The 67,840-nt window shown below is 40.7% G+C and overlaps 1 protein-coding gene across 3 annotated transcripts; it reads left to right on the forward strand.

Moving 5' to 3' along the window:
• The first annotated feature begins 15,696 nt into the window (after nt 1–15,696).
• On the forward strand, nt 15,697–59,953 carry LOC134358051 (mitochondrial calcium uniporter regulator 1-like). 3 transcript variants are annotated; one of them, XR_010020786.1, is made up of 10 exons: nt 17,003–17,196; nt 26,661–26,774; nt 37,937–38,040; nt 43,042–43,143; nt 43,761–43,802; nt 49,076–49,147; nt 51,915–51,968; nt 52,122–52,236; nt 52,826–52,962; nt 55,433–59,953. XR_010020786.1 is itself a non-coding variant. In XM_063069947.1 (9 exons), exons 1-9 carry the CDS (start codon nt 17,043–17,045, stop codon nt 53,221–53,223), a joined length of 945 nt encoding a protein of 314 aa, XP_062926017.1. In that variant the 5' UTR covers nt 15,697–17,042; the 3' UTR covers nt 53,224–55,426. The 3 variants fall into 3 exon arrangements, 2 of the variants coding, with proteins under 2 accessions (XP_062926017.1, XP_062926018.1); XM_063069947.1 differs by lacking the exons at nt 52,826–52,962; nt 55,433–59,953 and adding an exon at nt 53,036–55,426 and having other exon boundaries at nt 15,697–17,196; XM_063069948.1 differs by lacking the exon at nt 52,826–52,962 and having other exon boundaries at nt 17,008–17,196; nt 55,433–59,952.
• Nucleotides 59,954–67,840: the final 7,887 nt, after the last annotated feature.

A 67,840-nucleotide genomic window follows, 5' to 3' on the forward strand; every position in this document is an offset into this window, starting at 1 on the left:
CCTTCATCTAAATCATTGATATACAGTATAAAAAGAAGCAGTCCCAACACCGACCCCTGTGGAGCACCACTAGACACTGGCAGCCAACCAGCAGAGGATCCTTTTATTCCCACTCACTGCCTCCTACCAATCAGCGAATGCTCTAACCATGCCAGTAACTTTCCTGTAATTCCATGGGCTCTTAACTTGGCAAGCAGCCTCATATGCGGCAACATGTCAAAAGCCTTCTGAAAGTCCAAATATACAACATCCACTCCATCCCCTTTATCTATCCTACTTGGAATCTCCTTAAAGAATTCCAACAGGTTTATCAGGCAGGATTATCCCAGGGATCTATCATCAATAATTGCAGCAGTTGTGTGTGATAGAGATCTATTGGGAACTTGGGTGCAGAGGTTACTGAGTAAAATTGTGCAAGCTATGAATTGAATGTACTAACCACCATTCCCAACTTATTTCACTGACACTGTATCACTACAGGCAACATCCCTGGACTTGGCTAAATTAGCTAATCCAAGCTTGAGAAGCAGTGAGTTAATGTCTCCAAGCTAGAAACTGGAAAAGCTTGGCTTCTTGATTCTGATTGGTTTAAGTTGAAAAGTCCATTTGTGTGGCTACATTGTCAGGTCGGGATGGAGCATGTCTGTGATCTTCCTATGGTTGAATGCTCACAGAGCATTCACACAGCAAAAGAGGTCATTTGTATCAGGAAGCAGCTTCTTGCAAACATGAATACTGGATCACACCATGAAAGATCGTCTAAAAATGAAGTGAAATGAAGTATACTATCCGATCATGAAGACTCTTCTGTAATTATTGTTCATTATATGTTAATATTAATTCCATGTCATCAAAACAATATGAGAACAGCAAAGAAAAAACTTGGTTACATTATCACAGACATGCAGTCTAATCTTCACTAAATTCCACAGGCTTAATTTTCTGGAAAACTAAAGTAATTATTGTGTTTCAAAAAGAAATTACTGCCAATGTGGATTTTAATCATGAGTTATCAATTGTGAACAAACATGCCCCTTCTCAGTATTACCTGGACAGTAATGGCAGTGCTCACACTGTGCAAATGTACTGTCTATTTCGGGTGTCCTTTTTAGAACAAGATACAGTACATGAGGCAATGTTGCTGAATTTTAACAAAAACTTAAATTGTTTTGCTTGTTTTTCATAAGACCATAACACATAGGAGTAGAATTAAACCAGTTGGCCCATTGAGTCTTCTCTGCCATTTGATCAAGCCTGATTTATTTTCCCTTTCAGCCCCATTCTCCTGCCTTCTCCCTGTAACCTTTGATGCCCTTACTAATCAAGAAGTTGTTACTTTACAACTTACTGCAGCATGTTGTTGGGGCAGATACAGTATCCAAACTTTTGGATTTTATTTTGGCAATTTAGGTCCTGCTTAACCTACAGTGAAGGCAAAACACTGCAAATTTATAAAAGGCATCTTAACCTGCTGCCACAACAAATTGTCATGGTTTAATGACAAAATCAGAAAGTTCTACAATGCATTCAAAATTCAACTCCACCATGGGCTGCTATATATTTGCATTTATGATGCAGATGAATTGTTCATTGCCATATGAGGTGCTTTGGAAAGAGATATTAAACTGAGTCTCCATCAGTCTGTTCAGACGGTCAAAAAGCACCTCATGGCAACATTTAATATTCATCCAATGCATTATTCCTCCTTCAATCAACATCAATGACATCAGCCGATCATATGGTTACGGTTTATGCCTAAGTCATCTGATGCTGCTTGCTGAACTGGGGTAAAGGCTGAAGTTAAATTGTTACTTGTTGTTTGTTATCCATTTTACAATGTTTGACATGAAGTCCTTCAAAAATTGAAACTTCATTGCTTAGGGCTGCGTCTCCTGAGATGAAATGTACTAATTGTTTGGTGAGTTGTTTTAAAGATAAAAGTAAAAAGATCTGTATTATTTGTCACATGTATAGCAAAATGTACATTGAAATGTGCCATTTGCATCAAATAAAATCAGCAATGATTGTGCTGAGCAGCCCGCAAATGTCACCACACTACCAGCGTCAATATTGCATGGCCACAACTCACTATCTCTAACCGTACATCTTTGGAATGTGGGACAAAACCAGAGAACCCAGAGTAAACCCACTTGGTCACGGGGGAATGTAGAAACTGTTTAGAGACAGCTGCCCAGTCGTTCATCACTGGCTGGTGCTGTAAAGCATCGCACTTATCGCTACACTGCTGTGCCAACCACTACACTTCTGTCAACTTTCTCTGGACACGACTTCCTGCAGTTGTATGAACTATCTACAGCAAATGCTACAAAACTAGCAATTGTGAGAATCTCCAATTGTGAGAGTGTAGAAAAAGCATTCAGAAAGGCACAGAGAACCTACAGTCACTTGAGGTATGCAGAAACCTAGCAATAATGGTGGGGTGGCGGGAGGGGGAAAATCACCTTCTAAAAGACCCACTCAACTGCCCTGTCAAGCACCTCTTTCCTCATCTGTGAGAGTATCACATAAACCTCATCACCTAGGTCATACAGAATTGGAGTGGAAGCAGGTCATCCTCTATCTCAATGCCTTTAATCCATCTATAACCTACAATGTGTCATCAGTAGCCAATAACAGCCCAATCAACTGGTGAATTTGAAGCATTCAGGTCCTCATTTCTTTGTGTGATAATGTGACACTTAATGTATGGTAGAGAATGTTAACAAATATGATACTTTACACAAATAGAATCAAAATTACATGATATAAAAATAAAGATTATCAGAGTGTTCAGTTAAACAATTCAGATAGACAAAGGTGCTCCTCAAGGGCCTAAGCTGTGATAGAAAACAATTGCTTTTTTAAAAACTAGTTAACTGTTTGGGATTCATTTATTTGATCACACAAATATGAATACAAGATGATAAAAATAGTTTAGTATCTTCAAATTGCAGTGTTATGTAAAAGAGAAATTAACAAAATTTCTGAAGCAAGAGAGGTTCCTTAAGATTGTTATAGCTGGGGGTAGTAATGGAGATGAGCTCCCACTACCTATTAGATGCTCCCAATGGCATGCATCTGAAATGGCCTTTGATAAACAAGCCCAGCCCCTGGCCTTCTTGCATGGCTTAACTATGAAGCCCTGGTGGAACCGTTTCTACTGACAGGGAGAAGGGACAATGGTGCATTACTGGCGCCTTAAAACCAGTCGCTTCAGGCAGATGGAACTCCTCAGCCTGGGTTGGCAGCTCACCTGTGAGAAGGAGAACACTGACCTGAAACCTCTGCTGCCTTGTGGTTCCACCCACTCATGGGAAAGGCTTTGGGAGTAAACCCCGGGGGAAAAATCCAAAGCTGAAGTCCCTGAGGCAGTCCCACGTTGAGTTCAACACTGACTGGCAACTCCTGTGATGCCGCTGGTGCCCAACTGTATTGATCTCAGCCGTACCTTTGGATTCATCAGCTGTGTGGAGAGGGGAAGCCTGTTGCTTGGGCAACAGCTTGCTCTCTGTATATCCTACCGCCCTGACTTGCGTACCTGCTGTACAGCTAGGAGGTGATATCCATGGTCAACCCCAACCAATGGAGAGGGTGCCAGAGAAAATTCACAGCTTGATAAATGCAGTCTTCATGCAATCAGACAGCAGCAGCTGTAATAAAAGGAGCTTGAAAAGACATTTAATAATACTCTCTTTATGTCTCTACAGTAGCTTTACACTACAAAGCATAATTCCACATTTCTCAGATGTTTCCAAATTCTCCTTCATGTCATTTCCATTACCTAGTTCAATCAAATCTATTCTTAAAACATAAAAATATGGGAAATCGACTGCCAACAAGGACAGACTTCATCCATGCCGTGCCACCGGGAAGATCTTGTATATATCACATCCTTCGTGAACCAAAAATAGCATCTGAATTTTGTGTTGTGAGTATGTAAACATTGTTCATCAGTGACTCAGTAACTCTCCTAAGTGGTGAAACTGGCAGCCCGTGTTCTTAGGAGACAATAGTGTCTGATTACTGCGGAGAGGTTACAAGTAAACAGTTTTTTAAAAAGTTTTCATTTGATTTAATAATGTTTGCTCATGGGTTGTCCATAAAGCCAGTCATTAGTAACTGGGGGAGGACCTGTGGGAAAAATTGAAATCTATGCAGGATTTCAGAAGAGCAACCTGCAGGACAAGGATAGAATTGGGATAATTTTAGCAAGAAAGTACTTTTGCAGTCTGATCATCAGTGATCTACGGAGAAATGCAGAAGCCAATTTATTCAGAGCAAAGTGAGTGATGAACTGGCCATCTGTTATGCTATTTATTTTATGCTGACCATAGATTAGATCTCCATAAGAACTATTCTGCTCTTCATTGTTTCTGATGGAAAAGTTTTCACATCTATCAATGCAAAGAAGTACATTCTCCCTGTCAGTAGAAATTCAGAGAAGTACAATCTGGAATTACCTGACTAGGATTGATGCTGGGTTTGATCGATTGATCTTCTAACTCAGAGCTGAGAAAAACAAGCACTCAATGCAAAGGCAAACACCCTGTCATTATCAATGAATCCTTTTTCCAAAATATGCATTGGTTTTAAAATGTAGGATGGGAAATTCAGATGTGTCTGGTTCAGCTAATGACAGAGGATATATGATAGTAAAATTATACCCACAATGTTGCATCCTTCAAGCATGCCAAATGAAGAAGAGATACATTTACATAAGAATATTTGTCTATAAGCAGACAAGTTTCAAGGTGTATAATTTATACATCTTTGGTAATAAATGTGCTTTGAATCTTTGAATATTTAAAACTCTGCTGTCATAAAAGCAAACAAGATAAAGGAAAATATTCTTAACGTTATTTCCCTGTAATATCTTTGTGTTAAAAAGAAAAAAAAGATGTACAGCTGAACTCCTGGGGAGAAGTGTTTGCTATCTAAAGAGAGATGAAGCAAATTTTGTGCCTGTATACTGAGGAATTTTATACAGTTAAAGGTGATCTCATTGCAATATATAAAATTCTTACAGGGCTTGAAGGATGGATGCAGAGTTGATGTTTCCCGTATTTAGAATAAGAGACCAGCATCTCAAAATAAGGGGTGGGGTGGTCTATTCAGGACTGCAATGAAAAGAAACCTTCTTCACGTCAGAATTCCCTACCCAACAGTGTTGTGAAGGCCCTATTGCTGCATATATTCAAGACAAAGATTGATATAATTTTATATAATAATGAAATCATGAGATAGGAATTTAGACCAGAAAGTCTGCACTGAAGTAAAAGATCAGGAAATATCTAATCAAATAGTACAGCAGGTATTAGTGGCCAAATAGCCTATTGCTGTTTCTATTCCATATGATCTTTTGTAATGATAATAGCTAGGTGCGAAAGCACATCTATTTGTATCTGTTGATTTGCAACCCATGTAGTGTAGCAGTTAGCGTGATGCTTTTACAGATTGGGGGCATCAGTTTGGAGTTTAATTCCGAGGTTGTCCGTACATCCTCCCTGTGATTCCCCCCAGGTTCTCCGGTTTCCTCCCACAGTCCACAGACGTACCAGTTAGCAGGTTATTTAGTCACTGTAAATGATCCTATGATTGGGCTGGGGTTAAATCAGTGGCAGTGCAGCTCGAAGGGCCAGATGGTTGAGTGAATTCAGCCTTTTCTCCTTGGAGCGACGGAGGATGAGAGGTGACCTGATAGAGGTGTATAAGATGATGAGAGGCATTGATCGTGTGGACAGTCAGAGGCTTTTTCCCAGGGCTGAAATGGTTGCCACAAGAGGACACAGGTTTAAGGTGCTGGAGAGTAGGTACACAGGAGATGTCAGGTGTAAGTCTTTTACTCAGAGTGGTGAGTGCGTGGAATGGGCTGCCAGCAACGGTGGTGGAGGTGGATACGATAGGGTCTTTTAAGGGACTTTTGGATAGGTACATGGAGCTTAGAAAAATAGAAGACTATGGGTAAGCCTAGTAATTTTTAAGGTAGGGACATGTTCGGCACAACTTTGTGGGCCGAAGAGCCTGTATTGTGCTGCAGGTTTTCTATGTTCTCTATGATTCCACGCTGTATCTCTAAATAACTATCAATCCCTTCACATAGCATTATAACTTTCACATCAAGAACAGTGAATCCCATAAACCTGCCAATGTTTTACAAAGAATTTCTACCTCAAAGTCACCATACCCACTACGAATTATTGTTCACATTTGAAATCCCTGTACTATTACAAATAATGCCAGATGCCCTGAATCTGTGAGCAGCAGTGAATCCTGCATAAACCATTGCCCAGTGGAAAAGGTTTCAATTTATGATTCTGTCTCAACGAAGCCAGCATCCAGGGCCTTGTGCAGTTTCAGAACTTTCTGTTATTAACAGCAATAAATGGTGATGGAAGAAAAAAGTCCTAAGAACCAACTAACTGAACAATGTATTGATCAGTGATTAACCCAGCCCACTTGACTTGGCTATAAAAGACGCTGAAAACTATTAATGCTTCAAAAATAGTAAATAGATGTTTAAAAATACATTTTATTGAAAATACAATATAAATATTTTACAGAGGACTTGAATTTATTTATATATTTAGCGATACAGCACAAATTAAGACCTTTGGGTCCTTTGAGCCACGCCACCACATAACCCCGATTAAACCTAACCTAACCACAGGACAACTTACAATGACCAACTAGTCTGCCTGGTACGTCTTTGCAGTGGAGGAGGAAACTGGAGCACCCGGAGAAAACCCACACATTCCACTGGAGTGGAAAGTACAGAGATGCCTTACAGAGGATGCCGGAATTGAACTCTGAACTCCAGAACTCCTCAAGCTGTATTGCGCTAACCACTACGCTACTGTGCCGCTAAATCTGAGAGTGGAAAAGCTACGATTTGTAACTCCAAAACATAAAAGCTAATTGAAAGGAAAACAAGAGAGTCGGGAATGCAAGCCTAACTTCGTCTTTACTTTTACGTGAGGCACATATGTATGACATAGTAGTGTCAGGTTGTACACAATTCCCATATTTTGACATCTAGTCTATAATGAGTTAATTAACAAATAAGAATGATTAATCAAACAACATATTTACAATATTACACAAATATTACTGAAATATTAAATACACAACACTCCTCCCTGCTTAGTTATAAACTCCAACTCAGTATAGAATGCATCTCAACTTGTATACATATATTATATATAAGTTAAGTTGCATTCTATGTTAAGTTGGAGTTTATTTATAAGTATATTATTTGAAATATTATAGAATATGGGGAGCTTGAGTCACTGAGTTTCTAAATTTTTGGTCTATAGTAATAAAGTCAATTTGATTTCTGGTATTATTACCTGGACTTTTCCAGGTCCACAAGCACCTTGGATAGTTTTTAAAGTAGGTATTCATAATGACCTGATTATTCATCTTGCACCATTCTACCCATTTCTCACCTTTCATTTCTTTCCCCTAGTCCAAATTTTCCTATAGTATTTCCATCAGCACCTTGTCCTACTTTGGCACTTAGATCTCCCATGACAATAACAATATCTTAGATTTGCATCCATTCTTTGCTTGTTCAAGTTCTTCATATCTATATCCTCAATTTTTTCCATCTGTTGTTGGTGCATATACCTGTATAATTGCTAAATCAAATGGTTGTCCTCTGACAAGGAGCACTCTTTCTGATATTGCGCAATGTCCTAAAACACTGTTAGCCATGTTTTCATCCATAAGAATTCCTACTCCATTAGTATGGGATGTTCCACAAGAATAAACTAGTGTTTTATTTCTAATCTGACATGTTCCAGCACCTGTCCAATGAACTTCGCTAATTCCCATGATGTTAATCTTTAGTCTTTCCATTTCATTTATCACATTGTCCAATCTTCCTGCTGGATATAGGGTTGTTACATTCCAAGTGGCAGTAACTTTCTTTGGTGTTACTTGAGTTTTACAAACAGTAGCTGGATGACGGTCGGGGATCCCCTGCCGCCCGGAATCAACCCTACCGAGCGAAGCATCTTCAGAATTGTCTAAAAGATCTTTTTGACGCTGTTGTTGTATGATACATTTTGTGAGTTTGACTGTGGTTTTCTTAGCAAATAGATTCTAGGAAACCTAGTATCTAGCAACGGTGGTTTGCTATTACTTACCGTTAGGGGAACTGAAGAAATCATCATTTCTCTTCCCAAATGTTCATCCGCCTGTACTATAGCCGTTGACATTTGAGGTCCTAGCTCATCTGCCTTCTCCGTCATAAGTTCAGTTACTGAACCTGCCGGATCTGCCGTTGGCCTTTGCTAGTATCCTGAGCAGGAACCCTTGTAGGTGCTACCATTCCGGGTCAGTGCAGCCCTGGGAGCAATGAATGACTAAAGGATAACTCCACTTTCTTCAAAGCTCTGAAAGTCCCCAATCAGAGCCTCATCACTGGTTGCAGTTTAGAGTCACACCCAGGTATCGCCCTTGAAGATCATGGAATTGAAAACCTTACTGATTTAATCAATGACATTTATGAGACTGGAATAATACCAGAAGAGATGAAAAAATCAGTATTTATTATTCTTCCTAAGAAGCTGGAGCAATAGAATGTGAATTACATAGGACCATAAGTTTAATGAGTCACATCACCAAGATACTTATAAGAATTTTGATGACAAGAGCTAAAAGTAAGATACAAGCCGAAATAGGCAAAGAACAATGTGGTTTTGTGACACAATATTGATGTTAAGAATACTATCAGAATGAGTTATTCAAGTGCAAAAAGATTTGTTTGTTTGTTTTACCGACTACACAAAAGCATTTGATAAAGTGAAGCACAATAAGTTATTTAAAATATTACAGAAAACTCTAGATCTAGATTCGAAAGACCTCCACCTAATCAGAAATCTGTACTGGGAACAAACTGCCGCTGTAAGAATAGATGGAGAAGTGAGTCAGTTTACGAAAATCAAGAGAGGCGTTATGTAAGGGTGTGTTTTCTCCCCTGATTTATTTAATGTGTATAGTGAAACAATATTACAAAAAATAAGAGGCATCTTGGGAATCAAAGTTGGTGGTGAAAGCATCAATAATTTCAGATATGCAGATGACACTGTGTTAATTGCAAGAACGGTGGAAGAACTACAAAACTTAATTGATATAAGAAGATGCTTGGGAAACTGAAAGGACTGAAGATAATAAGTCAACTGCACGAGAGGGACTACACCCCAGGATAGCTGAAGAGATTGTGGAGGCATTGGTAGTGATCTTTCAAGAATCACTGGTGTAATGTGGAAACAGATTCAAATATCCACTAAATGGGACAGAAGACACTGATTAAAAGTAAGCACATTAACCATTTATTTACAGGCAAACAGTAAAACACTTGACCATATATCTAAGTCAAACAAGTTCTCATCTAAACCATCTAAGTTAGAAAACTGAAAAACTAAACATTCAGTAACCCTTCAAACCCAACAGGCACTTAGTTAAGTCTCCCCAAGTTACGCAACTACAAAACTAAAGATCCAACAAACAGGTACTTAGCTAATTGTGCGTGTGGGCTCTCCTATATCTGCAGCATACTTTCCCTATGCTTTTCACACTAGTTGCGACTTCAGTGTGAAGAGGAGTCCCTGGAGACAAAGGAAAGAGTGCAAGTCTTCTGCATATAATATTCTTATACCCCTGAGGTACCCAGAACAGGAAACCATGTGTGGCTAACAAGAGAAGTCAAAGCCAATATAAAAACCAAAGAGAGGGCATATAATAGAGCAAAGATTAGTGGGGAGTTATAGGATTAGGAAGCTTTTAAAAACCAACAGAAAGCAACTAAAAAAGTTATTAAGAAGGTAAAGATGGAATACAGAAGTAAGCTAGGCAATAATATTAAAAAAGATACCAAGAGTTTCTTCAGATATATAAAACGTAAAAGAGACGTGAGAGTGGATATCAGCCTGCTGGAAAACGATGCTGAAGAGGTAGCAAAGGGGTACAGCGAAATAGCAAGCAAACTGAATAAGTATTTTGCATCAGTCTTCACTGTGGAAGACACTAGCAGTATGGTGGAAGTTCCAGGTGTCAGGGGGCATGAGTGTGTGAAGTTACCATAACCAGAGGGCAGGTTCTTGGGAAACTGAAAGGTCTGAGTCACCTGGGCCAGACGGCATACAGTCCAGAGTTCCGAAAGAGGTAGCTGAATAGATTGTGGAGGCATCAGTAATGATCTTTCAAGCATCACTAGATTCTAGAATGGTTGCAGAAGACTATAGTTTCTTTTCTCCTGTCTCTCTCTCTTCTGGATTGTCACTCCAGTCTTCAAGAAGAGACAGAGGCAGAAGAAAGGAAATTATAGGCCAGTTAATCTGACCTCAGTGGTTGGGAAGAAGTCGGAGTCGATTATCGAGGATGAGGTCTCCAGGTACATGGAGGCACATGATAAAATAGGCCATAGTCAGCATGGTTTCCTCAATGGAAAATCAGAAGGCCTTTGACATGGTGCCACACGTGAGGCTACTTAACAAGCTACAAGCCCACAGTATCACAGTAATATTCTAGCATGGATAAAACAGTGGCTGACTGATAGGAGGCAAAGAGTGAGAAAGGGGGCCTTTTCTAACTGGCTTCCAGTGACTAGTGGTGTTCCACAGGGGTCCGTGTTGGGACCAATCCTTTTTATGATATATGTCAATGATTTGGATGATGGAATTGATTGCTTTGTTGCAAAATTTGTGGTTGATATAAAGATAGGTGGAGGGTCAGGTAGCTTTGAGGAAGTAAAGAGACTACAGCACGACTTACTTTAGGAGAATTGGCAGGTGGAATACAGTGTCGGAAGTGTATGGTCATAAACTTTGGTAGAAAAAATGTCTTCTCAGGGTTCCAATCTCTCTGATTGGGCACTTGTGAAATGTGGCTTGGTTTTACACTGGAAGAGAATTGAAGAGACTTCAGCAAAGTTGCCAGCATTCGGCTTTTGTGAGTATAAAGAACCAGAATGTACTCTGTGTGCATTAAGGTTATTGCATGAATTTCAAGTGGGAGACAAAAAGTTGCTTGTAAAAGTCGCTTGTAAAAGTCGATGCAAAGACCAAAGCCCAGCTGGATGAATGGAAGTTCAAAAAGAAAGGAGTCAATGGAGATACCGAAACAGAGGATTTGTCAGATGATGTTGTGGATGAGGAAGCCAAGGGGAGAGATCAGATTGTACAGAGAGCAATAGAGAATACTCCAGTGAACTAAATAGACCTTCCCAAGATCAAGATGCTCAAACTAGAATAAAAAGAAAGGAGAAATATGGTGACCAGAGCTGTCAAAACCACTTCCTACAGTCTCAGAATCAACTCCTACAACCACCACAGAAGAGGCCCCAGAACCTGAAATTGTTTTCACAGTCATAAGTCTCACCTGCCAAGTACTGTGACCTTCCTTACCAGGAAAGACGCTATTCCATAAGAGCAAGAAGTCCTCTGCAGTGAATAAATCTGTAGGTCTGAGTGGGACAATTTGAAATTTACTATTCTCTGGTTGTCTATATTGTAGTTCTATTATATAGTATAATTATTGGAAGTTTAGTTGATCGCCAGGCTTGGCAAGATGTTTACCAAGCCCAGCAAACAACCAAACTTTCAAATAGCCAGCCCAAGGTAACTTTTCTTTGATTTTGAGCACTTAAAATGTTTGTAAGGCTGGTCCAAGCAGATCTTTTTCCTTTGAAACTCTCTCTCTCTCCCTCTCTCTCACAGGGATAGGCTGTTTTCAGGGAAAATGTACTTGGTAAGTGGGAGGATTTCAAAAGTGAAATTCTGAGAGTACAAAGCTTGTATGTACTTGTCAGAATAAAAGGTAAAGATAACAGGTGTAAGGAACCTTGGTTTTCAAGAGATATTGGGGCCATGGTTAAGAAAAAAAGAAGACAGCAGGTATAAGCAGGTAGGAGCAAATGGAGTGTTTATGGAGTATAAGTTATGCAAGAAAACACTTAAGAAATAAATTAGGAAGACTAAAAGAAGGGATGAAGTTGTCCTAGTAGACAAGGTAAAGGAGAATCCTACAGGATTTTACAGATATGTTCAGAGCAAAAGGATTGCAGGGGATAAAATTGGTCCTCTAGGAGATCAGAATGGTAATCCATGTGTGGAGCCAAAAGATTTTTACTGAAATGATTTTTTTGCATCTGTATTTACTCAGGAAATGGGCACAGTATCTATAGAAGCAAGGCAAAGCAACATCAACTTCATGTACCCTATACAGATTACAAAGGAGGATATGTTTGCTACCCTGAGGCAAATCAGGCTGGATAAATCCCCAGGGTTCGCTCAGACCCTATGGGAGGCAATTGCAGAAATTGCCGGTGCCCTAGCAGAGATATTTAAATCATCCTTCGTGACGGGAGAGATACTAGAGGATTGGAGGATAGCCAATGTTGTTCTGCTATTCGAGAAAGACTCTAAATATAAACCAGGAAATTATAGGCCGATAAGACTCACATCAGTAGTGGGAAAGTTATTGGAAGGTATTCTGAGAGACCAGATATATAAGTACTTGGACAGACATAGACTGATTAAGGATATTCAGCATGGCTTTGTGCATGGTAGGTCATGTCTAATCAATCTTATAGTTTTTTGAGGAATTTACCAGGAAAGTTGATAAAGGCAAGGCAGTGTATGTTGTCTACATGGACAACATTTGACAAGGTCCCAGATGGAATGTTGGTCAAGAAGGTTCAGTCGCCCAGCATTCAATATGAGGTAGTAAATTGGATTAGTCATTGCCTTTGTGGGAGAAGCCAGAGAGTGGTAGTAGATGTTTGCCTCTGACTGGAAGCCTGTGACTAGTGGAGTGCCACAGAGATTGGTGCTGGGTCCATCGTTGTTTGTCATCTATAACAACAATCTGGATGATAATGTGGTTAACTGGATCAGCAAATTTGCAGGTGACAAGATTGGGGTGTAATGGACAGCGAGGAAGGTTATCATGGCTTGCAGCAGGATCTGGGCTTGATTAACATATCAGAAACTTTCTCAGATATGTTGCCTACAAAAACAATTGTAGTCGGATCATTGCTTCTGTCACTTTCACAATCCCTCTGAGCAGCGTGGTCCTTCCTTGGTTCAATGTTTTCTAACCTGAGGCACAGAGGTTGGCATCAACATCTGTTTGTCCTCTGTGGTTCATGGTGTATAGTACCGAGACAATTGTGGCATCACCCAGTACCTCTCTTAGTTTGCTTTCAGTTGACTCTATTACAGGGATGTGGCATGCAAATAATGGATAATCACCATCCGGGAAACAGAATGCAGCATAAAAGCCAGGACCAACAGGCTCCAGGACAGCATCTTCCACCAGGCCATCAGAACGATTAATTCATGCTGACACAATTGTATTTCTATGTTATATTGACTGTCCTGCTGTACATAGTATTTATTATAAATTACTATAAATTGCACATTTAGACAGACGTAACGTAAAGATTTTTACTCCTCATGTATATGAAGGATGTAAGTAATAATTCAAGTTGTTGTTGTCTCAGCCAATCTCGATCCCACAATGCTGTCCTCCTGTTTTTACCATATACTATCTCAATGTGACTTGTTGGTTGTATTTCACTGTTACAAATGTCATTTTCACAGGAGTTATCTGTTCTCCAGTTTGTTCTCATTTGGATAGCTGCAGACTTCAGTTCAGTATCTTTGAAATGCCATTTAAATTCATTTTGTGGAATGACTGAAACAGCTGAGCCAGAGTCCAATTCCATTTGAATTAATTTGCCTCTCACTGCTGGTGTAAGCCATATTCCTTATCTATTGATAGTGTTCACGTTGTAAATCTCAAAGCCACCCAACCCTTTGTCACACTCATTATCAGATTTTTTTCATCAACATGCAGATTAGTGTTTTTTTTTGAAACTGCAACTTATCTTTTATTCTTCCCTGTGCAGTCCAACTATTTCTCTCTGCCTTACATGCTCTTTGTATGTGTCCTACTTTGTTGCGTTTTCTGCAAGTTTCACCTTTAAACCTGCATTGGTCTGGAGTATGCCATTAACTCTCATAGGTGCGAGCCAGTTCAGGATTCATACAGGATTTCAGAAGTCCAAAATTCATCAGATTTCTCAGCAGTATTCTACCATTAAATTTGTTTGAATGAATTAATGTTTTTAATGAATTAATTTGATTGAGATTTGAATGAAAAACTTTACTACACTAACATAAGAAAAGGTTAATACAATATTTTCAATTGCATTTGCACAGAGTTTTAAATGATTTAATTTTAATAATCTATACTATAGAGATTTGGGGATAATAGGAAGCATTCTGTTAGCTTTTTATAACGAGTGCCCACTGTGCTCCCACATTGCTCATATTCACCATTCCCCCATTTGGGCCTAGAAGGCCAATTTTCTTTGCTCAGATGGTCGCAAGGAAGACTGAATAGTAGCAGGACCTCCAATGATATAAGATCAAGTTCAGCTTCAAATTTAATTGTCATTTGACTATGCATGAGTAGAGCGAAATGAAACAGTGTTCTGCTGGCGCCAAGGAGCAAAACATTACCAACAGCGCATAGCAGAAATGATTATAATTTCAGAAAAACATAGTCACAAAGAAGTGGATTCCGGTTAACCGGGCCATCAGTTAATCAGAGCAGACATTTATTTGGGACAACTCTTAAAGAACAAAAATTGAGAAAACGGCCAGGATTCCCTTTGTTTATTTGGAACACTACACTGCTTAAATAGGGCAGGTGACTGTTGCCGAACAGTTTCTAAATAGTGTCAGGCACGTGCACTGGTATGCTGTTAAGACTCTACACGTTCTGCGAGTGCAGAGTTTTCAAAATAGCAGTAGTTGGATGTGCTCGTGTTCAAAAAGCACTGATTTTTGTCACTGATAGTTGGCAAGAAATAAGCAGTAAGACCATTCAGAACTGTTTTGCTCACTGCAGTTTTAAGCATTCGGGCTTAGAGATGCTAGAAACAGCCAGGAGTGAAAATGAAACAATTTCATTATCTCAACAAGTTAGAAACTATGACAAATGAATACATCGACAATTATTTTGTATGTTACAATGAAAATGAGTATTTTGATGATGCAGTCATCAACAGCATTTTATGAAGGCAATATATCATCTGCACTAGGTGTCCTAGCTGACTTTGTTCATTTACAGTCAAAAGATCGTGGTGCAGTTGAAGTCTTCCATCGAATAGTATTAGGAACTATTATACTGTTTTATAGTATTGTACTAGTATTGGTAGTGTTCTAAATTGTTCTGTATTTCATTTCAATACATAGCTTGTTATTCAGTTGTCTTTTTTATGCCATTTTAACTATTTCCATGAAACTTCAGATAACTGGGGCAGCCACTTAATTTGGCCAAGATGTCTCCCAATTAATTGAAATCCACCATATAGCTACGTCCCTGAGATTCCTTTCATCTTGTTCTCCCACTGAGTGAACACTGGAGGGCAGCACGGAACAAACACCAGACAGCAGCACGGAGGTACAGATCAACCACCATCCTTCTCACCATGTGAAACCATGATGAAGCCATCCCATCCACTCAACTCCTCCAGAAGCCTTTGACAGATGGCAAAGGCATTGCCAGCTCTCAAGCTATTTTGGAAGTAGTTAAACTCTTAAGTTAATGAAAACATTTCAAAGTTCAAAGTAAAATTTATTATCAGAGTACATACATCACCACATACAACCCCGAGATTTTTTTCCTGTGGCATATTTAGCCAATCTATAGAACGGTAACTGTGAACACCAGGAACTGTAAATAGTAGCAAAATGTGCAAATGCAGACAATAAATAAATAGCAATAAATAATGAGCATGAAATAACAAAATAAAAGAATCCTTAAATGAGTGTAGTTATCTCCTTTTGTTCAAGAGCCTGATAGTTGAGGGGTAGTAACCATTTTTGAACCTGGTGGTGCAAGTCCTGAGGCACTTGTACCCTCCACCTGATGACAGCAGTGAGAAAGGGGCATGGCCTGCGTGTTGAGGATCTTTGATGGTGGATGCTGTTTTTCTATGACAGTGTTTCATGTAGATGTGCTCATTGGTTGGGTTTTATCCATGAATTACTGTGCCAAATCTACTACCTTTTGTGGGATTTTCTGCTCAAAGGCATTGGTGTTCCATTTACAGATTAATAGGGTACTTGCTTGCAGTTATACTTAATTCCCACAGTCCACAGGTCCTGTCAAGCTTGAGGCCACAAAGCTGAGCAGTCTGCAAGGAGCTCACCCTCGCAATCAACCTGTGGAACCACAACAGATTCCAGATGTTGGAATCTGAAGCAACAATCTGCAGGTCGAGCAAAACCTGTGGGATTAATGAAATTTGTCTAAAACGTCAATTCCTTTTCACTCATAGATGCTGTTCAATCTGCTAAATCCTTCCAGCAGATTACAACAACACAGATAAAGCTGGAGGGAATCAGCTGTTTGTATCGGTATTTCACGACTGATATTAGCGACTTCAATTCTGGGTCCTTTTGTCCGGAATGCGAAAAAAGAGCGGAGAAAGTTGGCATCAAAATGAAAGAACGGTATCTGTAGATGCTGCTCGTGGTAAGTGTAAGTGTTGGGGAAATATCAAACAAGAACTTTTGTTTAATCTCTGCTCTTCTGGGGAAACTGTCTGTCCGACTGCATCAATTTACCCATTAGCACGACACTGGAAAGTGCGAACAAGAGAAAATCTGCGGATGCTAGAAATCCAAGCAACACACACAAGATGCTGGAGGAACTCAGCAGGCCAGGCAGCGTCAACGTACCGGCCGAAACCCTTCGGCATGACTGGGGAAAGTCAGGGAAGTTCCGCATGGAAGCCGCCCGCAAAATCAGGGACGATAATAAGAGTAGGTGGCTTCAGCAGGCCCCAAAGTTGGTCTGTGTGTGGATGGTGGATAAAGTTGCGAGATCCGCTGAAAAGTTAGCTCGAAGTTTGCGCACATATCGGTGACGTGCCGAGAAGCTCAGGGAGGTCTCTTCGTCGCCTTAAATGACGCCAGACGCATCACTTCGTCGCCTGGTATGACGCCAGACGTTGGTCAGTGATGACGGTGGTGTGCGTCCGGCGATGGCGGCAGCTGCCTGCCGGTCCTTGGACGGTGTCCTGTCTGCAGTTTGCGGCGGCCGGGTACCGGGTTACGGCGGCACTGGGAGGAGGCGATGGCGTGGGCAGGGTGGACCGCAGACCGATGCGGAGAGGTGAGTGAGCGGGTGAGCAGCCGGCTGCAGGGGAGTGGAATCGATCCCACTCTCCTCTGGTGGCCCCTGGGGTCTGTTAACTACAGCACTTCCACTTTTCTTATGCACTCCCTTCAAAGTTTGCAGATTCCCGAATTATGAAGGAATTTGTAACACGGACACATTGGGAAAATACTGGTAATGGCCCGAAGGCACGCTCAACATTCAGCTTCTTCCCCTCTGCCATCCGATTATGAATGGACATTGACCCCATGAACACTACCTCAGTACATTGTGCTCTGCTTGTTTAATTTAACTAGTTAATTTGTGCAGTTCACGATTTTTCCTCTATTATTACTGCTGACAAATTTCACGACATATGCTGGTGATATTAAACTTTTTGAATGGCCATCTCTCCACATATTTTATTGGTTTACTGCCATGTGTCCAGTGAAAAACTTCTGCTTGCCATTCAGATAATGACATAATTATAACGAGGTAGTACAAAAGGGCGGGGGGGGGGGTGGGAACAAACAAAATGTGTGTTAAGGTTATGGAGGAGATGCAGGTGGACAAATAAGTGCAAGGGGCATAGCTGGGTAGCATAAATAATACCTAAAATGTGATCAGATGTTCATGCAAGTCTAGATACAGGGAACCCAATTAAATAAATAACACGGAAACATTATACTTGTTCATTTATTTATTGAGAAAAATAATCCAATATTACATGTATTTGTGGGAAAAAGTATGTGAACCTTTGCTTTCAGTAACTGATGTGTCCTCCTTGTACACAGCAATAATTTCAACTGAAAGTTTCCAGTAACTTGATGAGGATCAGTCCTGCACGTCGGCTTGGAAGAATTTTAGGCCATTCCTCATAAAACTGCTTCATTTCTGGGATGTTGGTGCATTTCTTTGCATGAACTGCCTGCTTCAGGGCCTTCCATAATAGTTCTATAGGATTAAGGTCAGGACTTTGACTTGGCCATTACAAAATGTGAAATTTCTTCTGCTTTAACCATTCTTAGGTAGACTGACTTGTGTGTTTAGAGTTGTTAGCTTGCTGCATGACCTGCTTTCTCTTGAGTTTCAGTTCATGGCTGGAGACCCTGACATTTTCCTGTAGAATTTGCTGGTACAATTCAGAATTCATAGTTCCATCAGTGATGGTGATCTGTCCTGGTCCCGAGGCAGCAAAGCAGACCCAACCATGACAGGGCCACCACATTTCACAGATGAGGTGAGGTTCTTGTGCTGGAATGTAGTGTTTGCTTTTCACCAAACAACATTTAAGTCAAAAAGTTTTATTTTGGACTCAACTGTCCACAGAGCATTCTTCCAATAGCCTTCTGGCTTATCCACGAGGTCTTTAGCAAACTTTAAATGGGCAGCAATGTTCTTGCTGAGAGTAGTGGCTTTCTCCTCGCAATCCTGCCTTGCACACCATTGTTGTTCAATGTTTGCCTGATGGTTAGCTCATGAACATTGACATTAGCCAATGCAAGAGAGGCCTGTAACACCTTAGATGTTACCCTGGGGTTCTTTGTGACCTCCTGGAATATTACACGCCTTGCTCTTAGAGTGATTTTTTTTTTGTTGGCCGACCACTCCCGGGGAGAGTAACCATGGTGTTGAATTTCCTCTATTTGTACAACATATGCCTGACTGCGGATTGGTGGAGCCCAAACTCTTTAGGTTTTGTAACCTTTTCCAGCCTGGTGAGCATCAACAACTTTTTTCCTCAGAAATCTCCTTTCATCAAGGAATGACACATTTCCAAAAACCTGTGAGGTGAAGATCAGACTTTGATAGTGAAGACCCAAGTTTATGTTCTTTAAATAGGGCAGGGTCCTCACACTCGCACCTGATTGTCAGCCCATTGTTTGAAACACTTGAATGATGTCCCCTTTAAATAAACTGATAATCCTAGAAGTTCACATACTTTTTCCAACAAATATGTGCAATATTGGATCATTTTTCTCAATAAATAAATGAACAAGTGTAGCGGTGTGCTACACACAGTGCTAGAATAACCACACGTAGTCGGTGAGTTGGAGTTGCGATAAAAGAGATTTATTCAAACTTCACGGCCTGCTTTAAAGCCTTCCCGTTCCCGCCCTCCCTCGGCGGTATTGCTGTGGGGAATGCATAATCGCAGACCCTTTCCGCGCGTGGGATTTTCCCCCTGCTGGTGAAGATGGCCTGGCGCCCTTTTTGAGGCCGGCCTCTGTGCTGGCGCGCGCCGGTTCGTGTGTGCTAGAAAGTGGGTCGCCACATAACCCCCCCTCCCCCGAACCGGCAATACATCCCCCAGTGTCCACAGTATGGATCGGCCTGTGTTTGGGAGGTCTGCCCCCGCGGTGCCCGAGCCTGGATTGGCTGCGCCAAGTCCACATGGGCCGGTTTGAGTCGGTCCACCATGAAAACCTCCTCTCTCCCCCCAATGTCCAGCACGAACGTGGACCTGTTGTTCTTGATCACCTTAAGCGGCCCCTCGTAGGGCCGCTGTGGCGGTGCCCAGTGTCCACCCCGTCGTACAGAAAGAAACTTACAGTTCTGCAGGTCTTTGGGTACGCAGGTTGGGCTCTGTCCGTGCTGTGAAGTGGGTATGGGGGCCAGGTTACCGAGCCTCTCACGTAGTCTGTCCAGGACTACTGCGGGTTCTTCCTCTGGTATGAACTCTCCTGGGACGACCAGGGGTGCGCCGTACACCAACTCGGCTGACGAGGTATGCAGATCCTCCTTGGGCGCCTTGCGGATTCCGAGCAGGACCCAGGGAAGTTCGTCCGCCCAGTTAGGCCCTTCCAGGCAGGCCATGAGAGCCGACTACAGGTGACGGTGGAACCGCTCCACTAGTCCGTTGGACCGCGGGTGGTAGGCAGTTGTGTGGTGTAGCTGTGATCCTAAAAGGTTGGCCATAGCTGACCAAAGGCTGGAGGTGAACTGGGCACCCCTGTCAGAGGTAATGTGGGCTGGTACCCCGAAGCGTGCTACCCAGGTTGCAATCAGTGCTCGGGCCACGATATCCACATGAATGTGGTTGAACCTCCGGCGGGTGGGTTCGAACTGCTGCATCGGAGCCTTGGTGTGCCGCTGCACCTTGGCCGTTTGGCACTGCATGCACGTTTTGGCCCATTCACTGACCTGTTTACGCAGTCCATGCCACACAAACCTGTTGGGGTCCAGCCGGACGGTTGTCCTGATGGAGGGGTGCGCTAAGTTGTGAATGGATTCGAAAACCCGCCGGTGCCAGGCTGCTGGGACGATGGGGCGGGGTTGGCCAGTAGCTACGTCACATAGTAGGGTCCTCCCACCTGGGCCTATGGGGAGGTCTTGGAGCTGCAAACCGGAGACTGCAGTCCTGTAACTGGGGATCTCAGCGTCTGCCTGCTGTGCCTCTGCCAGCGCTGCATAGTCCACCCCCTGGGACAGGGCCTGTATGGTCGGTCTGGAAAGTGCGTCCGCCACGACGTTGTCCTTTCCCGAGACATGCCGGATGTCCGTCGTGTGCTCGGAGATGTAGGACAGATGTCGCTGCTGGCGGGACGACCAGGGGTCGGACACCTTCCTGAACGCAAAGGTAAGCGGTTTGTGGTCTGTGAACACGGTGAAGGGCCTACCTCCTAAGAAGTACCTGAAATGCCGGATTGCCAGGTATAGTGCAAATAGCTCCCGGTCGAAAGCACTGTATTTGAGTTTGGGTGGTCGCAGGTGTTTGCTGAAGAATGCCAGGGGTTGCCAGCAACCCTCGATGAGTTGTTCCAGCGCTCCACTGACTGCTGTGTTAGATGCGTCCACCGTGAGGGAAGTAGGAACGTCTGTTCTGGGGTGCACTAGCATTGCGGCATTTGCCAAGGCTTCTTTGGTTTTAACAAAAGTGGCTGCGGCCTCTTTGTCCCAGGTAATGTCCTTGCCCTTACTCGACATCAGGGTGAACAGGGGGTGCATGATTCAGGCTGCTGAGGGGAGGAAACGGTGGTAGAAATTCACCATACCCACGAATTCTTGCAGGCCTTTGATTGTGTTGGGTCGGGCGAAGTGGCGGACCGCGTCTACCTTGGCAGGCAGCAGGGTTGCCCCATCTTTAGTAATCCTGTGGTCCAGGAAGTTGATGGTGTCGAGTCCAAACTGGCATTTGGCCGGGTTGATTGTAAGGCCGAATTCACTCAGGTGGGAGTAGAGCTGGCAGAGGTGGGACGGATGCTCCTGACGACTACGGCTGGCTATGAGGATGTCGTCCAAATGAATGCAAAGTCCAGGTCGCATCCCACCGCGTCCATTAGCCGCTGGAAAGTCTGTGCGGCATTCTTTAGACCAAACGGCATTCGGAGGAATTCGAAAAGTCCGAACGGGGTGATGTGCTGTTTTGGGGATGTCGTCCGGATGTACCAGGATTTGATGGTATCCCCGGATGAGGTCTACCTTGGAAAAGATTCCTGCGCCGTGTAGGTTTGCTGCAAAGTGTTGAATGTGCGGCACAGGGTAACGGTCTGGTGTTGTAGCCTCGTTCAGTCTGCGGTAGTCACCGCATGGTCTCCAGCCCCCCGTTGCCTTGGGCACCAGGTGCAGGGGGGAGGCCCATGGACTGTCGGACCGTTGTATGATCCCCAATTCCTCCATCTTCTTGAACTCCTCCTTCGCCAGTCGGGGCTTGTCCGGAGGAAACCTTCGAGTACGGGCGTGGAGGGGTGGTCCCTGGGTCGGAATGTGGTGCTGTACTCTGTGTCCGGGCATGGCTGCCGTGAACTGCGGTGTTAGTACTGATGGGAAATCCGCCAGGACCCTGGTGAATTCGTCGTCAGACAGCGTGATGGGGTCCAGGTGTAGGGCTGGCAACTTTGCTTCACCCAAGGAGAACGTTTGAAAAGTCTTGGCATGGACTAATCGCTTCCCTTGCAGGTTGACCAGCAGGCTGTGGGCTCGTAGAAAATCCACCCCCAGGAGTGGTTGGGCCACAGCGGCCAGTGTGAAGTCCCACGTGAACCGGCTGGAGCAGAACTGTAGCCGCACCGTGCAGGTGCTGTATTATGCTGCCATTTGCAGCCCTCAGGGTGAGTCCTGGTTCTCTGTTGCGGGTGTCGTAACTCGTTGGAGGTAAGATGCTGATCTCCGCTCCAGTGTCGACCAAAAAACGGCGTCCCGACTGCTTGTCCCAGACGTACAGGAGGCTGTCCTGATGGCCAGCCGCCGTAGCGATCGGCGGCGGCTGGGCCTTGGCGTTTCCCGAGAATTTGCAGGGTGGTCTACAGCGGCGGGCCTCTGTGCCCCACCGCTGGTGGTAGAAGCACCATTGTTCGTTGGGCTCTGCTGCAGGGCCTGGTCTGGTCTGTCGGTGGGCACGTGGCTTGGTGATCTGTGCGACGGACGCCCCTCTCTCCTTGGCATTCCACAGCACATCTGCCTGGGCCGCCACATCCCGGAGGTCGCTGAAATCTGCGTCGGACAGCAGCAGGCATATGTCCTCGGGCAGTTGCTCTAGGAATGCCTGTTCAAGCATGAGGCAGGGTTTGTGTCCTTCAGCCGGGGCCAGCATCTCGTTCATTAATGCCGACGGCGGCCTGTCTCCCAAACCATCCAGGCGCAGCAAGCGGGCAGCTCGCTCGCGCCATGAGAGTCCATAAATCCTTATGAACAGGGCTTTGAATGCTGTGTATTTGCCATTCTCCGGGGGCGACTGTATAAACTCCTCAACTTGTGCAGCAGTCTCTTGGTTGAGGGAGCTCAGCACGTCGTAGTAATGAGTGGACTCTGAGGTTATCTGCCGAATATGAAATTGTGCTTCTGCCTGTTCAAACCACAGACGAGGTCGCAGCGCCCAGAAGCTTGGCAGTTGTAACGAAACTGCATGAACAGATGCGGCGTCGATCATCTCTGGCCCAATTATCGTTTGGGCCGTCGGGGTCACCAAATGTAGCGGTGTGCTACACACAGCGCTAGAATAACCACACGTAATCAGTGAGTTGGAGTTGCGATTAAATAGATTTATTCAAACTTCGCGGCCTGCTTTAAAGCCTTCCCGTTCCTGCCCTCCCTGGGCGGGACTGCTGTGGGGAATGCATAATCGCAGACCCTTTCTGCGCGAGGGATTTTCCCCCTGCTGGTGAAGATGGCCTGGCGCCCTTTTTGGGGCCGGCCTCTCTGCTGGCGCGCGCTGGTTCGTGTGTGCTAGAAAGTGGGTCGCCACGCAAGTATATTTTTTGTGATATTTGTTCCTTTGGGCTCTCTTTAGTTTTAGGACTTGGGTGAAGATCTGATCACATTTTGAGTCATATTTGTGCAGAAACAGAGAAGGTTCTAACAGGTTCACAAACTTTCTAGCACTATTGTAGGTCCTTTGGTCCACTAAGTCTATGCCGAACTTATAACTCATTGAATGTAGTTAATTCGGCTACACTTGCTTTCTGTGGGACAGAATTCCCTGATTCACCACTCTGTAGGACAAGGAGTTTTTTTTTTCTCATCTCAGTTCTACATGTCCTAACCCTTATCCCAAACATTTGCAATAATGTGACATTCATACAGGGAAATGAGTATTGCTGATAATACTCACCTTTTTTGCCAATCTTTTCTTAGAAGGTCATTAACTTCTGCAGATGCTCTGGAGGTTCTCCCATACTGCTGCTTGGTAGATAAATGCAGGATTTTGACCGAGTAACAATGAAAATAATGTACTTTCACACTTGGGTTGATATCACTGGGGAATGTCACTGCTTGCAAATACTTCTCCATGTATTTAAGGGGAATATGAAAGGAAGCTTCTTCACCCAGGGGATCGGGAGAGTGTGGAATGAGCTGCCAGTACAAGTGATGCACGTGAGCTCAATTTCAACATGTTTGGATAGGTACATGGATGTAGGGGTATGGAGGGCTATGGTCCTGGTGGAACTTAAATGGCTTGACATGGACTTGAAGGGCCTGTTTCTGTGCTATACTTTTCTATGACTACTGTGCTGCAATAAAGAGGCAAGGTCATAATAGCCTTGACAAATAATTACAAATGCAATGCAATTTGTAGATGAAGCACACTACAACTGTCATGCACTGGTGGTGGAGAGTGGGTATATTTAGTGGTCAATCTTTGTAAATATTGTTTGAGCAACATTTATCTGGGGGCAAGTGGACGTATTCCATTGCATTCCTAACTTGAGTGGGTGTCAAAAGTGTAAAGTCCAAGGAGTATCAAATGATGTGACACTTGCACATTCATTGAGAAATTGTCATTGAAAACATTCATTTCAGATATTGTCAATGATGTGGAGTTGAACTTGCATAATTATGTGTTTTTGTGATTGGTTCAGAATATTTTTTTTAATGAGTGTATAGATATATCATCACATGCAACCCTGAGATTCATTTTCTTGTGAGTTTACTCAGCAAATCTTTTGAATGGTAACTATAACACGATCAATGAAAAATCAACCAGAGTGCAGAAGACAAACTGTGCAAATCCAAATATAAATAAATAGCAATAAATAATGAGAACATGAGATAATAAGTAAATGCTACTCAGAATAATAAGCTGCTGGTTAAGTTAACCCCTAGGCTAGCAGTCAAAACTGTTAAGCAACTTAATGCTTAAGAAATTTATACTAAAAATTGAGCTAGAAAGCAATTAATTCATTTATCTTGTTTTAATTCCATTAAAGTGATGCTGTTACAGCTTGGAGCATTGGAGTTTGGAGTTCAACTCCAACGCAGTCTGTAAAGAGTTCTCCCCTTGACCACATGGGTTTCCTCCCACATGTCAAAGGTATACAGGTCAGTAGGTTAATTGGCCATTGTAAATTGTTCTGAAATCAGGCTAGGGTTAAGTAGTTGGTCTGCTGGGCAGTGTGGCTTGTTGGGTTCCACATTGTATCTCTAAATAAAAGAAGTGAATATATTTTGTTTCCCTATCCCTTGCAGCTATTCTTGATTTAAAATGAATGGACTTAAGATTTGGTGGCAGAGCATGATCAGTGTTCCGCCTTTGACCTGCCTCATAAGTTGGGGTCTGCCACCTAGCTCCAGTTATTTAAGACCCTGGTTAAATGGGAATGTAGACTATTGTGTAAAAAGTCTGGTTTCTTTACCCAAGAAAGATACAATTGTGCAATGAGGCAGAAGTTCACATTCTTGATCCTCAGAGTAGTTATTTGTCATATGAAGAGAAATTGAGTAGATTGGGCTTGTGCTTGGAAGAATGGGAAGTGATTGCACAAACTTCTTATGGAGCTTAACAGGGTAGATTTGGATGCTTGGAATCAGTCTTAAAAATCAACCAGGCACGAGCCTTAAAAACAAAAGGCAGATTGACGGCTCAGGGCAGGTGAGCAGAAATTTCTTTGCATAAATGGTGGCATGTCTTCAGACGTTATCAAAGAGGGCAATGGAGGCTTAATCACCAAGTATTTAAGGAAACTGAGAGCAATTGGGTCAGGACTAAGTTAAAAGATCAGCCATAGTGTTGCTGATTGGTGGAGCTGTCACATTTTCCCATGACTTGATTCACTCTTTCCTTTTCAGTCTCGGTTATGGAGATCAGTGCTGGCCTTTTTGCATGGATAGTTCCTTAGAAGATTCATACCATTGTATAAAATTATTATTTATTTGTGTTATATTTGTGTCTACTGCTTGTTTTAACTCTTGATCCAATGGTTAGGGAACAAGTTAGAGGATCCAGCTGCATTAAATATGCAGTTTTTATTGTTCTTGCAATTGGTGGGCCCTTCCTTTACTCTGCCATTCCCACCAGTCACCTTATAGCTCAGTTATCATTCATCGCTTTCCAGTGGTTGTGTGCTGTCGAAAGAGTTCTGTGCTCAATACGCACTATCATCCATGAAATGTTCAATCAATACGCAATTCGCTACCTTCAGGTGACTGTAAAAGAACTTCAACAACAGGAATTCTGCAGATGCTGGAAATTCAAGCAATACACATCAAAGTTGCTGGTGAACGCAGCAGGCCAGGCAGCATCTCACAGGAAGAGGTGCAGTCGACGTTTCAGGCTGAGACCCTTGTCCTGATGAAGGGTCTCGGCCTGAAACGGCGACTGTACCTCTTCCTAGAGATGCTGCCTGGCCTGCTGCATTCACCAGCAACATTGTGTGTTGCCTGTAAAAGAACATCGTCATTTTAAGAGCAATATTTATTTCTCAAGTGGCTATACAAGACGATGATGGCAGGTGAATTTACAATGTTGAAAAGATATTTGGGCAGTTACCCAGATAGGAGGAGTTTAGAGCGATGTGGACCAAGTTCAGGCAAAAGGCATTAGCGTAGGTAGGCTTCGTCATCAGCATGGAATGTTGGTGGAGGGTCTGTATTCATTCCCTATATCTATGAATCTGTGATGTGTCTGAAAAATGAGCTGATCATCATGTTGCTGCTTATTGTGCTGCTTGTTGTGCAGAAATTGCAGCCTTGATATAAATGTGTATTTATATCATCTTTTAGCTATTCTTGTTTCCTGACTAAAAGTTGTTTCAATGTTATTTTAGGGCTATGCTCGTCAGTGATCTCTCTGCATTATAATTCAAGAAGAATGTCTTCGGTGGAAGGTCAAAAATTCTATTTTGATACCCATGCAGTTGTGCGACATTTGGAAGAACGTGGTAAATATAATTTTGCTGCATGCTTTTCTGTTTTTATTTTGCCACCGCTTTTTAAATCAGTTTTCCAAAATGAAACAGTTCTGTTGGAGAGATTTACAGCTAACGTTGGAAAGGAGTGAATTCTCAAACTAAGATCAGTGCATATTAGTGACAGGTGATCTTTGACTTTGTAATTTCAGTGTGTGGGAAAATAGTTCAAGCTGTTAATCCAAAGTAACATGGCTAGAGGAATTCAGCAGGTCAGAAATGAATAAACAGTCAATGTTTTGGGCCTTCCTCAGGACTCATTGAAGCTATTAATCCATCCTGATTTGGTGATTTCAACCAATATAAATTTTGTTTCCACTAGTACTCATGGTTGTGAATATTGTACAGAAACTTGTACTTAAAGGCATTTGACCACGTAATTAATTCAAACTGCCATTTCTGAAGCTCAGCTGGTTGTGTACTTTTGTGAATTCTAGCCATAATTTGAACAATTTATACATCAGTTTGGAGGATTATTTCTTTAACAAAACACATTTTTCCCTGTCTCCAAACAATCCCCCCCTCCATAATTCAGAATTAATTTACACTGGCGACAAAATATCTCTTGATTTGAAAAGGGATTGGAGAGTACATAATCTGCCATAAATTTAGTGGACTGAATGGCTTCCTTTTGTGGCATCACAATTGTACATTAGAGATTTGGATCCAAATCATGTGCAACAGCAAACTATTCTCAGTTTTTGATCTCTATCTCAAACATTTAAGGTGTTGAATATTGTGAATGTCTTGAAAGGGAGGTACTTGAATTTGTATAACATCTTTGTGCTTTACAATGAACTGCATTTTGAATTTTGCTGATCCTTGTATTATGGGGAACTATGTGAAAGCAATGTTTGCATTTGTGTTTAATTAAGCTAAATGCCATTTTAGTTTGAGAGTGGTAAATGCAAAAAGTCCAGTCACTAGTAACAAACCAAAACGAATGTTCTGGTGATAATTGTTTTTTTCTTAAAGACCAACACTGATATACAATTAATTGTCTGCATCTAGCTTTAAGTGCACCAGTATGGCAGTTTTAAATCCCACCAGACACCAATGTTGCACAAAAATACATCACAGTGCAAAATATGTTACTCAATAGTTGTGTTTTGAATTTCAATTAACAAAAGGGTCTAATTTCTGGACCAACTTACAGCTTTGAAGCTGTTACACTTGAAGCTCTGCTCAGCAATAATGTACATGACCAAAAGAGCTGATGTAGTGATGAGTTGAAAGGTAGGTAGGTTCTAGAGCAGGAGGAGTACCTTCCAGCACTCAAACTATAATGGGATTATTTACTGTACCTAACATAGCAATTGAAAATTCAGTTTCACGTATCACCCAAATCAAGGCATCTGTAGTACAGTATTCCCTCAGCATTTTATGGGTTTCAGTGCTTAATCAGTGGTTCTAACACTTAAGGAAAGATGCTTATTGCTGAGAAAAGGCTTCAAGTTTGATACTTTAAAAAGTTGCATGTTAATTATTGCCAGAACATTGGCACTTGGTCTGTTATTAGTGATTGGACTTTGTGCTTATGCCACTCCCAAATAAAAATGATTTTGACTCATTTAAATACAAGTGCAGTCATTGTTTTCCTTGATAAAGGTGAAATTTTCCTTAGTGGCATAATCCATGTTTTTATTAAAAAGGACAAAACCTATGCAATTTGTAACTGTTTGATTTTCTGTAGACCTTTGTAATATCATGGGCTGTTCCTCAAACAGGCATGTATAAATGCAAGTTACACTAAAGAATATTGTGTAATTTCATGTATTGCAACACGGGTCCTTCAGTAGACCATGTCTGTACTGATCATATTTTTACTGATCCCATTTACCAGTTCTTGACCCACAGCTTTCTATGTGCTGACAATTCAAGTGTTTATATAGATACTTGTATATTGTGAGAGTGTCTGCCCCAGCCCCTGCCTCCCACTCAGTCGGTGCTTATCAAATTCCAACCACACTCTGGATGGTCTTCCTCAGATCCTGTCTAAACCTCTTGTCCCTTACAGAAACCGACTAATTTTGGATTGCTGTGGGAAAGTTTCCCACCTTTTACCCGCTCTATACCCCTCATGCATTTGCATATCTGTCAGGTCTTCTCTAGGCATCCTTTGCCCCAATGAAAATAAACTCAATCTGTACTCTTAACTGTAATGCTGCAGCCAAGGTAACATCCTAGTGAATCTCTTTGCATTCTGTCAGTTATATCTTTTTTCATACTGGGAGCAGAACTGCACACAGTACTCCTGTCTGTGGCTTAACCAATGCTTTATAAAACTCTGCCATAACCTCTCTGCTCTTGCAGTGTTTGCTGCCTTTCCCATCTGATGTACTTATGCTGCCCCCTTCAGGGATTCTTGGACTTGTACACTAAGTTCTTCACTACTCCCTGGAACCCTAGCATTCATTATGTAAGTCCTTTCCTTATTGGTCCTTCCAAGGTGCATTACTGTGCTCTGAATAGACTTAATGCCATTTACAGAGGGATCGGCATTGTCCTGTACCCTACGATTGTTCTCGGCGAGCAACAAAAATGTTACCGTCTTCTGTAAGCTTAGTACTCGTATATCCTGTATTTGTATTTAAATCATTAATGTAAATAACTAATATAGAAAAACTGAGTCATTCAAAAAAGAGCCCCCAATATCACTCTCTACTTCCCATTACCAACCCAATTTGTTGGAGATCTCCCATGTGGTGTCTTGTCAACAGCCATAACAAAGCCCTTCTATGTATCTTTGTGTAATCCCTGGCTGTCAGGATTAATGCAGATTAATCCTGTCCCTCATGATTTTTCTATATTTTCCTACCAGTAATATTTGACTCATTAGCCTGTAATTACCTGACCCTGGCTTATCCCTACAGTTTGTCTTGAATAAAGAAAGGTACCACATGCACTGTCCTCCAATAATCACAAGCCTCACTCATGGTCAGCAAAGATTTAAACGTCTCTGCCTGGGCCCCATTAACTACTTCCCATGTCTCTGGGACTGTGACCATAACTAGCCAATGCCTTGAAGGTCAAGGGAGATTGCCATTTGAGAGTTGTATGGTATTCAGTGATGAAAGAAGCAAGATACTACTATAAATACAAGGTGTCGTCATTTCCACAAAAGAGCACCTGATACTCTATTATTTGATTTAATTGTAACTATTAATTTGATAACTGGTCCTAGTTTTACAATACTAGTCGAAATAGATTACCAGAGTTTTTGTAGGTTGCGTGAATTATTTTTCAACGGCATTTCCAATCATCAGTGATCATAAAGTAAATCGACATTATTTTTTCTTTTGCAAAATGTAGCAACCATATTTAGTTCCTGTTTGCTGCTCACCTTTTTGATCTCTAAATTAATATTTCAGACAGACCAGTTTACTTTAGGAATAACCAGGAAATTGTGTGGCTGGACTGTGCTCAACCTGTCCTATGTTTCTCTTCTGCTTCCAGTGGCATCCCTGCAATTCCACTTGTCATTAACACCTTCTCTCAGGCTCCTTGAGTTCTCCCTAGCACAGCAGGACAGCCTGAAAGTTGTGGTTGGATTTCAGGCAGTGCAGACTGAGGTTCTTACGACACACAAAGCTCTGTCTTTTTTTCCCCATGTTTCCAAACGATGTGATGATCAGATGCATTTGGAGTTAGTTGAAGTACTTTAAAATGTTTTTATTATTTAAATTCATTTAAAAATTAACTTTATTGAATTACAAGTATTACAATTTCACATTATTTCCACGTGGTTTGGTGAAATGGGGTCATGAGGTTGAGAGGTCAGAGGTAAAGTATGTCTAGAGCTTTTTAAGCACTTTGCAATACCTGACATATGCATGGAAGCTACTTATTGCTTCTGTATAGATGCTTGGCTGGCTATCAGCATGATCAGACTGCTGGTTACCCTTGCCTTGGACTTTCTGCCTTTTTTTTTACCTACTGCTTGGTCATCTTAAATTTAGTTAATCTTCTTGCCTTCTAATGAATCTAGTAACGAAGTCCTAGCATTGTAGAACACTGAAACAGGTGTTTGGGCTCACCATATCCATGAACTCCTGGAGGATTTCAGTAGGTCAGGCAGCATCTGTAAAGGGAAATAGTCATGTTTCAGGTTGAGATCCTTCATCTAGGCTGGACCTGCTAAGGTCTGCCAATGGCTTTTTTTTTAACTGCAGATTTCAGCATCTGTAGTCTCATGTCCATGCTGTCCAACACCAAAGCACTGTATTTCCCCTCTCGGTCTGTGCCTTTTTCTGCTTTGCTGATTCAGCTGCTTGATCTAGATACTTAAGTGTTCCCTGCTTCCACCACCACCTCAGACAGTGTGTTCCAGAGTCCCTCCACCCTCTTGGGCACACGTTCTGGGTTCCCACCACCATTTGGATGAAGAAGTTCTTCCTTGATCCTCGCTAAAGTGCATTTAAAAATCATAAAATGCTGTAAATACCCAGAAGGTCAGACAGGATCAGTGGAAAGAGAAACCAATATTCCATCTATTGATGCCATGAAGTTGATGGGTTATATGCAGCCTTTTGCATACCCTGTAATCTATTCAGGACTCCATGGGTCCAGGTATGTAGGGAGAGGTCATGTGCACCTTTCCCAGATCTCTGGCATGTTTCATGTTTCTCTGTCTGTGCTCTATGACATGGAAGCTATGAATTGGTCTGTGTATGGAAGCTAGCTTCTGTTTCAACCTAAAACATTCACTGTTTCTTTTCTGAGGTGCAGCTTAGCCTGCTGAGTATTTCCAGCATTTTCAGTTTGTATTTTAGATTACAAGCATATGCATTTTTTTATGGTTTTCATCTGTAAACTTCTGCTCTGTAGTTGTAGCACTGCTGTTATAGATAACATTAAAAAAAATTATCCAACTATGCCTCTCAGTTTTAGTTACCTCTGTCAAATTCTTCCTTTGCTTGAAGGAAAATAAACTCGGCCTATCCATTCTTTCCTCACGACTAAAATAAATCACCCCAGAAAACATTTTGATTTCTCTTCTCTGCACCTGTTCCAATGCAAACACCCTTTCTGTGGATAAATGGTCTGTATGTCTTTCATTTCCAGCATAGGTCTGTGCTGCCAGCTTCAGGGATCCTCACACTTGTTCATGAAGGTCTCTCCATTCCGTAGTCTCGAGCTACACTCATTGTGTATGCCTTACTTTTATTAGTCTTCCCAAAGCCTTTACCTTAGAATTAAATTCCATCTGCCCATTTTGCCAACTGATCTGATCCTCTAGCCTGTCTACCCTCCTCAGTATTCAATTCTGTTACCTCTTATTTTATTCATTCACATACAACGTGGAATAGGTGCTTCTCACCCTTCGAGCTGTGCTGCCCAGCAATCCCCTGATTTAATCCTAGCCCAATCACAGGTCCATTTACAATGACCAATTAACCTACCAACTGGTAGGTCTTTGGACTGTGGGAGGAACCGGAGCACCTGGAGGAAACCCACACGGTCACTAGGAGAACATGAAAGCTCCTTACAGGCAGCAGTAGGCATTGAACCCAGGTTGCCTGTACTGTAAAGCATTGTGTAGCCACTAATCTACCATACTGCCCCAATGTTCACATCATAATCAGTGTATATAACAAATAGTGTGGGTCTTAGCACTGTGAGGGACCATTAATTACAGGTTTCAACCTTCTACCATCACACAGTTACAAAGCCAATTTTGGGTTCAATTTGCTAACTTTATAAAGTATATTTTGGATCTCGTGGGCTTTAACCTTTTGGTCCATTCTTCCATGTTCTTTTGTCAAAGGCCACTTGGAGATAGATGTATGGTTGTGTTTTTAGAGTTGGGTAGTGCAACAACACAGCTGGTAGAGCTGCTACTTCTGAGGGACGTTGATGAGAATATTGTGGGGTGGGGGAGTAAAATAAGTGAGATTAATGTAAGATTTGTGTAAATGGGTGGAGGACAGTGTGAATTTTATTGGCTTGTTTCCATGTTGTATCTCTCAATGTTCTAAATAGACTGTAGGAAAACAATTTTGTAGTTGGAAGGTCTCTGGTGATGAGTTATAAGACCATAAGATATAGGAGCAGAAGAAGGCCATTCAGCCCATCGAGCCTGCTCTGCCATTCAATCATGAGCTGATCCAATTCTTCCAGTCAACCTCACTGCTTGGCTAATCAAAAACCTATCTATTTTGGCCTTAAATACACCCAATGACTTGGCCTCCACAGCCACTTGTGGCAACAAATTCCACAGATTTACCACCCTCTGACTAAAGTAATTTCTCGGCATCTCAGTTCTAAATGGACGTCATTCAATCCTGAAGTCATGCCCTCTTGTCCTAGAATCCCCTACCATGGAAAATAACTTTGGCATATCTAATCTGTTCAGGCCTTTTAACATTCGGAATGTTTCTATGAGATTCCCCCCTCATTCTCCTGAACTCCAGGGAATACAGCCCAAGAGGTGCCATACGTTCCCTTACGGTAACCCTTTCATTCCTGGAATCCTCCTTGAGAATCTTCTCTGAACCCTCTCCAATGTCAGTATATCCCTTCTAAAATAGGGAGCCCAAAACTGCACGTAATACTCCAAGTGTGGTCCCATGAGTGCCTTATCGAGCCTCAACATCACATCCCTGCTCTTATATTCTATACCTCTAGAAATGAATGCCAACATTGCATTCACCTTCTTCAGAACCGACTCAACCCGGAGGTTAACCTTTAGGATATCTTGCACAAGGTCTCCCAACTCCCTTTGCATCTCTACATTTTGAATTCTCTCCCCATCTGAGTAAAAGCCTGCCTGTTTATTTCTTCCACCAAAGTGCATGAGCATAGACTTTCCTTTTTTTCTGGTGTGTGCCTGCATGTGTGCGAGTCTGTGTGTGCGTCTGCGTCCGTGTTGGTGTCTTTTTCATGACTTTTTACAAGGCACAGAGCAAGAGAGAGACTGTGTGGGGCACTACTCCTCACACAGACATTTTCGCCGTATTTTTCCCTCTTATTTTACGAGGTCGAGTTGCGATCTCGACACTCAACCCGGCACGAATGGAAAGCGTACTCAGGAGCGGATCTTCCTTGACTACCCTGCTTGTAATTTCCTCAAAGAATTGCAGTCGGTTTGTCAGGAAGGATTTTCCCTTCAGGAAACCATGCTTATCTTGTCCTATTTTGTCATGTGCCTCCAGGTAGTCCGTAATCTCATCCCTAACAATCGATTCCAACAACTTCCCAGACACTGATGTCAGGCTAACAGGTCTATAGTGTCCTTTCTGCTGCCTCCCATCCTTCTTAAATTGCGGAGTAACATTTGCAATTTTCCAGTCATCTAGTACAATGCCAGAATCTATCAACTCTTAAAAGATTATCGTTAATACCTCCGCAATCTCTCCAGCTACTTCCCTCAGAACCCGAATAAGCCTCATGCTAGAATAAGCCTCGCCCATGAAACTCTGAAAGCATTTGAAAGACAGCAAATCTGAGCTTGATATGATAAAAGTTTTGCATTGCTTTTAGAATGTGTCCAGTAATTGCAATTTAAATTAAAAAGGAAATCAATCACAACAGTTTACACCATTAACAATGTTAAACACTCAGTCTTTAAATGGGGAAGTTACTGCTGCCTAACGTAGGGCTCACATGTTCTGTGGAGAGCCAGAGCAGGTTCCCAAGTATCTTGGGATTCCATTTTGTAGTTGGGCTCTACTTGAGCTCAGCTCTGTTTCTGGGAAGTGGTTCATGAAATTCGGTCAGCAAGTTTCGGATTTGCAGATTCATGCAGGTGCTTTTAAACTACTTCTGCGTTGTTCAGTGCCAACAGTTCAGGGGAAACCCAATGAAATTCATTTTGTTGTAAGCATTATCTCTGCCAAAATTATCTTTCAAACATTATTCTGACTGAATAGGTATCATGTTTGGTAAATGGTACTCTGATATTTCCTGTGTGGTTTGACAATAGATTGAAATCACTGAAGGGGAGTAGTGTGACTAAAGTGCAAGACAAGGGTGTTGCCTCCAGTCTCAGAGATTGAGTATTGACTGTAGCTAGTACCTTTTGTGATGTGCAATTTCTGCACCTGCTTTTAAAACTTTAGATGTATACATTTAAAGTCAATTGTATGATAGAGGTGGAAAGAGCAAAAGCTGTTTATGTCAGTAAACAGAATAACATAGAACATAATAAATTATAAGCAGATGAGGGTCTTTTGGTGTCTTGTGCCTGCTCTGCGTTTAACAAGACCTTTGCTGATCTTTGACCTCTAAACCAAACCTGGATCCATGAAGTTATCAGTCTCCATTTTGAATGCACTCAACTAGAGAATCTCTAGAATTTTCTTGAGTAAAGACTTGCAAAGTTCAAAATATGTATCTACCCCCATCCCCCACTGATCCCTTGTTTTGATTCCATGACACCTAGTTCTTGACATCCCAGTCAGGGACAGCCTTTTCCCTACAATTCCCATTTTTGTATCCTTCTCTGAGATCAACTCTCATTCTCAGTCTGGGGTTATACAGACTCTGACTGGAGGAACTTGTGTTACTGGTAGTCCCAACCCTCATACTCCCTCTTGCCCAATCCCAAGAATCAATCCAGCAGACCTTCATTGCACTGAAGCATATTCCTCCTTCGGGTGAGAGACAAAACATGTACACAGTATTCAAGGTGTGGTTTCACCACAGTCTGTGTAATTACAGCAATATATCTTTACTCAAATTCCCTTGCAATACAACTTACCTTCCCAGTTGCTTGCTATATTGCACATAATTTGTAGTGATCTGTATACTGAGTCATCTAGGCCTCTCTAATTAACAACACTTTTTGGTCCCTACTTTTTTTATTCTCCTAATGTGGGTAACAGTAATTTTTTTTTACATAACATCCTATCTGCCATGTCCTCAACCATTCAGCCAACCTGTTTATATCTTTGAAGTATTTCTGCATCCTCCTCACAACATCCATTGGCCTTTGTCATCAGTAAGCTTCCTCCCTCTTCCAAATTATTAATACAGATTGTGAATGGCTGTAGTCCAAGCATCAATATTTGTTGTACAGCCTTCCAATGCAATAATAACCTAGTAATGTTTATCTGTCAGCAATCCTCAGTTCCTGGCTTTGTATTACTACAATTTCATGTAGGTCTATTTTGTTTGATAACCTTTTATATGCACCGAATCCAAAGTCTTCTGAAAATCCAAATGGATTATATTTGCTAATTTCTCTCTTTTGGTCTGCTGGTTGCATCCTTGAGAACACAGCAGAGGATTTTGAAAGCTTGATTTCCCTCTCAAATACTGTTCACTCTATCCAATCCCAAATTAAGTGGCTTACTACCATTGCCATGATAATATTCTGTAATTTTTCCAGTAGTGATGTCAGTAGTATCCAGTTTTCCTCTGCTTTCTTTAATAGTGGGGTTACAGTCTCTTAATTTCCAATCTGTGTGAACTGTTCAGGTATCTGAGGATCACTGCCTCTCTCAAATCCTTGGGCTGTGGAGATTTATCCCTTTCAGTGAAGTTAATTTCTTTCAGCAAAGTTAATTTCTTTCAGCCAATTCCTTCCAGACTCTCTTATCATATTCAACTTTCTTGTATTTCATTTTTTAAATTCATTTGCTGAATTGAGATTTTTTTTTTTCTGAACCTCTGGTGCATTTTTTGACTTTTTAGTGGTATCTTTTGATCTATACACTTCGCCTGTCAGCTGTGGTTGGTCCAATCTTCTTGCTTCCTGTTTTTGTGCCTTGAACTATATGGATGTTGTAAAGTGTGCATTAATCCTTCAAATATTAGTCATTGCTGTATACAGTCTTGCCTCAATGTACCTTAGCTGGCTAAAGTACCTTCTGTCGCATTGTAAATCCTATCATAGAACAAAAGGAAAATGTATTTGTGAATTCATTAAATAGAATTGGATAGAAATTTAGAAATATTGACCCTTGTCGTGTGTGAGGATTTGGGGACAACCTTGGCAGACACTGGAGGTTTAATGTCCAGAAGAGATGTAAAAATGAGGTTTCATCTGTTCCCTGAGCCTAAAAGCTCTCTTGGCACATTCAGATGGGGAGGGGCAGTTAGCCCTGTTTCCTCAAATTTATTATTCAATCATGTTTGGTGGAAAGGATAATTATTGTTATTACGACCTTGCTGTTTGTGGGAGCTGATCTGTAGACATTGCTGGTTGCTGTTAGACTGCTTTAGAATATATATATATATAAATGGGGATTGTTTTTCTTTTATGGATTTTGACTTGAGGATATTGTACATATGAAAACTAAGTGATAAATTGCATTTTATTTTTATACAGCTGGTAGCTATGAAATAAATGAGGCCATTAGGAAAATTTAAGGCAATATTTTTCATAGAATACAAAACTCTTTACCTATGCTTCCTGATGTAGATAAAATATGTTTGTTTTTAAGTATTTATAAGAAAATTTAAGGAGAAAACTGAATTTGGGCTCTGTTGGTTTAGAGATAGACAGGTTGTAAGACCAAATCAACTCTGCAGTTCTGGTTCTCATCTTATTATGGGTTCATAGAGCAGAAGTTAAAAATAAGAATGAACCACAATACTCATTCCTCAGTCACCAGTTATTTTGAATGCCACTTTAAGAAAATACGGTGCTACTCTACCCTTTTGGTGCATGTTCAAAGTAAACTTATTATCAAAGTTTGTATATGTTACCACATAATACTTCGAGATTCATTTTTTGCAAGTATTTACAGGAAAATACAATTAACAGATGGAGACTGACAAACAGCCAATGTGCAAAGGAATATAAACTGCAAATAAAATAATACTGAGAAGATGAGTTGTCAAGAGTTGAAAATGTCGGTACTTGGTGGTATCAGTTCATAACAGTCAGTGAAGTTATCTATTCCAATTGAGGAGCCTAATGGTTGTAGGGTTTAAAACAATTCCAGAATCTGGTGATATTGTCCCTATGGCTTCTGTACCTTCTACCCAATGGTTGTAGAGAGAAGAGGGCATTGCCTGTGTGGTGGGGGTTTTTGTATGCTGCATTCTTGTGGCAGTGCTCCATGTAAATGTGCTCAATGGTGGGGTGGATTATGCAGTATCCACCACTTACTGTTCCTATAAATTTTACTCTAGTATCTTTGTCTAGAAGCTCCCCTCTTAGTCTGTTGCTATTGCTTCTCTTTCAGGTTTCAGCTCTAAACAATCGGAGGTTGTGGTAACTACACTGCTGAGAGTCATGAATTCTAATATGGAAATTACATACAAAGACATGGCGACAAAAAATCAACAAGTAAGCCAGCAGCAAAAGAAAAAAATAATCAAATTACCACAGCTGTTGGAAATTGTACAAAAATACAGGAAATACTTGATCAGTCTGCATCATTTGAATCAATCAATATATATCAAGTTTTTTATCTAGTGTTTTTCCAATGATGCTGCCTCACCTGCTGAGTGTCTCCAGTATTTTCTAACGAGCCTTTGTATCAATCACATCATTCTTTGTAACCTGCACCATTTTCAATGGGATCCTACCATCAAGCACATCTTTCCCTGCTCCACCACTTTCCTTGCTCCAGGTATCATTCTCTACGTGATTCTCTTATCCACTTGTCCTTTCCCACTGATCTCCCTCCTGGTACTTATCCTTGCAAGGTGGGACAAGTGCCACACCTGCCCCTACACCTCCTCCCTCCTCATCATTCAGGGCCCAATTAGTCCTTTCAGGTGAGATGACACACACCTGAGAGTCTTTCAGGGTCATTACTATATCTGGTGCACCCAATGTGGCCTCTTCTACATCAATAAGACCCAATGTAGATTGGGGGAGCGCTTCGTCAAGCACCTCCGTTCTGTCTGCCACGTAGTTCATAGTTCAAGTTAATTGTCATTCAACCACACATGAATACAGCCAAATGAAACAGCTTTACTCCAGGGCCAATCGTCATGCACAGCACAAGGCACATATAGTGCATATTAGATAGTAAGCACATATGAGATATCAGTAAAATACAGTCACACAAAAAATAGTCCCCAGGACACTGAGTCCAGGAATGTTGCAGCAAGCTGCAGTCAAATACAACATAGCTTTTCTTCTGCTGAGCGAACATGGGGGGGGGGGGCAGGGTTTGTACCAACTCCAGCTTGGGTGCTGTGCTACACTGCCCCCAGTGCTCCGGTGGAATGTATGACTCCAACGCCCCTCTCCTGGGCAGCTGTAAACAGGCAACACCGAGGCCACATAGCTCCCCTGCTGTCTGCCAATAAATTAGTGAATTGCACTCGCAGCATTCCACACTAACAATGTACAGCAGGGCCTTGCGATTACAAGGAAAGCAAGTTAAGACAATCACTTGCTGTTAAGCTGCACACTATTTGAGCACGGACTCCAATGTCCAACGCTTCTGACAGCAATACCAAGTACAGCTCCTTCTGTTTCTCCACCAATCAGGAAATCATTGATGGGGTAGACCTGCAATACTTAAGTTCTTAATGTCCAGCAGGGTCTTGGCAATCATAAAAACCTTTGGTTGACCCTGTTAGAAGCTGCTGTGACTAAGCATGCTGCTGTCTTACTGGAACTAATCCTTTCTGTATATACAAAGGTTGAATATAGTGGTGGACACCCATTTCATTTGCAGTTCCTGTTCCAACATGTCTGTCCGTGACCTCCTTTAATAGCACCATGAGGCTGCTCTCAACTTATAGAAGCAACACCTCATATTCTGTCTGAATGTACTTCAATCTGATGGCATGAACATCGATTTCTCTTAACTTCTAGTAACTTCTTGCCCCCCCCCCCCGCCATCTTTCTCCATTCCTCTTTCTGGCTCCACTCATATAGCCTTTTCCCTTTTCCACACCTGTGTATCACCTCCCTCTGGTGCCCCTTCTCGTTCACTTTCTCCTATAGTTCACTTTGTCTCCTATCAGATTTCTTCTTTACCTTTTCCACCTATCACCTCCAACTTACTTCATACCCCACTCCCCAATCCACTTACCTGGTTTCACCTATCACTTGCCAGTTTGTACTCCTTACCGCCCCCCCCCACACTTTCTCATTCTGACTTCTGCCCCCTTCCTTCAGCTCGTAAGGAATCGGAGATCCTGATGAAGGGTTTTAGCTGGAAATGTCAACTGTTTATTCTTCTTTATTTTTATTTTGTTTATTAAATTGTTTATTCTGCTGCCTGACCTGCTGAGTTCCTTCAGCATTTTGAGTGTTGCACCAGTATTTTCTGTTTTGTTTCTGCCCAGTAATATGGTGAACTGTATAAAACACAGAATATAATTTAACTATTATATTTAATTGAGCTTATAATTCTGCTTATGATTCTGATTCTAACAAGTCAGCTTAAAGAGCCTCAAACTACACAGCTTTCAAATGGTGAAAATAAACTGCAATGCTGCGGCTATTAAAACAACATAAAAAATATTCCATTCGTTTTTAATCTTTTTCAGTATGTTGGCTCTTATTCTGCTTATGCTAAGTTGTGGTCCTATTTATTATCTTTCCCATAAAATATGTGGGCCTCCAAACAAGTTTTTTTCAATTTACTTTGAATTATCTTTTTTAAAAAAATTAAAGAATTTCTTTTATTTAAATGTTTCTGCTGCTGCAATATAACACTTTTGTTTTAAATGGTACTAAACTGAACAGGCTCTTTTGGAAATTAGCTTTATGTTAAGAGCGTTTAATGTTTAAATTTATTTTAACCTGACCAGTAAAGGTTGTGCAATATGGTCGAGGTATTGGGCATAATACCACTGTAGAAACAAATCTAACCCTCTCCCCCCCCCCCACAAACACGCTGCCACAGCTGAGGCTCGAACCAGCGACCTTGAGATCACTAGACGAACGCTTTAACCACTTGGCCACGTGCCTAACACAACTGTAAAGGAGAATTGATTGTTACTCCAGATCTGATGCAGCCCAGAAAAAAGATTAAGAATGCTCTAAATCTAAATAAGATAGCTTGTATACATTGATTTTATGTCCATAAAGTGACAGACAGAAAATGACCAACTAGTGGTGGATTTAATGGGTGGAGGTGTTGATGAGCCTTATTGTTTGGGGAAAGTAACTGTTTTTAAGTCTGGTGTCCTGGCGTGGATACCATTGTGACCTCCTCCCTGATGGGGGTGGGAGTAGGGTAGGTGGGATCCTTCATGACATTACTTGCCTTTTTCTGGAACCTTTCCATTTATATGTCCTTGATGACAGGTAGGCTGATGCCGGTGATGCATTGGGCAGTTTTGACTACCCGTTGTAGAGCCTTCCTGTCTGCCACAATGCAGTTTGCATACCAAGCAGTGATGCAGTTATAACGAGAGGTTGGACAAACTTGGATCATTTTCTCTTAAGCAGCGGAGGCTGAGGGAAGATCTGTTAGAGGTTTATAAGATTGAGAGGCATAAATAGAGTAGACAGTATCTTTTCCCCAGGGTTGAAATGTCTAATACCAGAGGGTACTTAAGGTGAAGAAGGTAATTTCAAAGAGCCGTGAGGAGCAAGTTTTTTTTTACAGAATGGTCAGTGCCTGAAATGGGCTGCCTGGAGTAGTGGTAGAGACAGATACATTAAAGATAGGCACATGAATGTGAGGAAAATGGAAGAATATGGATAAGTTCAGTTGCCCATTTGATTACTAATTTAATTGGCTTGGCGCAACATTGTGGGGTGAAGGGCCTATTCACTGTTCTATTTTCTTAGCCACTCTATTTATCTATTTAGCAAAATGTTACTTGGCAGTGCTTCTGAAACTTTCAAACACAGGAGATTCTACAGATGCTGGAAATCTTCAGGAACACACAAAGTGCTGGAGTAGTTCAGAAGGTTGGGCAGCATCTATGAAGAGGAATAAACATTCGATGTTTCTGGCTAATACACTCCATCAGAACCTGAAGGCTTTGAAATGTCAACTGTTTATTCTTCTCCATAGAAGCTGCCTGACATGCTGAGCTCCTCCAGCATTGTTGTGTGCGTTGCCCAATCTTAGAACCTCTGCATCAGAGAAGGATGAGGGTGGTAGGCACATTGGAGTGCACCACTTTTACATTTCCCATCCCAGTCACACATGATCCACATTATTACTGCCCTTTCATCACTGCTGGATCTCAATTCTGGAATTCCATGTTCAACGATGCACAGGAGTACTTTCACCAGAAGAACTGCAGTAATTCCAGAAGCTGAATTTAAAGATGAGTAATTGACACAAGTGTTAGTTTGCTGGGTGAAGTCTGCCAACCTACAAACAATGTCATTATGAATAGCGAACTTCGAAATGTGTTAACACTAATTAGCCATATTCCCTTCACCCCCAAGTATTTTCTCAGTGCTGTATCTTTATTGCACTTGCTGTTTGTCACTGAAGTTATGGAGTAGCTTCTCAGAAGTTACACAGAAGGTAGACAGAATGAAGTGTGTGCACTATTTTCCTCCCTCTACCCTCCACTGCTACTTCTCTGGTATTCTGGTTGTACTCTTTAAGCTCTTGGTACAATTATAGGCTGAACTTTGGGAACAATGATGAGATCTGGCTGTTCTCACTGGTATTCTGTATTGTGTTTATGGGGTTCAGGTAACTCCAAAATCTATCCCAAAAATAAAGGCAATCATTTTCTCTATTAAGACCCACAACAGAGTGATTTGGTGGTGAACATCTAAGCACTGAACTATATCCAAGCAATTTAGAAGGGCCAGGAAAATAAATGGCATAATTATTTATAATAGATACTGAATTTATTTTTTGAAATACTGGTGACAACCTGCAGCTCAGCTGCATTTTTGAGTCATCTTGAACAAAGCAGACATATTTGCATATTTTAGCTCCATACCTTTATTTTTAAAAAGCATACTCAGTTTCATCAGAGTTTGAGTAGAAATGTTATCTGGAAACTGAAGTAATTATATTGATGAGGTAGTTAATGGCTGAAAAGTAAGTTGAAATACAAGTATGCAAATTTTGTACCACCGGTATTACCAATGTTTTCCCCTTCAATTCAGTAGTGTAAATGGAGCAGTTTAAGTAAATGGTGCAAGGTATTTCTAAGTTAAGATTAATAATGCAATTTGACTGATTAGCTTCAGAAAGCGGTGATTTGCAAATTTAAAAAGCTCTTAATGACGATTTGAAGATCTAACTTTTTCTTGGCTGCTGATTATAACATATAAATTAAGATTTTAATTTGATAGTTGCTTAATTGTGTAACTCTTATACGGACACCTGTATTTGTCTTTTGATTGAAATGATTCATTGTCTTGGATTAAATATTTCTTTGTATTTAAATGCAGGAGATAATGCTTCAGCAGATTATGTCACACATAGCAGCTGTAAAGAAAGACATGATTATATTAGAAAAGAGTGAATTTTCAGCTTTGCGGGCTGCAAATGAGGTAAGGATGTGTCAAATTGAAAGTAGGTTTATAAATCAGTAAAGTCTAGGTCACTGGGATCTCAGCAACTAGAAATGTGAACTGTTGCTGGAGGATCGCAGTGTTGAGATTACAACATATGAAATGATATGGTTATAATCTGCCCAGCCTATACAAAGGATACTCTTGCATCAACATCATAGTTATAACATAGATCAGAAAAGTAACAGGGAAAAGTGAAGTGTGTGAATAATTTTAGTGTTATCAACACATCCTGTGATAATTATTAAGTGGGCTTCCTCTGTGCTTGTTGGAATAGTAACAGTAGGAGATTACAAATGACCATGTGTTTTCTGGAAGACAGTTGATGAGCTGTCAGTTGAAGGAGTTATTTAAACGCTGCATGGAGGTCAAATTGTTGCTGCTGTTTATATTTAAGCTGGTTAAGTTGAGGTTTTAAAGTTTAAGAATGAAACTAGGCTGTCTTTCTATGATTAGAGTGAAAGCTGGTAGAGGTGTTTAATTTTGAGTTAAAGTAAAAGATACTGTACATGTAGCTGAATGAAAGTATTTTAGAAGTTGTGTAAATCTGGTCTTCACTGCAAAGTTTTAAAAACTAATCGTGTATTCTTTTTCAGAAACTGAAAATTGAATTGCAACAATTAAAAAAACAGTTAACTGTAAGTCTTTTATTGGTATTGCAGATGTACTAATTGATAAATTGAAAACTAGAAATGTTAACAGTAGAAAGTTTAGGGGTAGTGGTTTTTAAGTGTATTTATAAGATGCTGTTACATTAGTGTTTGTACAGGAAATGAGTATTTTGACTATTTCTTTACAAATGCCTGTGGTCTTGGTTCCTATCTCACATAGTGACCACACCCTCTCCACATCTGAGCTCTGCTCTGAGTTTGGTAACAGCCATCATCAGGATTTTTATTCCACCATATTTTTTTCAGAAAGAAAAGGTGAAATTAAGACTCAAGGTTTGGAAAGATATTAACCCTCAAATAACAATAAAGGGAGAAAAGTCATGCTAACCTGGTCCAGTGCCCAGAATTACCACCACCTGCACCAGAAAGTGTGGTGATATGATGTGGAAGTTACTATACAACTTCAAAAATCCAACATCATCAATATACTATCATGGTAAATCCAGATGATACTTTGAGTTATTTGTCATTTTGTGCTACTCTTGTCTCAAGGTTTCTCCTCTATTTCTATTCTTGGTTCTATTTCTATTTTTGGGAACATAAAGCACGTATATGTTGGGAACAGAAGTAAATTAATGTAAAGTCTACTTTTGCAAATATTTAATGAGTTAAAATGAATAAATTTGAATTTTATCTTAAAAAGCTAAAGAAACTGTAGAGCCCATATCAAGACTGGAGAATTGACATCTATTATTCTGTGGATGATATTTAAAAAGGGTGGTTAAGCCCCCAACATTTATCTGGACAGTTTGTGACAAAATTTGATACTTTGGTTAGACTTGGTAAAAACATTTGATGAAGGTTCAGCTGAGAATGTGTTTAAGCTACAATAGATCTGCTCATGTAATTTGACCCAATCAATAGACCAAGGAACTGATTGTAGACTTCATGAGAAGGAAACCAGAGGTCCATAAGCCAAGAATCATCAAAGGATCAGAGGTGGAGAGTGTCAGTAACTTTAAATTCCTGGGTATTATTACCTCAGAGGCCTGTCCTGGACTCATCATATAAATATAATTGCAAAGAAAGCATGGCAGCAGCTCTACTTCCTCAGGAGCCTGTGGAGATTTGGCATGGGCAAACTTCTATACATGTGTGGCAGAAAGTGTGCTGACTGGTGGCATTACGGCCTGGTATGGGAACACCAATGCCTTTTGAGCAGAAAATCCTACAAAAAATAGTGGATTTGACCCAGTACATCACGGGTAAAACCCTTCCAACCATTGAGCACATCGACATAAAATGTTGCCGTTGGAAAGCAGCATCCATTATTAAGGGTCTTCATCGCCCAGGCCATGCTCTTTTTTCGATGCTGCCATCATGTAGAAGGTACAAATGCCTTGGGACTCGCACCACCAGGTTCAAGAACAGTTACTACCCCTCAACCATCAGGTTCTTGAACAAAAGGGGATAGCTACACTCATTTAAGGACTCTTATCCTGATACCTTCATGCTCATTATTTATTGCTATTTATTCATAGCTGCATTTTTACAGTTTGTTGGCCATTAATCCTGGGTTTGGTTCAGTTGTGGAATGGGCAAATTAATGTTTTACAGTGACAAATATTACATGGTGAAAAATAATTGCTTCATTAATTATGAAATGTGATTAATACAAGGAGAAAAACCATTTGATGCCAAGTTCATAATTTTAAAAAAATGTTACAGGCAGTTTAAACAATGAAGTAAAGGTAGTTTGGGATCGTGAATGCTTTCCATTGGTTTCATTAAAACCTATGTGGATCAGTGTGTGCTTATGAAAGTTTGTTGAACATTCCCAAACCAAAAGCCGTGGATAAATCAGGAGGTTCGTCATCTGCTGAGGGCTAGATCTGTGGCATTTAAATCTGGGAACCCTGGTCTGTACAGGAAAACCAGGTATGACTTGTGGAGGTCTATTTCAAATGTGAGGAAATTATTCTGAGCAAGGTCAGAGGCGACATTGGATGCACGTTAACTCTGGCAGGGTTTGCAGAACGTTACTTAGTACAAAGCGAAACACAACACCATGAATAGCAGCAATGCTTCACTACCAGACCATCTCAATGCCTTTTTTGCCCACTTTGAAAGGGAGAATATAACAACAGCTATGAGCATCCCTGCTGCACCTGGTGACTTTGTGACCTCTGTCTCGAAGGATAGCTGACGTCAGGGTGCCTCTCAGGAGGGTGAACCCTTCCAAGGCAGCAGTCCCTGATGCAGTACCTGGTAAGGTTCTGCAAACTTGTGCCAACCAATTGGTGGGTGTAATCAAAGTGGTTTTCAACCGCTCACTGCTATGGTTGGAAGTTCCCACCTGCTACAAAAGGGCAACAGTTATACCAGTGCCCAAGAAGAATCATGTGAGCTGCCTTAATGATTATCATTCAGTCGCACTCATATCTACAGTGATGACTGAGAGGTTGGTCATGGCTAGAATCAACTCTTGCCTCAGGAATGACCTAAACCCACTGCAGTTTGCCTATTGCCACAATAGGTCTAGAGCAGATGTAATTCCAGTGGCTCTTCACATGATCATGCGGACAATACAAACACCTATGTCAGGGTGCTGTTCATCGACTGTACCTCAGTGTTCAACACCATCATTCCTACAGTCCCGATTGAAAACTGAAACTCATACCTCCCTCTACAATTGGATCCTCAACTTCCTAACTGGAAGGTCACAATCTGTGTGGCTTGATTATAACGTCTCCTCGCTGAACTGGCACACCTCAGGGATGTGTGCTTAGCCCTCTTCTCTACTCTCTCTATACCCATTACTGTGTGGCTAGGCATAGCTCATATGCCATTCTATAAATTTGCTGGTGATACAGCCATTGTTGGCAGAATCTCAGATGGAGACAAGAGGGCATACAGGAGTGAGATGTACCAGCTAGTTGAGTGGTGTTGCAGCAACAACAATGAATGTCGGTAAGACCAAAGAGCTGATTATGGACTTCAGAAAAGGTTAGATAAGGCAAGCCAATACTCATAGAGGGACCAGAAGTGGAGAGAGTGAGCAATTTCAGGTTTCTAGGTGTCAAGATCTCTGAGGATCTAACCTGGTCACAACATATTGATGCAGCTGTGGAGAAGGAAAGACAGTGGTTCTATTTCATTAGGAGTTTGAGGAGATTTGGTTTGTTACCTTAAGCACTCAAACTTCTATAGATGTACAGTGGAGAGCATTCTGATGGGGGCGGGGTGCTACTGCACAGGATCGTAAGTAAGTTGTAAAATTAGTTCCATCTTGGTCACTAGCCTTCCTAGCATCCAAGATGCCTTCAAGGACCAGTGCCTCAGAAAAGCAGTGGCCATTATTAAGGACTCTCATCACCCAGGACATGCCCTCTTATTGCCATGTTATTGTCAGGAAGGGCGTACAGAAGCTTGAAGGCACACGCTCGGATTCAGGAACAGCTTCTTCCTCTCTGCTGTCCGATTTCTGAATGGACATCAAACCCCTTTTTTTTTGTATTATTTTTAATTTAACTACTTAATGTACATGCTTACTGTAATTGGATTTTTTTTTCTGCATTTATCATGGATTGCAGTTTGCTGCTGCTGAGTTAACAAATGTCATGACATATGCTGGTGATACTAAATCTGATTCTAATTCACTCAGTCATAGGTTTTGTTCTTGTTACCAATGTAATGATATTTTTAAAAAAACATAGAAAGTATTGACTTACTGCCTGGAAATTTTTGAAATTTTAGTCTGGATAAAATGGCATATTTAATCATTCATTTGCATAATATAATTCTACAGCTTTCTCAAAAATAAAAATGGCAAGAAAACTCTGAAATGGATTTTGAAATTTGCATTTTTAAGAGGAAGAATATCTTTATACAATGTTTATTTTAATCCTGACAGTATTAGGAGTGTGAGTGCAGTGGTTCAAAATGCATTTGAATTGTTGGCTAGAGAAGTCTGTAATGTATTTCTTGTACAAACCTTGCTGGGATACAAGAATATTTCAAGTTGCATTGTGTATACTGCAGCATAGCATTCTTTCAAATCATAAAAAATCTTCTACAGATTAATGACAGTTTTGAATTTTGCAGTCTTTTTTTTAATTGTGAGAATTTTCCACTGTCAATTTTTTTTAACTACTGGTTTGTTTTGAATGTCAGGAAACTTTTATTGTTGTACTCCATAACATAATGTGTAATCTACAAGCAACCTCAGCTCACAAGTTGCAGTGGTGCTGACTTGAAAACCAATTAACTGTTATATTTGCAGTTACTTTTATGTGTATGATTCTATAGAGCCCTGGAAATTTCATGAAGGTTCTTACAGTATTGTTGAATATATCCTGTACAGAATTTGTGTACTAAAAGTAACTTTTCAAATGTGACAGATCTACGCCATGTAGCTCAGAGGAAAGCAAAAAGCAAAAGCTTGTAATATTCATTAGTGTGCAGCATTTAACAGTTACTAGGAAATTAAGATTTTTGCTTACTCAATTAAAATGCTGCACCCCTTTATCTCTGGGTGCAGAGACATGAGTGTTCCCCACAACTGTAAACTGCTGTCTGAGAAAGGCTCAGAAATACTTTGAGGAAAGCTAGTCAAAAGCATTATTACTATATTACTAACATTGCCCATTTCAATTAATCAACCTGATTTTAAGATCATTGGTATAATCTGCTTTGTAGCTATTGGGCTCGTCTATTTAAGGCACTATAAGACCAGTGGAACAATGGGCATTTATCACATGCTTCCCAGGTCCTCAATGACAAAAACATTTCTATTTTTCCTGTAAACTTGAAATTTAACTGTTCTATAGTTCAATGGAACAGTGTCATCAAAGGTACCAAAATTATAAGATGCATTTATTTAAATATTTGTTAATTTTACCGTTTAATTCTAGTGCATTTTAATGTTTTGTGCAGTGTTATCTCCGAGAGCATAAGGAAAGAAGTTGGACATTCACTTTTAAAAAATGTTCTCCACCATTCAGTCAGATCATGACTGATCTGTGTCCTGGGCCCATCTGTCCAGTTTGGTTCTATTTTTGACTTTGGCCTTTTGATCCTGTGTACCCACATGCAGGTGTGACAAATCCACTGATTTCTCCCAAAGCAGTGTTGGAATTTTTAACATAACATTTTAAGAACATGGGTATTGTTTGGCTAATTTAATAAATGTTTAATGAATACCACGAATACTTGTCAAAATACTATTGATTAATGTCCTTTGGACTTTAATGATTTCAACTAGTTTCCACATTTAGAATAATTTGAAATTCTGCTTTTAGGATGAAGTTGTCAAAGTTTCATCAAACAATAAATTGGACCTGAATTTGGAAAAAGGTCGAGTCCAAGAAATGGTGAGAAACTTCTATACAGTACAGTAATTCGAGGCATGACTGTGCAAGTGTGTGGACGTCAACCAGTTAGAACAGCAAGAAGAGTTTAAAAGGAGACAGCTTTATAGAGCAGGCGTCAGAGTAGGAAGGCTTTGGCTTAACGGGGCTTCGGCAATAATGGGTCGAGGTGAGGTAGGTTGCCTGTGTAGAATACAGACAGGAAGTATGTGTGTGAGGCCGGTGTTCTGTGCTCTGTGTCAGATGTGGGAAGTCCTGGAGACTCCCAGCCTTCCTGACGGCCACATCTGCGTCAGGTGCATCAAGCCGCAGCTCCTTAGGGACCGCGTTAGGGAGCTGGAGATGCAGCTTGATGAGGCTTTTTCCCAGGGCTGAACTGGCTAGCACGAGATGGCATGGTTTTAAGGTGCTTGGAAGTAGGTGCAGAGGAGATGTCTGGGGTAAGTTTTTTTTACGCAGAGAGTGGTGAGTGCGTGGAATGGGCTGACAGTGATGTTGGTGGAGGCAGATACGATAGGGTCTTTTAAGAGACTCCTGAGTGGTACATGGAGCTTAGAAAAACAGAGGGCTATGGGTAACCCTAGGTAATTTCTTAGGTAAGGACATGTTTGGCACAGCTTTGTGGGCTGAAGGGCCTTTATTGTGCTGTAGATTTTCTGTGTTTCTAGTAATGAGTTTTTAAATGTTCTATTGTTTTTGTAAAATATGGAATTCAGTATCTGAAGGATTGGTATTGACAATGTGACTATTTTTGGATTTAATTGGATTGAGTAATGTAGTCTAGTCCTGACGAAGGGTCTCGGCCTGAAACGTCGACTGCACCTCTTCCTAGAGATACTGCCTGGCCTGCTGTGTTCACCAGCAACTTTGATGTGTGCTGCTTGAATTTCCAGCATCTGCAGAATTCCTGTTGTAGTGTAGAATGTCATGTTTACAAGTAAATCTGATCCTGAGGGGCAGAGTCATGAGGAAAGTAGCTGATTCTGAGGAAATGATTCAAAATACAAAATGGTTTAGAACCTGCTGGGAAGGACCAGCAGTTCCAAGAGGAATTGCCAATGCCTGTGTGTGCAAGTCCCATCAAGTTCCTAACAGTATATATCCCCTGTACTTCATGGCCAGCCTTTTCTAGTCACTTTCCTCCCACCTTCCAAGGATGTAGTGTAAATTGCCAGTAATATGTAAATAAGCTGTTGAATTGAAGGGTGTTGATGGGAAGGTGGGAAGTTAAGGGGACTGGATTGCAATCAGAGCTGCCATATATTTGACAGGCCTCCTATGTCATGAGAAAATAGAAAAAAATGGAAATATAACATGTTTCGGAACAAAATTGCCGGCTGGTGGTGTAGTGGCATCTGCACCGGACTTCAAGGCAAATGGTCCCAGGTTCGAATCCAGCTGCTCCCTTGCATGCTTTCCATCTGTGCTGGGTTGAGTGTTGAGCTAACAACTCAACATTGTAAGAAAAACAGATAATTGCTAAGGAAATGGCAAAAAAAGCCACCAAATGCGCCACAAGGCGTAAAAAGGAACAACACAATTGGAACTAAATTAGAATATGAAGATTTGTTAATTCCATATATGTTAACAGTGGATGTCTTGGGATAAAACATCTTTTGGATATTTCCTGTTCCTTCCTTGCCTCTAACTTGTCATAACAGTTTATCACATAGAACTAGAGTAAACATTTTCCATACCTAGGTAAAAATGAGCAGTATTTGGCCAAAAGAAAGTTCATTTCTTTGGAAGTGTGGTTAGAATTGGCTTTATGGCAGTTTTACTGGAGAAAGGGGCAAACAAAGCTCTTACCTTGGTCTGAAGTTGTGTTTTGTACATCATCTCAAAGATGCATTACATCATTTTTCCCATTCACCTGTATTTAGCAGAATTTGGTTCAATCTAATCTTGCTGGCACCAAAAAAAAAACAGAAAAGGGTAATTTATATGCAAACCAGAAGTATGTTGCTTTTTTTTTTATCAAACACCCAATCCTCATCAACTTTTAAAAGGTGCTTACAAAGTTTTATTCTTCAGACAAGTCATCTGTAAAACTGTCCTGGGAAAATGGCTTTTATTGAGCTTTCCTGATACAAATTGCAAAGTGCTTCAGTACCCAAGCCTATATTGATGTTTCATTCAGAATCTTCACTTGAAAGAAGCTGGGCTTCAGTATTTCTCCAGTGGACTAAGTTGTTATGTTTAAAATCAGTGTAAGTAAAGATTGCAAAAAACCTTTGAAAACTCATTGATTTTCTGTTGTTCTTTAATATTCAAATGAGCCTGTCTTGTTTACATATTGTAGTTAAGGTCCAATCTACTTTTTGTTTTCAGTGTGAGCAGTATTCTACTTTTCCTAATATGATTTTGGCCAGGATTTCTGTTGTGTACAGTGCATATACGTTTATTGATCTGTGGTTTAGAAATTAAGGCATGTTTAGCTAGATTATCTCTAGTTTTGATTGAGAAAATGATCGTAAGCTGCAATAAGTACAATTGTATCTGTGAATTCCAAAAATTACGTTATGAAGTACTTAGAATTTTTTTCTGAGGCAAATAGAACTCAAATGGAATATATAAACATCTTGCCCTCTCACAGTGTGGAAAAGCATTAGATTTTTAAAGATTATTCTTTTATATATTAATTTGCTTTCAAAGTACTTAATATGGTAAAACATTTTGTGAACCTTTTAAGCAGTTCTCCAATGTAACATTGTAAGCTACTTGTATTACTTTTAGTATCACTTGTGACACTCTCGCTCTCTCTCTACAGTTAACAGAGCATGAAAAAAGAGTATTGGAAACCAAAGCAGATATAGTAGAAGTGGTGAGAATTTCTTTGAAATTTAATTATAAGGATTGACTTCCTGCTTGTTTCCAGGATCTCTGTCATTACCTTTTTGTTTAGTGTGCTTTTGGGTGCTTATAAATGAGTTAATGTTACCACCAGGAGTTTTGATGTGGCTCATTTAATTTGCAGCATTCACAACAGGAAAGAGCTGTAACACAAGTGAACCAAAAGATAGACACTGAAGTAGCAGGACTCAAAACTCTGTTGGAATCACATAAACTTGACACCATTAAATATTTAGCAGGTAAGAATTGTGTTTTCAGCCCTGGAATGGCACCAAAATGACTGTCATCAAAGTTACTGACAGACAGTGAGCTTATGATGAAGATTAACTATCCCTTCTCAATGTGTCTGTAACCTTCCCCATGACCCATCAGATCATGCTACTCCAATGCTTCTTCATCATTCAGTTGCATGAGAGGACCATACCTTCCTCCTTCAATACCTTTGTATCATCATCCAACTGCTCTTGCCTTTCTCCATTCTTATCCATGTGCTCAAATGCAAACACTTGCCTCCACCATTAACTCTGTTTCTATGGCTCTATCCTTAGCCCAATGCTATTGTTCACATGAACTGGACTTCAATATCAACTGAAAACATTTGCATTTTTGACACAATTCTAACCGCAGAATTTTTCAGCAATATTTTGAAGACTGCCTCCGCAGTTTGTCACAAACAACATTCCCTAGCCAATGACTCAATTCTCCACCCCGGCTTCCTGAAATGACATTGTATTTTTGCACACCATTGTGGACTTCAAAGCTAAGTGCAGTGGTGCTGCTGACATTGCTGCCTCTCTCCTAGATGTACTAAATCTTTTTTATGCTTAGTTCGATGTCGCCAACACTGAGCACCCAAGGAGAGTTGCCGAAGCGACCTGCACCTTGGTCATCTCTGAGGCTGAGGTACGCAGGTATTTCCAACAAGTGGACAGTCACAAGGCTGCGGGACTGGATAGCAGCCCAGGGTGGGTACTCAGGATGTGTGCGGCATACCTGGCAGGTGTGGTTACTGATATTTTTAATCTCTCCCTCTCCCAGTGAAAGTGCCCTTTTGCTTCAAAACATCCACCATTGTTCCGGTACCTAAAAAGACTAAGGTAACATGTCTGAACAACTGGCACTCTGTCGCACTCACCTCAATAAGTAAATGCTTTGAGAGGCTGGTCAAGGACTACATCTGCAGCATGCTACCACCCATACTGGACCCCCTACAGTTCGCCTACTGACACAACCAGTTGACTCAATAGCCACAGCTTTACACACTGTCCTTGCATATCTGGAGAAGAGGGATGCTTATGTGAGAATGCTGTTCCTGGGCTATAGTTCAGCATTTAACACCATAATTCCCTCCAGGCTCGACAAGGAGCTCAGAGACCTCGGCCTTCACCCTGCCTTATGCAGCTGGATCCTGGACTTCCTGTCAAATTGCCAGCAGGTGGTAAGAGTAGGCTCCCTCACCTCTGCCCCTCTGACCCTCAATGCTGGAGCCCGTCAGGGCTGTGTCCTAAGCCCCCTCCTTTACTCTGTATTCCAATGACTGTGTCACCACCCACAGTTTCAATCTGCTAATTAAGTTTACAGATGATACTACATTGATTGGCCTAATCTCAAATAATAACAAGGCAGCCTACAGAGAAGAAGTCATCACCCTGATACAGTGGTGTCAAGAAAACAACTTCTCCCTCGATGTCACAAAAACAAAGGAGCTAGTTGTGGATTACAGGAGGAATGTTGACATCAATGGATCTGGGGTTGAGAGGGTGAACAGCTTGAAGTTCCTCGGCATACACATCACCGAGGATCTCACGGGGTCTGTACATACCAGCTATGTAGTGGAAAAAGCACAATGGGCCTCTTTCACCTCAGACGGTTGAAGAAGTTGGCATGAGTCCCCAGATCCTAAGGACTTACTTCAGGGCCACAATTGAGAGCATCTTGACTGGCTGCATCACTGTCTGGTATGGGAACTGTACTTCCCTCAATCACAGGACTGCAGAGAGTGGTGCGGACAGCCCAGCGCATCTGTAGATGTGAGCTTCCCACTCTTCAGGACATTTATAGAGACCAGTGCATAAAAAGGGTCATTGGGGACCAGAGTCACCCCAACCACAAACTGTTCCAGCTGCTACCATCTGGGAAACGGTACCGCAGCATTAAAGCCAGAACCAACAGGCTCCAGAACAGCTTCTTCCTCCAGGCCATCAGACTGATTAATTCACATGGATACAATTGTATTTCTATGCTATATTGTCTGTCCTGTTGTACATACTATTTTTCACAAATTCCTATCAATTGCACATTCAGACAGAGATATAACACAGATTTTTGCTCCTCATGTATGTGAAATATGTGAAGTATGTAAGAAATAAAGTCAATTCAATCATAGTGACATTTGAATCCCCCACATGAAGTGGGCTGTATATTCCTGCTTTCAGTTAGACTACTTCTTTCTGACTCTGGCTTCATTGTACTCTGCCTTAGCCAATCTGGTGAGTAACCTTTCTCCATGCCTTTGCTACACATAGATATGATTCCTAAATCGTGCTTTGGTAGACCAATCTCATTCGGGTGCCCATTTCTTACATTCAGTAATTACCATGTACTTGCTCATACCTGTTTTTAAAATTTTTTTTCATCCTTGCAATCTTTTGAAAACTTTGCACTTTAATCCTGGCCTTGTTCATCTATTAAATGTAATTGCTCCACCCAATGTGGCCATGAGTTCACCACCTAAATCCTGTACACAAATATTTGTACCCCTTTTTTTCATAAAAACATAATACCCCTTCAACTATTTGTTTGATTATCAGTCACTGTATTTCTTCATGACTTGGAGCAATTTGGAACTTTGCTAAAGCTGCAATGTCAATTGAACTTTTTGGAAGCAGCAATGAGACGGAGGGAAGATAGATGTAGAGTACAATTCATAGATGCAGTGGTCAAAAATCCTTGGACAATTTTTTTATTTGCAAAGTTATCAAAACCAAGTGAAAGAAAATCACTACATAACAGTTGGCTGTTTCAGTGTTTCCAATCAAATTACATGTGGCAAAAGATTGATTTTTCAGATTTTTCTGAATTTGCACATAACCTTCAACAAAATTTCTCTTTAATTTGGTCTCAATTTTAGTAGTGACTCTCCACTCACTTTCTCTCCCACCAACTTGCTTAGGACATTAAGTTGATCCTAATCAGAGCAGGTAGTTATTCCATAAAACTTTGTTGGTACAACAGATTCCCTCTGCCTAATGGAGATCTGGGGGGAGGAAGTTTTGAGTATAACAAAGATGATTTTGTAAAGCAGGAGTCCAGCGTGTGAACACAGCTCCCTGGTCAATACGAATCATGCACAACAGGGATTCAGCTTTTTAAAATATTAACTGAAATGATTGGCATATAATATTGATCTTTATTTTGGTGGATAATTCCTTGCAGGTTCAGTTTTCACATGCCTCACCGTAGTGCTTGGATTTTATCGCCTTTGGGTGTGAAATTTAATCCCTTGCTGGATCTTCATACTGAAAGGATCAGGAAGAGCAACATCTGTAAGCAAGAAAGACAATCTCTTGAAATGCTGCAAGGAGCCAAGAAATTTACATATTGATTTAATTCAAATAATTCTGTGTATCTGTTAAACAGAGTTTTAAAGGTTAAAGAATAACAAGCCTTACGAATTTACTTTAAAAATTTATTCAACCACTAATGCATATTGAGATGTTGCTGAAAATGTACAAATTCATTTTGCTATTTCTTAACAAATGTACGAGGGATGATTGATAGTCAATTTTAGAAAACCTAGCACATTTATTTTTCAACTTAGTCCCCGCCTACATTTACACACTTATTAGATTATGGGGACACTCAGTCCTCGTTTATTGTCATTTAGAAATGCATGCATTAAAAAATGATACAATGTTCCTCCAGTATGATACCACAGAAACACAAGACAGACCAAGACTACAATGGACAAAAACACATAATTATAATATATAGTTACAACAGTGCAAAGCAATACCATAATTTGGTAAGAGCAGACCATGGGCATGGTTAAAAAAAAAAGTCTCAAAAGTCCTGATAGCCCCAACATCTCACGCAGACAGTAGAAGGGAGAAACTCTCCCTGCTATGAGCTTCCAGCACCACAAACTTGCCGAAGCAGCATCCTGGAAACACCTGACCACAGTCCGACTCTGAGTCCATCCGAAAACTTCGAGCCTCCGACCAGCAATCCGACACCGAGCACCATCTCTGCCGAGCGCTTTGACCCTGCCCCTGGCCGCCGAGCAACAAGCAAAGCCGAGGATTCGGGGCCTTCCCCTCTGGAGATTTTGGATCACACAGTAGCGGCGGCAGTGAAACAGGCACTTCAGAAAGTTTGAAGTTAATAACTCATCATGGGTGATTGTTAAGTTTGTGGCCTAAGGTAGAAGGAGATGAGTTATTAACTTCAAACTTTCTGCATAATCACTTAAAGAGTTGACCTGCATGTGCATGTAACTAGAGCTGTATAACTCATCTCCTTCTTCCTTAGGCCACAAACTTATCAATCACCCATCTGTGGACACTTGGAGGTCAAGATCCGTGTACTCCACGACCGCTGGACTAAGTGCGTAAATGTAGGAGGGGACTGTGTTGAAAAATAAATGTGCTAGGTTTTCGAAAATTGACTCCTACCTTAGGCCATGAACTTATCAACCACCCCTGCTGTGAACCACTTCTACAAAGAAGGGATCCGTATGCTCCACAACCACTGGACTATGTGTGTATGCGTAGGAGGGAACTACAATATTTGTATGTTGAAAAGTAAATGTGCTAGGTTTTCTAAAATTGACTGCTTCTACCTTAGGTCACAAACTTACCAATCACCCCTCGTATTTACTAAATGTTGTCTGGTTCTATTGGGCAACAACAAATTAAATTATAACGGTATTCACCATTGCCGAGTGATGCAAGGTGTCAAGCTGCTAGTGCCTCTTAATTACTAGTCTGTAAACAAGATGTGCTTCCAGATAGTAACCAGTGATGGCTGATTTATACCAATATTGGGACAAATTTGATGTCTAACCACAACAGTCAAAAAGACTTGAGAACCCCAATTTTCTGATGAATCTTGACTTGTTTCCAATATTTATGAGGCCCAACATGACTGTTTGAGTTATTTGTTGATAAACAGTCACTAGCCGGTGCTGGGATTAGACTTGCTTGTATCAAAGTATTTAATGAATCACCCAAAGATTTCATTGCTTGTGGTTAAGATGATATGAGAATCATGCAAGAAATTCAAATAGGGCAGACATATAACCATGTAACAATTACAGCACGGAAACAGGCCAGTCTCGGCCCTTCTAGTCCGTGCCAGTGAACTCTTACTCTCACCTAGTCCCACCGACCTGCACTCAGCCCATAACCCTCCATTCCTCTCCTGTCCATATATCCATTCAATTTAACTTTAAACGACAACATCGAACCCGCCTCAACCACTTCTGCTGGAAGCTCGTTCCACACAGCTACCACTCTCTGAGTAAAGAAGTTCCCCCTCATGTTACCCCTAAACTTTTGCCCTTTAACTCTCAACTCATGTCCTCTTTTTTGAATCTCCCCCAATCTCAATGGAAAAAGCTATCCACGTCAACTCTATCAATCCCCCTCATAATTTTAAACACCTCTATCAAGTCCCCCCTCAACCTTCTACGTTCCAAAGAATAAAGATCTAACTTGCTCAACCTTTCTCTGTATCTTAGGAGATGAAACTCAGGCAACATTTTAGTAAACTTCCTCTGTACTCTCTCAATTTTATTGACATCTTTCCTATAATTCAGTGACCAGAACTGTACATAATACTCCAAATTTGGCCTTACCAATGCCTTGTACAATTTCAACATTACATGCTAACTCCTATACTCAATGCTCTGATTAATAAAGGCCAGCATACCAAGAGCTTTCTTCACCACCCTATCCACATGAGATTCCACCTTCAGGGAACTATGCACCATTATTCCTAGATCCCTCTGTTCTACTGCATTCTTCAGTGCCCTACCATTTACCATGTATGTCCTATTTTGATTAATCCTGCCAAAGTGTAGCAACTCAAATTTTTCAGCATTAAACTCCATCTGCCATCTTTCAGCCCACTCTTCTAAGTGGTCTAAATCTCTCTGCAAGCTTTGAAAACCCACTTCATTATCCACAATGCCATCTATCTTAGTATCATCTGCATGCTTACTCATCCAATTTTCCACCCCATCATCTAGATCATTAATATATATGACAAACAACATTGGACCCAGTACAGATCCCTGAGACACACCGCTACACACCCTCCTCCAATCTGACACACAGTTATCCACCACTACTCGCTGGCGTCTTCCATCTAGCCACTGCTGAATCCATTTTATTACTTCGATATTAACGCCTAACCATTCCTAACTAACCTTCCGTGTGGAACCTTGTCAAAGGCCCTACTGAAGTCCATATAGACAACATAACATGTATCACAACATATTGTATCACAACATGTGTGAGTATTATGGTTTCATAAAAATTTGTACAGATTTTGATGAAGAAAATCCAGACAATATATACAAGAGCATGCTGAAAAAAAATGTCCAACCAGCCTATCGGAGCTTAGAGTTGCATGTCAACTTGTCCGTCCACACATTCATCTGCAGATAAAACTTTGTTTCATCTTGAAAATATTTCCATCTGTTAATCAAGTTTAAATTTTAAAAAGAAAATTGTATTTTAATTCATAGACTAATATATTGGGAAATTTTTGTCCTATTAAAATTAAAACTACAAATATTGTATTAACAATTTGAAAAGAATTTCCATTATTTTGCCATTTTCCATAAAATGGGACCCCAAAAAAAGTTTTTGAACCTATCAACTTTTGATCTGTTATTGATGGTATTTCCTAATCAGTATTGCTGATGTTGATCTAGATAGCACGAAAGGCCCAGTGCAATAGGCATTGGGGAATAATGCTTTATCTTCATTAAATATCAAGAGTTGTACTGCAATTCTGCACCTTATTTCCAATAAATTGCAATTTTTTTTCTATATGTGGCTTGTTCATTAGATTTTTGGTGGAACCCTGTCTAGCTGGTATTCCTGCCTTAGACTGTGTACTAGTTCATGTACAGTTTATGAGATCCCACTAACTTGGATATCAAATTCTAGGCCTATGGAATAAGAACAAAATTGGAAGGTTTGTTACTTCTCCTGTTTTACTTATAATGCTTTTAATTGTTGTGCTGTTAGCAGTTTCTTCATTTAAATTAAATTTAAAATTTAATGTTGTGGTTGTAGAGCACTGAAATAGCCCATTGTCCACCATGTCCATGCCAACATTTTTGCTCATCTTAGACTAACCGCATTTGCCCACATTGGGGTAATGTCTCTGATATATTTTCAATGTTAAACTTTGACAGCAGCAAAGCCTGTCAGAGGAGTTGGGGTATTTAAAATAAATAAATAAACTACTGGAAGAACTTAACAGTAGTTAAGTTGCATCTCTGGAAGCGGGGTTAGTCGATATTTTCAGTCAAGACCCTGCATCAGTTCTGAGGATGTTGGGGTAAGTGTTGGTGCCTCTATAATACACTGGAGATCAATTTTCTGTGCAGATTTTTCTGCCTTGCATTAATGTAGAGGATGAGTAAGATTGTCCTTCAGCATCCAGTTTAAATAGATTTGAGATGGCAGATCCAATAAGATAAAACCACTTTAATACACATTACCTTGAATGCACTGATACAGCCAGAATAGGAATTTTGATCTACAATTCATATTTTAAGTTTGGAACTTTATCTTTATCTCTGATACCAAAATAAACAAAATAATATTTTCTGCCATTTTGTTGACACTGCCTCAGTTTTATTTTATCCTGTCATTTGTAATGTTTGTATGATCAACAATCAGAAATAAATTACTTTAACAGGACCTGGTCTTTGCAGCCTTGAATTAACTTTTGTCTTTTTTTTAAAAGTCAGAAACCTTTATTATTGATCTGTAATCTGACCAATACCTTGATGGGAGTTATTTACAACCCTTAGAACAGTAGTCAGGATATGGTCTACAAATTACAGTGGGAGATAGAGCAATTCAAAAAAGGTAATTTTACAGTAGTAATGAAAGATTTCAATATGCAGATTGGGGAAAATCAAGCTGATGCTGGATCCCAGGAGAGAATTTGTGGAATGTCTCTGTGATGCTTGTGGTTGAGCCCACGAAGTGATCAGCAATTCTGAACCAAATTTGGTTAGGGAACTTGATTAGGTAAAGGAACCCTTGGAAGGCAAGTGATCATAATATGATGGAATTCATTCTGCAATTTGAGCAGGAGAAACTAAAGTTAGATGTATCAGTATTACAGTTGAGTAAAAGGAATTACAGAGGCATGAGAGAGCAGCTGGCCAAAGTTGATTGGAAGGGGATACTAGCAGGGATGATGGCAGAGCAGCAATGGCTGGAGTTTCTAGGACCAATTTGGCAGGTGTAGAATATATATATCCCAAAGAAGAGGATGTATTCTAAAGGCAGGCTGGCACAACGGTGGCTGACAAGGGAAGTCAAAGCCAACATAAAAGCAAAAAGAGAGAGCATATAATAGAGCAACAATAGTGGGGAGATTGAGGATTGGGAAACTTAAAAATCAATACAAGGTAGCTAAAAACTATGGGGGTTTGGTAAAGATGAAATATGAAGGTAAAGTTAGCCAATAATATCAAAAATGATACTAAAAGTTTACAGATATATGAATAGTTTCCTTCAGGGAAAATCTTGCCTGGAATTCTATGAAGAAATAACAAGCATGACAGACAAAGAATCAGTGGATATTGTGTACTTGGATTTTCAGAAGGCTTTTGACAAGGTGCTGCACATGATGCTGCCAAACAAGATAAGGGCCCATGGTGTTACAGTAAATATACTAGTATGGATAAAGCATTGGCTGATTGACAGGTGGCAAAGAGTGGGGATAAAGGGATCCTTTTTGAATTGGCTGCTGGTGTCAGCATTCATTTCAAGGAGATTAAAATATAAAAGCAAGGATATAATGTTGAGGCTGGTTAGGGCACTGATGAAGCCACACTTGGAGTATTGCAAGCAGTTTTGAGACCCTCATTTAAGAAAAGATGTGATAACAATGAGAGGAGGTTCATGAGAAGGGTTTTCATGTGAGCAGCGATTTGAAGGTTCTGGGCTTGTACTCAGTGGAATTTAGAAGAATGAGGGAAGATCTCATTGAAAATTGAAAGGCCTTGGTAGAATGGATGTGAAGGGGATGTTTCCTTTGGTTGGGGGAGTCTAGGACGAGGGGACACCCTCAAAATAGAGGGACTTCGATTTAGAACAGATGAAGAATTTCTTTAACCAGAGGGTGATGAATCTATGGAATTCATTGCCATAGGCAGATGTGGAGGCCATGTAACTAGGTGCGTTTAAGGTGGAGGTTGATAGGTTTTTGATTAGTCAGTGCAGGAAAAGTTATGGGGAGAAGGCAAGAGATGGAGTTGAGTGGGAAATGGTCCAGCACGATGAAATGGTGGAGAAGATGGCCAAATGGTCAAATTCTGCTCCTGTATCTTCCGGGTTTATGTTGTGTGAATGGCTATGATTATGACCACTTAAGCTGCTAGTAGCTTGTGCTCAAAATAAACAAGGCACTGTTCATTCCAAATTATATAATCCAAAGATGCAAACGTTGTGGAAAATCTGTCATTTTTTTTAACAAACTGAATTAGTGTAAAGTTTGAAATAAAATCCATTTACAAAAGTACACTCAAAGGCATTTTTTTTTAGGTAATCTGTTCATAAATGCAAATATCTAATCAGCCAATCTTCTGGCAGCAACTCATTGCATTAAAGCATTGAGTCAGCATGCTTTAATGCAGCATGGTCAAGAGGTTCAGTTGTTCAGGCCAACATCAGAACGGAGAGGAAATATGATCTAAATGACTTTGACTGCAAAATGATTGTTGGTGCTGGTGGAATATCTCAGAAACTGCTGATCTGGCATTTTCACACACAAGTCTCTGGAATTTATGAAAAACAAACAAAACATCCAGTGAGAGGCAGTTCTGTGGGCAAAAATGCCATTTAATGAGAATGGCCAGGCAGGATCAAGCTTGACAGGGAGGCAACAGTAACTCAAGTAACCATCTGTTGCAGTAGTGGTGTGCAGAAGAACGTCTCTGCAGGCACAACAAGTCGAACCTTGCAGTGGATTGGCTACAGCAGCTGAAGACCACGAATATACACCCAGTGGCCACTTCTTTGTTACAGGAGGTAAAGTGGCCACTGAGTCAATGATTTCATTATCTAGTGGCTTCCAAACTCGGTCTACTGTGTGACTGCTGTTGCTAATGCACGATTGATGCTTATTCATTCAACACCAACAGCTGACAGAAGATAAAACTGGAAGCAGGGCCTTGACATGTCAAATGTGAAGTTTTGAAAAAAAGGTTTTGTCTGAGATTTTAAACTATTAAAATACTATAGTCTTAAATGTATTTGAACTAAGTTATTAAATATATTTTAATGTTTTATACCTACCTTTTGAAACGTATTCACAAATATACACATGCATAGAATGCAATCAGTTTTCTTGCCTTTACCTTCATAATGTCATGAAGTTAGTAGGTTCTTTCTATAAAACATCAGTACCAGTTGTAGCCTTTTTGAACTATCCACCTCTTGAGTTTGAGGGGCTGTTGCACAGGGGTCAGTCTCCAATTCCTACACTTATTTCTGCTTCAAAACTACTAGTGACCTGCCTTTTAGACTGCAAGTTGTAATCTATTGCTGATATCAATGTCTTCAGCAATGATTGAATCTAAAGTGCTTGCAGCTACAAGATTTTCTGATGACCTTGAGTGCTTCATTAAAATATACCTACAAAACCCAGAGAAACAAAGTGATTGGAAACATGCCACGAGGCAAGTGAAGCTTTAAGAAGAAGCAATAACATGAGGAAATTAATAATCTGCTTCTAATGTAGTTGCAAAGAAAGTTCACAGGAACAGTAACACCAAAAAAATATATTTGGACAAGTGAAAAGGTTTATTTGAAGAGGTAGCTTTTCAGATACAACTTTGCAGAAAAGGAAGTAAAGGTCATAGGAATAAATCACAAACACGATATTCTGCAGATACTGGAAATCCAAAATAATACACACAAGCTGCTGGAGGAACTCAGCTGGCCAGCAAAAGCTAATCGTTGATGTCTTGGGCAATGAAGAGTTTCGGCCTGAAATGTTGACTACTCTTTTCCAGAACTCTGGCCTGCTGAGTTCCTCCAGTGTTTTGTGTGTTTTGCAAAGGTTACAGGAGGTTCAGCAGTTAGTCTGTATTGGAGTAAAGGAAAATAATATGACATGCGTAAATTTAGTTGAAATGTAAATTCAGGAATAAAGTACTAATAACTTGTACATTGGTCAAGTCACAGGACACTGTATGCAGTTAGAGCTCCTAATCACTGAAAGAATACAGAAGCAATTTGTGATGTCGGTAACTCGATATCCAGGACTGTCTGCTGTAGCACTTTTTTCTTAGGTGTTTTAATATGAATAGGTTAAGATTATAACATCTTAAATGACAAGCTGCCTTCAATTTTAAAATACCACTGACAAAAATGTACTGGGAAATTGAAATTGTAGTGAAATTTATTATTTTGGTTCCAGTTACAACTGAGATGAAGATATCTGTTTTACAGCAAATGTTAATATTTGAATCAAGACGGTTGTACGTATTTTGAAGATAATAGAGAAGTGAGGTTAGGTTTAATTCTACTTCCAAAGATGGTGCAACATATGTCAGATGTATTGAAAATGGGAAATGATGGAAATTGCGACCAGGTCAGGAAGCATCTGTAGTAAAGATAATGTTTCAAGACAATAATATTACATCTGACAAGAGCTGAAGTGAACTTTGAGAGTTGTATTGAGCTCTGATTAGGTCACATTTAAATATCATGGCTCTGTGACTCAAGGATGTATAATTGGCATTGAGTGCAGGTTCACTAGAATGGCATTGAAGTTGAAAGGAACAATCTATGCGGGTGGGTTGCACATGTTAGTCTTATCCTCCCTTTAAAGGATTGATGACTTCATTGAGATTCTTAAAATACATTTAAGAGTTTAAAAAATTGCTGTGATCCCAGGACCGATTATTTCACACGTTGATAGTGGAAATCTCACCAGAAAGCTGTTAAGACTAAATCAGCCCTAGGCTTCCAATCGGAAAATGGTAGATTTTTAGTAATGGTGAATATTAAGGTTACTGAACTGAAGTGGTAGACAAATTTTAGATATAGATCAGCTCTTAAACTACTCACTGTACCTGAGCAAATTGCAAAAAAAAAAATTAATTACATTTACTTCATATTGACCTGACAGTTATTCTGCTTTGAGGATTATACAGTGGTTGGTTTGAGAGCTTTGTCGGCAAGTTAGGACAGTGGAATGTTTTTCACTGTAAGTTATACCAAGATATCAACTAGTGATTGCTTGATGCCAGCATATTGATGTAATGTAAGGCAATGTAACTGAGCTCCAAGTTAATATGGAAATGTAAGCATACATCTGCTATAAGTAGCACCACTTTAGTTTACATAATTCATGCCATCCTTTTATCTGCCGTAAATCCAAAGGCAGGTTGAGACTTGAATATTCATTATAAGGTATTGGTACTTTTAGCCCCTCCCATCTAGTCTATGAATGGCCACTTTGCCTGTGTTTATATATTTCTAAAATATAAAAGTTAAATGGTTTTTATTATATCAAAATATTGATCACAGTTCAATTCTTCCTCCTTGCTTGGACTCCAACACCTGATTTGCAAGTTCTACCCAAAATGAAATATCAGCTGTTGTGTTTGTTATTGAGGGAAAGTGCAGAGCACACCAGGATGCCAGTTTGCAAGATACTAAGCTGAACTATATTAATAACCCTGATTGCACAGTATGTGAACTCTCATGTGGGAGTGGCTAACTTAACTACCACTACATTGAAATACTAGTTACTGAAATTAAGCGATCAGTTCACTTTACCCATAGCGCGAAACTTGTACTTCTTACGTAAACAAAAAAATGAATTGCCAACATTTTAATTGCCTTTCTCTTTGTTTTTCATAGTCTCTCTCTTTGTTCTTTTTTTCACCAATTCCTTTTTATCTTTAAGAAGAGCCTCATTTTGTGAAATAATTTCAACTTTAGAACTCCTTTTTTAAAAAAAACACTAAATCTGACGGAGGTCAGGGTAGAGTACCTGAAAACTCTGGCAAAGTGAGAGGATTATTCTGCCTCAAACAAGAGAAAATCTACAGATGCTGGAAATCTGAGCAACACACACAAAATTCTACAGGAACTCAGCAGGCCAGGCAACATCTATGGAAAAAAGTACTGTTGATGCTTTGGCCCAAAACGTTGAATGGATTATTCTGCCTCTTTAGTCACTTGCCCCAAGCTATTCAGCTATGGAGTATATCTCTGAGATGGGACAGATAAATGACCCGAGCTGGTATAGGTTCCTAGAAGTGTTGGAGTGGGTGGATGGTACGTCCATTTCAGGTAAGTGGTCCTCATCATAAGGATCAGGACACTCTACTTCTTTCCCTATCTTTGGTGGACTTTGAAGGTGCATGAGCATATGCCTGTTTTGCCCTATTTCACCTTGTGATGTTCTGATCACAAATGAATGTGGTGATTGCTGTCAAACTATTGTTCTTTTGGTGAATTGGTCTAAAACACAAAAAGACTCATCACTCCTGAGCAGTGACAAAGTTTTTGGTCTGTGTCTGGGATCATGCATACTCATTTACTCACACTGTGCTGTCTTAAAATTTTTCACTTTAAGTCCAGTAAGTGAGGTTGGAGAATGGAAAGGAAGATTGGACAGGTTTGTTCTCCGTCTCCGGCCCATTGACAGCTCTGATGGACTGGACCCATTCACAAAAGGTGTGGAACAATAAGCTAGCAGAGCTTTCTAAGGGTCTTATTTCTTCAGCGGGAGACCTTAAATGTTTGCATTGTACTTTCCACTTCTCCATTTGCCTGTGGACTGCTTGTCTGGTGATTGAACTCATAGTCCCTAGCAAAGGCTTTGAATACTGAGCAGCTGAATTATGGACCGTTGTCTGACGCAAGAGTCTTTAGTGTCCCATGGTGAGCGAATACAGCTTTCTTGTGCTTTATAACTACTGCTGAGGATGTAGAGGACAGCTTCGACAGCTTAAGATTCCATGAGTAGTAATCCACAGTGAGAAGATATTTGCCTCTTTTCAGCTCGAAAATGGCTGTGCCTGCAATTTGCAAAGGAAAGTTTGGAAATTCTGTGGGACGGTTTCAGCATGATTTTTGTGTAGTTTTCTGCATGTTTCACATAATCTCCCAGCTGTGTGCTCAGACCAGGTATCTGTCCAATTTATTCTTAAATGTTAAAAAAGAACCCGCAAGATTGCCTTGCTCTTAGGTGACATTTTTCAATGCCTTGATGTCGTTGGTGGATTTGACTGATGATTTTGGTGTGAATGGATGCAGAAATTATGAGTCCGGAGCCCTTTCACAGCAAACCATCAAGAATGGTGAGTGTGTCTCTTTCAAACCAGTAACATCTGAATTAGTGAGCTCCTTTGGAACAGCTGGTCAGTATTGCATGACCTTGCTACAGATTTGATCCTTTTTCAACTCGGCGTGAATCCAGTTTACCCTGTGATGCAGGAAAGCTTTCATATACCTGAGCTAAGTAGATGGTGATAGCTTCCGTGAGGGCAGAGTCAGCTTCCATCCACTTACTTTTGCATGGCATCCTTGCCAGTGTCCGCTGTTGTGAAAGATTTGCTGACGACATGTTCAATGTCATAACAGTATCATATGAGCCTCATTCTGAATCTTTGCAGACGTGGAGGTAAGATATCCAAGTGTTTCAAGCTGAGAATGCTGACAAGAGGCTTGTGGTTTGTTCCAAGTGGGAATTTAGTGCCTATCAAGCAGCCAGTGTCTCCTTTTCAATTTGAGCATAACGCTGTTCAGTGGGAGTCAGTACTCTTGATGCATATGCCATCGGTTTCCATACGCCACTGCAGCATTGCATGAGCACACTCCCTAGGATAAGGAGGAGGCATCTGCTGAGACCTGGATGCTTTCTTTGCATCAAAGAATATCAATGTTGGTGGAGAGATGAGCTCTGCTTCAAATGATGAGAATGACTTCTCCTGTGGTGTGTCTCAGGTCCACACACTTTACTGAGAGAGGAGGTCACGAAATGGCTTTTGTTTTCTTTGCCAAATCTGGAATGAACTTTAGCATGCCAAAGAAACTGCTGATCTCTGATACATTGGTAGGTTGTTCTGTGTTCTGAACACCTGCCAATTTGTCTGAATATGGTTGCACTCCCTCTGAGGACAGTCACAGAACTTCACCTCCATCTTTGCAAATTTACATTTCTTTGTGTTCAGGATGATTCCAGCCTGCTTCAGTTTCTCCAAGGCAGTTTCCACTCTTGTCATGTTCCTCACTTGACTCTCTGAAGATGAGTGTATCATCCATGTGGCAGACTATTCCTTCTAGTCCCTCAAAAATTTGGTTCATTCTCATCAGAAAGAGTTCAGGGCTGATGAGATGCCAAAAGGAAGATGCTTGAAGGCAAAGCGTCCATATGGTGTGATAAAGGTTGTGAGCTTCTGTGACTCAGGAGCTAAACAGATCTACCAGAACATTGAGTTTGTATCTAGTTTCGTAAAGAACTTGCTCCGCTCAGCATACCCAGTACGTGCTCAACAGAGGGCAGAATAAACCTCCCGCCTCATTGCATTATTCAATTTTGTTAGATCAACACAGAACTTCACTG

Source organism: Mobula hypostoma, chromosome 17, assembly GCF_963921235.1.
Source record: "Mobula hypostoma chromosome 17, sMobHyp1.1, whole genome shotgun sequence".
Lineage (NCBI taxonomy): Eukaryota > Metazoa > Chordata > Chondrichthyes > Myliobatiformes > Myliobatidae > Mobula > Mobula hypostoma.

What these genes read in the sequence shown, in the direction of transcription:
- LOC134358051 (XM_063069947.1), top strand. Translation starts at nt 17,043, where the DNA reads ATGACGGTGGTGTGCGTCCGGCGATGGCGGCAGCTGCCTGCCGGTCCT. An exon ending in AAGCAGATATAGTAGAAGTG is followed by an intron (nt 51,969 to 52,121) that starts GTGAGAATTTCT and finishes TTTAATTTGCAG; the next exon opens with CATTCACAACAGGAAAGAGC. An exon ending in CACCATTAAATATTTAGCAG is followed by an intron (nt 52,237 to 53,035) that starts GTAAGAATTGTG and finishes TCCCTCTCCCAG; the next exon opens with TGAAAGTGCCCTTTTGCTTC.